Raw genomic sequence first — 70685 nt, 5'->3', positions numbered from 1 at the left:
CAATTTTTTGATTCTTCCACTACTGAAGAATTTCAACAACCTGTCRATTCTTGGCGATGGCTGGAGCTAGTAGCAAGTGAAACAGACAACACTGTTCCCAATCAGTTTTTAAACAGTCATCACTGACTGGGGGAAACAAAAACAACAATAAAAAGACCATGTTCCTTGTTTTACCAAAGCCCAGATTCCTCCCTCTTCCACTGTCAATCTAAAAACTAACAGATTCCTTGGATCACTAGCACACAGAATTGCTGCCACCGCTCCTCACTCATGCCAGAAATGCATTTAAACTCTAGAGGACCCAGCCAATACCGTCCAATTCCAGTTATCTGCCAATCTCATTAGGCTCCCTCCAGCTCWCACTCCTGGACCCAGCAGATGGCACCTCACAGAACCTCACCCCAACCATCACTACTAAAGCCTTCATGTAGAAAAAACTCACTTAAGCTAAAMAACCCTTGCTCATTCCCTCCCCAAACTTTAAGACCATTCTTTCCCTCTACTTTTTCCAACTCAAACTTTCTCATTCCCTCCACAGGTTCTTTCCCCAGTTTTAACTCTCAGGCTCTCTAGGAGTCAAAGAAGACCTACCAACCTCCTCCCAATATGACCTGCTCCCAAGGCAAACCCAAACATCCTCCCTTTTCTGCCTATTTCCTAATTACAAATGTCTTCCTGCTTAGGCAGTCCAAACCTCGCATTCTTGCTCCCTCTAAGCACTTTGTGATACCAATTCCAGCTAGMATGGGTTAGAGAGCAAATGAGTTTGCCTGCAGTTAGGACAAGGAACTTCAGGCTACAGCTGAACATACATGAATAGCCACATATGTCCAATGCCAGACCTCAAGGAATGCCCACTCCAACACCTGAAATACCTATTCATATTCCTAAACGTGAAAGCACACACTAGTGGGTATTTTTCAAAAGCCCATCAGATGGACAAGCAGATATAATTTTCACAAACAGAATAAAAACCTTGCTATCAGCTTTCTTTGTTCCAACCCAAGGCAGGAGAGGRCTGAAAGCAGTCTATTTAGAGGACATCAGACACTGTCAGATTTTGTTTGGTTGGATTTTTACCTCTTTTTGTTAAMGACAGACAATACATTTTCAATCCCTCTAGTTCTCACATATTCTTGGAAACAGTTGAATGCTTTCAGCTGAAATCATCCGAARATAGCCACAAAGAACAGACTCTCTAATATGAAGAATTTAACAGAACAGACCACAGGCAATCTAAGTAAGAACAACTACATAACTTTCCTATAAGGAAAGAGTTGGAAGGAATGAAGTGCACAACTGAGAAAAAAACAAAACAGAGCTGTAACCTAAACCACAAAGGTAATTACTATCTAGTGCTACARTCCAATGGCACCCACAGAAAGTTCCACTCATTGGTACCTATTCCATGAAAAACATGTTTTAGTAGCAACTATTTCCAAATGTCTATCCACTTATTGACTTACAGTAACTGTGCAGTGGTCTAGGAGGGGGTTAAGGCCTTTCCCTGAAGCAGCATTAACTTTACCACCACCTCTGACAGAAATAAAGCTTTATGAAGAAACCGTAGCCAATACCTCATTCATACTTCCCCTAAGAGCACCAACCTCTTTTAGGGTATTGGTCCTGCAGGGGGAACTTAACTGACAACAGGGTACACAAGATATTAAACAGCTGAACTTCAGTGCAGCCCTTAAGTCACCCTAAAACTATCGAGACACTTGGCAGTACCAGTTGCAGACTTCTACTAAGCTGCTGGATCTGAAGAAATCCATATATTCTTCTGCTACACTCAGCACAGAGCACAAGARAGAACAAGCTATTCACTCCACTGCCATCTTGTTTTTTCAAAAACACCACTAACACAGAGTAAGTGCAATGATTTTGGTACAGTTACTCCAACACGCACACCTACACTTTCAAGATAACAACTGATGACTTCTATAAGCTGAAAMCCCCCCCAAAAAAACCCTAATTTTTTTTTAAAAGGGTGAAAATTGAAACACCAAGACAGAGTTCATCACACCTTATTTTAAAACAGAGCTAGTGTATTTTAACAAGCAAGGTGTTCTACACAAATAATCAGAAAACTCAATCTTTGTCAACTCCTACCAGTTGAATATGGTCTAGTACCAAGTTTTTATCCATTTAAATTCAAAAGCATTAACTCTGTAAGACTAAAATGTCCCAAAAATACATCTGGAGTTTTCAAGAAACAAGACAAAATAGATATTCAGTCTAATTAAAATGTGAGGAAACAAGGATTACATATAAATGTTTACTGGCATATTTCACATGTAAGCATGGATTATAAAAATTATTAACTTTAATAAAAACAAAGGAAAGTTATTTTATGGATTAAAATTAGGCATGTCATCATATGGTGAATAGTTTTTGTTTATTAAATTATTTGGCAACCTATAGCTTAGCTTTGCATCTTATCCAACATGATGTACTTTTCTACTACTACTTTAGTAGCAAAAATATTCTCCAGTAATACAAAGGCAAGTCATCCTTCCTGAAACTATGTGCATCTAAACTTGAAAATACCTAGAGGTGACAATGTCTCCATTATAACTTTTACACCACTTCTTCAAGGATGCATCTTCCTATCTCTGTATACTATGGAGATCACATCCTGGGTGTTATTCATGAGTCAAGAGCAGGAAAAATATAACCCAGTTGAGTGTGTGGGCACAAGTATGCTTTTTGTTTCTTTCTGGTAGGTTGTTGCCTACCCTTTTTTCTTTTTGAAAGTACACTGAAAATAAAAGCTTTTCAGAAGATCTTCTAAACACGTGCTCTGAGAAGATGCAGCTATAAAGATCCAATAGTGTACAGTCAAAAACCCCCAMAAGTCTTCATGATCTTGTCAAATTTGTAGTATTAAATACTTGAAGTTTTAAATCATTTTTTTAGAAACAGGGAGGAAGAAAGGCAAATATAGTACGCACTACCAAAATTTATTTTGGTAAAAAACTTACATTTCTATTTATTTATTTATTTWTAGTATTTATTAYTTYAGCTATATGCTCAGAAGTTCAAAAGAAAAAAAAAAACTGTTATTACTGCTGTTCCACATAGCAGAACTTATAAGTAAAATTCCACAAGAGAAGCAGGATCAATACGGCAGCCTTACTACTAGGGAAGTGTTGCAGTACCAGATCTTCATTAGCATCCTGGGCCACATTAGGAGCAGGGCTGCCGACATGTCAAGGGAGGTGACCCTTCCTCTCCATGCGGCATTGGTGCGACATCTGACRCTACTGGGTCCAGATCTGGACTCCCAGAGCAATGCAGACATATCAGAGTAAGGCCAATGATGATTAACGGGTTGGAGCATGTGACACACAAGCAGAGGTTGAGACTGTTATGGCTGCTCAACCTGGAGAAGAGAAAGCTCGGCAGATGTTACCAGTGTGYACAAATACCTGATGGGGAGGAAAGATGGCAAAGCCACTGGTGCCCACTGAAAGCACAGAAGRTACAACGGGCACAAACTGMAACACAGGAAATTCCATTTAAATGTAAGAAAACATATTCTGCTCTGTCACGGGTTCGACATTGGCACAGGTCACCAAAGAGTTTTGGAGTATCCATTTCAGGAGATGCTTAAAAGCCAACAGKACACTGTCCTGAGCAACCTGGTCCAACTGACCCCGTTGTGGACAGGCAGGCTGGACTACCCAAACTGCAAGTCTCTTACAACCTCAGTGACTCTGGGATTTGCTTYTTGCCACTGCAAAGTAAGCTTAATCCCTCCCCTTTTCTTTTCCTGTTTCTAACACTATTTACTGAAGTGATCTTACAGTCTTAAGAGCAGTGAAAATATTGTGCACAGAGTTAGGTCATACTACTACATCTGACAGCTCTGATTCTAATGAYACTCAGAAGCAACACTTTTTGTAGATATGCACAGTAGAAAAATGCTAGAAGAGAGTAAACAAAGCACACACATTAGCTTGCTTTGAAGTAAATGCCTTTCCAACCACAACTGCTGCTGAAAATCAACAGAAATAACTAAAATTAAAAAAACATCTCCTGAACTTCAAGAAGTAGTATTTTACTAATTCAATGAAAACTAAAGTACCCTGTCATTTCTTTAAATGTAAGAAGTGTGATGCTGTAGATACACAAAAAACATAGTACACAGGTACTGGCTTAAAAGCTGATATTCCTGCAACAATTAGAACACACCTATCCTTTCTAAATACTTACAGTACACTCTTGCATCTCCTGTTCCTTAGTTGCCAGCCTCATCACCAGAATATTTTCTCTTCGGGCAGACTCTTGCTGTTGCTGTTTCAACTTCTCTTCAGATTCTCTCAACCCCGTCACATCATTAGCTAATACAAGTAACAACACACAAAAAGCATGTTTTACAGAAAGTTTTTAAAGGACGGCTAAAAGAATCTAAAAAACAAATTCATGAACAGAAGTCATGAACAGTTATGTTTTTTGCAGTCATGTTTGTAAGTAGCATAAACAAAACCAAAACCAAAATATCATTAAATATTATAAAAACTCAACAACAGGTAGCTTTAAATCCATATTCCTGGTCCTTCTTTACGACTTACTAAATTTTGAAGATGTTTTCATTTTTATATAGGAAATAACTTTTAAATTGTTTGCTTTACCAACTAGCATTACAATTTGCAGACTGGAACTTGGGAAGTTGCAACTGYCCAGGTACGTGTAAGAAAAGCTGAGGCCAGAGTGAGCAAGGAGTAACGTCTGTACTCTGCCAAAAAACAATCTGCAGTCTGCAAAATAGTGCAATGTGGGCAATCCTCAAACTGGTCTTACCACTCCATGAGCAAACAGTAAGACATTCAAAAACACTSTCACAACTAGAATTCTGATCCATAAACAATTATGAAAATTTATATAGGAGGTATGACAGAAAGGAGCACATTTCCAAATTAGTYAAACAAAATCAAATGCAAGCAACTCAATACCAACTGTACACATTCACTCTGTTACTTGTAATGTATAAAATGATGCAAAATTGGAATAATTTACATTTTCTTTTTTTTAAAATTCCTTGAGATTAATCAGATGTAAATATGACCCGAGAACATCACAAATTGCTTCAGGACAATGATCTCTAAATAATTCTTTGCAGATAATTGATTAATACTGATTACTATGGCCCGTATTGTTTCCAAAATCAAGAAGCTGAGAATGTTGAAACATCTTGTTYATCTGTGTTTACACAATTTGAGATATGAATTAGATCAACTGCTTCTACTTGCTSTATTTCACTCTCCAAAACTCAAATATTATGAGACAGTAGTAGAAGGATGTAACAACAGCAAAAGAGAGTACATCTGTTTGGACTGACAGGAAAATACCCTTCAAACACAGTGGTACTTTAATGTACACCTTTAAGACTGAAAGGTGAGTGGAAAACAGAACACATATGTTCTCTAGTTGCYAATATAATTTTTAGAAGTGACTTAGGATTGGCTACTCAGTCACTCCCAAATGTATCAYGTTTTCTCATTTCAGAGCAGGATGTTCTTCCATCTTCCAAAAGACCAAGTTTTAATGACCATGCAAGAATGGCAATCAAATCTGCCTAATCAGATCAGGTATTACTCGGGGACTCATTTTAGACATTTACCTCTAAACACTATTCCCCCTCCCAGTCTTACAATCCTGTAAAACTACTAAAAGCACAGACATTCCTGGAGTATTTCAGTAGATAAAACTTCCTTTCCARTGGTAAAGTTCTGAAAATATTTATGGAGTTATGCTTTGAAGCTTTTCTYTGCCCAGCAAAAATATTTTTTAGATGCTGTGATGAATTGGCAACAGAAAATAAATTGATAAGAAAATGGGAGAGGATTAAAACCCAGAGAAGAAAAAGYAGGGGCCTTTTTCCTGACAAATAACTGACATAATATATTATTGTCTCTTATTTCTAGCACTTTCAGAAAGCACAGATACTACTTGACTACTCTGCTTTATACATTCAGGTAACTCACACCATTCTGAAACTTGGCTAACTTACAATTAAGGTCTGTGTACTTGCCCTCCAGAGCTTGCACGTATGCTTCGTACTGTTTCCATCTGTTGCAGAAAAGAAGACAAAAAAAAGAATTTTCTGAAGCTGTTTATTAAATCAAAGCATCTCATTCCTAAGTTTTCAGAGTACACATTAATACCATAATCAGATAATGTCAAGATGGAATCACACAATTACACAAAAGACTACTCTAGTTTTAAAAAATGGGCTTTTCATCGTGGAAATAGTTAAATCTGCTTTGCATCTCAGAGGAATAAAACAGTAGCTATGCATTACAACACTTGAAACTGACATCTTAATAATTAATAATTTAGATAAACATTGGGATCAAACTAATTACTTTGTTATCTTTGTGAAGTACCCTATATACACCTTACTCCCACAGCAGAACAAAATTCGGTAACAGAAAGGGTGATACAAATACAGTATTAAGTCTGTTATCAGGTGGACAAGCAATAGTGTACTGTAACATTAGAAATGGCATTCTAGGTTAAGTTGCTGTACCAGCTCATTCAAGTCAAGGCAATTCTCTGATTATATTCATCATCCAGAAGCCAAAAAGTTTAATAACTCTTTGAAAGCATGTTATTTAGGCAGTTTATTCGCAGTCAGGAACATCACTCTTAAAGACAGCACTGCATTTGATGCAAACCATCAAATCACTAGCACTTAGAGTCTGCAGTAAAATTTCGCATGAAATGATTCATGAAAGCAGTTCACAGGGTGGCGTTTTGGGATTTTTTAGCAGTATTCTGCACCTAACTATGTTTGTTCCTCATGATGGTACAACAACAATCTAATAGCTTACCAGTACAGGAGAAGGCATCTGCTYCCTCCTCCCAATTACCTTTTCTCCCTGACATATACTTCATGCCAGACTTACCATAACTGCTTTACTTTACTCTCTGATACCACTACCTCAATTGAAACTATAAAATCTAACTCTAGGTAATTTTGACCATTTAATGAATTCAAACAGCTCATTAAAGGGTCTAAAAAAAGCATCAGAGATCTGTAACAGCAAGCAAGATCACATCATTGGGAGAAGGAAAAAGAAGCATGAGGTCTCTTCCTTCAACCAACAACAAAACTACATGTCTTCAGCTGAACATGAAAACTGCATGAATCAACTCTCCAGCTCTGTAAAACAGARTAGCATTCCTACTTAACCCTTAAAGTAATCTCTCTACTCTAAGTAGTTTCACCATTTGACCATTAAAAATTCTATATTAGTTCAGGAGATTTCAATCACCCAAAAGTAAAACTGGAATGGTCCACTAAACAGCAAACCTAGAAAGAAATAACCTAATTTTACATTCAAAAATTACTTGTAGTAAAACAGTCGGTCTTCAAATATACAGGACTACYTAAGTTACACCTCACAGCCCTAACTCAGTAACTCTATCAACATCAAGACATGCCCACACTTCCRTAACAGGAGCAATATACAAAGCAAGTGAAATGAGGACCTGAAACACAATTTAAGCAGACATGACAGACCACTACCTGAAAAAAAGGTAAAGAATGCCCCTAATAACCACCCACAAAAAAATCAGGTAGCCTATGGTCACCAAGAATGTTGTAGATAATACCTGTAAGTAACCTCTCAACAACTGCTAGTATTCAGGTAACAACCAAACTCCTGGAAAAGAAAACCTAGATGGCACTAAACCATGGTAATGCCTACCAACTCTTCTAGAAAACCTAACTATTCAGATGTGACATTTTGTCAAAATCCTGGTGAAGACTCTTGCAGCTCAACCAATTTGTATTTGGTCTGGCTGAGATGGAGTTAATTTTCACCAGAGCAACCCTCAAAGTGATGAGTTTTGCACTGATATTTCAGCCACTGCTGGAAAGTACTCATAYATCATGAAGGCTTGTTCTCCAATATTCCCCCTCACCAGTAGGCTAGGAATGGGCACAATTTTGGGAGAGAACACAGCCAGACCTGTAACCTCCTTGCCCAGATTCCCTTTCCAGTACACCTATAAGGCAGCTCATCAATGAATCTGAGAGGGGAGAAAAAAAAAAAAAGACTAAAAGCCAGCTTTTCTTCTCCCATTAACTTGGTTTCCACTCAATATGGGCTTCTTGAGCTGTTTGGTAGTTTATGTCAGCAATCTAATGGTTCAAAATCAAAGAAAAGCTTCACTGAAGTGCTGCTTAGGCACTCAAGAACAGCTGTGCACAGAATTGGGAGGACACTCCTGAAACTGTTTTACATTCAAGGGACTGCTTGCAGTCACACAAGGACTGGAAGGTAASTGAGCATTATGTTGGTTACTTAATTCCCTACATTCTCTAGAAATATTAAGTAGACTTTACAGAGGTAACTCCTTTTTCTTGGAGCACTCATTTCTTATGCTGAGCTTTGGTTAAACAGTAAATGGTTAAGTAGTTAGGGGATAGTTAGTAGTTACACGTACACAGCACTGCCCCCAGAACATTCCAAAAATGAYTGACTCCAAGTCCCTGTTGACTCAAGTTCAGAAAAAGCACTATATTTCCTCAGACCTGCTTGTGTAAATGAGAGTGCTTCAGTGTTTTAACAGCTAATGACTTGGCTAAACTATCATGGCACTACTCATCAGATTTTTAGCTATGGTGCACAGAGCATTTTTTACCATGTTCCTGGCTCTTGTTTCTCTCAGAAGCTCCTACAGCCAAGCTAAGTAACTATTGCATTAAAGAGGCAGAAGATTAAGATGAGTCCACAGCAACAAGTCATGAGACAAGCAGAAATTCAAGGTCAGATCTAAAGGCTCTCTGTTGATCCTGCTCCTGTTTAGTCAACAAAAGTTAAAATTATGTACTAAATTACGTATTTCATGGAAAAAGCCAGTGAAATTGGGAACTGTGGCACAGAAACTCCACAAACAAAAAAAGAGAATATTTTTCTGACTATAGTAAAGATTCTACATACATATTTTACCACTGCAGTTGCACAACTATAACAATTTATTACCTAAAAGACCAATAGGTGATGACACATCTTAAAAAGCATTTGCCTCACMAAAGCATAGACCAAAAAATACATTCCAAAACTTAAGACAATCTAGCAGTCAACACACTCTTTTCTTTGTCAATGTAGTAGAAATGACGCTGATTAAAATATGTGTAATAATATACTATTYGTCTACAAATGAAGCCAGCAGTTAAATGTAATAATTGCTAGTTTTATGATTACAGATGAACTTACTATAAATCCATAATTTGCCCCCCCAAACTAAAAAATCCCAGAGTCTGAGAGACTGATCAATACAAAAACTAACAAAATGGACATTAATAAAATGGAATTTAAATTTCTGGGTATATTGAACAGTTATTCTCCTTAATCTATCAAGTGGCCTTTTTGAGATCATGTGAAGTTCTTCTACACTCTAAGAAGATGATTCAATAGCAACATAGCTGTCATTAGCGAATTCCCTCTTCCCTCCTTGGTAACATAAAGCTGATATACTTTACCTTCTTGGGTATATTCCATCACATTCTCTCTTGAATATATGCTGAAAATTCACCTCTTCTATGGTAGCAACCAATCATTKCAAGTTACAGAAACTGATTACAACTGGAAGCCTTTTTCTGTGTTCACATTATCAGTCAGAAAGCAAGTGGCACATAGTCTATGCCTTGTACTTCCACRTGAGTTTTATCACTGAAAGTAAGGKCACAGCTTTACAGACTCAGGAGCTACTATTGCCAGAGAATCCCGAGTACAGAAATTTCTATAAAAAGGATCACAAGGACAAAAACACTTTTCAAAGAAGCATTCCTTCTTACTGTTTAAATACATTCTTTTTTACTACCCAAAGGACTRGATACTCAGAGGAACACAGAAACCAGTTTAAAACATATGGAGTCAGATTGCRTTTACTCCCTGGAAAAAACTGTCACCCCAAAAGTAGCTGACAGGATGGTTTACCCAGRAGAGTAGATGATCATCATGTACAGTAAGTGTCGCATATGTATCCCCACGTTTCAGCACAATTTAGTCTTGGTTCTATGACACAGCTTCGCTTCTACAAAAAATCTACCTTGAGATCCTAATAACATTAATAACTTAGTGTGRAAAAACCCAAGAACCAATGTTTACTAAAATGCACAGACTACTCCAGTAAACAAACAKATGACCCACAAATACTTAGTTTAGAGGGCTCCTTGATACAGATCAGGAAATTTAGGCATACAGAGACAAATGGCTTCGGACAGTTCTTTAAGAAGGTGGTCTGTGCAAAAGATTCCCTATCACTGTTTCCATGGTGACAAGATTTAAGAAGGTAGAAAAAATGGCCAGGCTCTTCCTTATGAAAATTCTAGGTGATGAAAACTTCATTTTAACAATTTTCTGTTAATATCTGAACATGCTGAGAAGGCATGGACTGAGAAAGTACTGGAGGAGTAGACATTTTTCTGATGTTTAAAACAACTTGCTATCTAGCAAGGAATGTAAGCAGTCATATCTTCTATGGCTACAAGTGAAGAAAAAAAAAAAAACCTCACTAATGTTTTACAAAATACTATTAAGGATTTTGCCTCTTGGGAAGAAGTGTTCCCTCCCACACTACAAATAAAAATATTTGGGACAACAAGAGAACTTTACAGAAGAGATGTATCATGAAACAGATAAAACAGTTCTTCAGAACAAGGATTCTAAAAGACAATGGAAGAGTAAATTCATACATCTTCCATTAAAAGTTCACTAAAATGCTGAGATGGAAAAAACTACTTTTTACATTACCTTAGAATAAGCTCATCTCTAGGTAAAACCTTAAAATCTGCTTCACTAAGGCGAACCTATGAAGCAAAAAGAAAAGCATAATTTATMAAGCTGTCATGATTACCTGCAAGGGTGAAGTCACAAGTAATTTTACACATACCTTCTTTGGGAGAGGTTCTTCATTCGTCATTGTGAACTCTAAAGGGAGAGAAAAAAGTTTTATTTAGTGTAGTTTCTAGGGTACATGGAACACTGAACAAGACAGAAGCTTGTACTGCACCACTGAAACACCGGCTCCATACAACACAGCATCAGAGTACAAATCAACACTATTACAAGTTTCCTCATGTAATCTAGATTAAATCAGATGAATTTTTTCTAAAAGTTAATTAAAACTTTCTGTTTATGTCTAAAAAACCAATCAGTAATCAATTCTTCCTATTTAACTAATCAAACCCACCGAACTTCGTATCAAACTGACATTTAGTATGTGTCTACATCTACGTAACACTGTATATTACAAGGAAGAGGATAATCAGGATCTGATGAAAGCAATTTATATTCCTCCTCCTCTTTGGAATAAAAGAATCGTTTGTGAACATTACAACATGTCCTTGCAAGCACTTATTCTCTTAAGATTCTAATTCTAATAAACAGGAAGTATTGCTATTTTAAAATACGTGTGAATATTTYCAGGAAAAGTAAGATGCAAAATAAATGGCTTAGGCAGACCATCAAACTGAATTCCTCTTGCACATACAGAGCGCAACAGGACTGCATTTCACTAGGTTAAATATTCACACTGCCCTGACTTACAGGACATACTTCCTTATCTCAAAAGTATAATAAGTATTTTCTACAACTATAATTATGTAAAAATAGAGTTCATGAATCTTACAGCCATTCAAGTAACAATAAATACGGMGTTTACTATGAGCATGCATCTTTGCAATATGCTTTCCAACGGAAAAGTTACATAGAATATTAAAAGTAAGCTTGTAAAGCTGCTACATGCACGATACCAGGCAAAGGACGTGTCAASTCCTTGGTTGTGAACACTTAGCCTCAAAGAAAGAATGATCTTAAATAGTATTTTATTTTCTCACTGATTTTTACACATTACCTCAGTATTGTCACACTGACACTCAATGAACTAATTTAACTTTTCTAAACCCTMAAATTGTTGGTCAGTAAGACAAGCAAATACATTCCAATGAAGTAGAGCCTTTTSAACCTACGGTAACTGACAACAACACAGCACCCTGCCAAACAAGGTCCTGGTTAACGACAAACAACCAACAGTCATACTGCCTTCCCATAATAAACACCGACATTAGAACCCACARAAAGAAAACATTCAGTTGAAGCATCTCACTAATGAATGGCAGCTTCCTGTTGCTAGGCTTAGTAACACGCAGGCACGTAAGTGCTTCCACAAACTAAGAAGTCCCCTCCACTCTCACCCCCCTTCCCTCCCACTCACAAGAAGTTACTCAAGCATTTTGCTTAAACTTCTGCATTCAGCTCCTTATTTGAGACTGTTTTAGCAAAACCATACCTTAAATACAGAACACAAGCATAAGAGGCTATGCTTGTAGCCTCTGATACAAATTGCCAGTGCCCAACTCAGTCACACAGAGTAACTCGAGATTACAGAGAAAAAGCTTGAGACCCCTGTATTTAGGTTGCTACCTTTTCCACCATAATTTTCCTAAAGATTTTTAGGATTTTTTACTTTTTTGAAGTTTGGAAGTAGTCTTGAAGATCTCAGTGTTAAGTTTCTAACAGAAAGAAACAAGCTTTTTAYATGTTCCACAAAACTACAGCTAACACTGATAATATGGTACACACATTATGCCAAGCCATTATGTGTCTGTTGCTGAAAAATGTACCAGAAGCACACAAACACCAAAAAAGGTGAATTTCCCCCAAACACCTGCCTTATGAACTCCTGCTGCAGCRTACAGCAATTTTAAACACGACTGCTGTCACAATGATGACTGCAAGAAACCAAAGGTTGATGCACAGTCAAAGGTACTCAACCTTGCATCTCCAGACTTCACACAAAATTGCAGCACCAGACTATGCTAGTCTAGCCCCCTACACCCAGCACATCACCATTTACAAAGCTGTCTCTTGCTTTCAAACGAGCACAAAAGTGAACACTGAAGTTATGGGCTATTGCATTACAGAAGTTCCTGTCTTACTGCCACCCATTATTACTTGCCCTGACAGAAGCACAAATTAAAAAATAAAAACACTAGCTAGAAATACTCTATAGGCTATACCAAAAAAGTCAGAATGTCTACAGATGAACAGTTAGTGGTCTTTTCATACCTCATTACTGCCCTGCAAGAGTTTTTTTTTGAGAACCTGGAGTAACTAAGCAAAAGCTTAAACGTTTATTACTGCTGTGTACTGCTATCCCTGTATTCTGTTTCTCAGAAACATTACGAGCACCAGGCTGGCTACAGCAACCATCATGCTGATTTGCCTTAGTTTTCTGYTAATGGCCAGGTGAATTTGTGTCCTACAGACAGCAGCACTGCAACTGAAATGTTCATTCGTTTAATTTAATACAGTAACTTCTCAAGCACACTGCAGTTCTCCTCTAAAAGAGATGATCTCTCTCCCACCCATATCAGAAATCTCYTGCAAGAGCATGATGAATTGTTACTTTCTACAACAAAAAGAATYAACGTAAACAACATTCCTGCATAACTGACTGGAATTAACACGATTATATTTTGTGATTTATATTATGAACMGCTTAACTGTACTATCCTAACTAAGCACTTTTACGATTTTGCAGAAACACTGGCTGCCACACACCACTCCTTCTGCATAATCTGCTCCTGGAAGCAACATAAAACCGTATTACATACTTAAAATAACACTCTCACAGGCACTAAAAGAATTTTTAGGAAATCCCAATGTTTTAGACTTCTAYTGCAGTTTCAGTTAAAAGAGATGTGAAATGAGGAAAGTGCATTTTAATTCCAGTAACTCTCGTAGAAACCCACATACATTTTCCCATAACATAATAAATGCAAGATTTAAAGATTTTAAAAACCATCAGTGAACAAAAGTAATTGAACAATATCAGGTATGAGGCTTTACTCGTTATACCTGAACTGAGAGTTATTTTAATGATATGAAAAAAGAGTTCCACGGGGAAAGCCCCAGCAGGGGCTCCCAGCTCCCAAATCATGTGCATGTATGTGGGCATACATAYACAAATATCGTTCCCAGAATCACAGARTCGTTAGGATTGGAAGGGACCTCTGAAGTTTACATAGCCAAGGCAGGATCACCTARAGCAGGTGACACCGGAACGTGTCCAGGTGGGTCCTGAATGTCTCCAGACAGGGAAACTCCATGACTTCCCCTGGGCAGCCTGTTCCAGTGCTCCACCAACCTCAACGGAAAGAAGTTCTTCCTCATGCTGAGGTGAAACTTCTTGTGTTTTAGCTTATGGACATTGCCCCTCATCCTGTCGCAGGGCATCACGGAAAAGAGTCTAGCGCCATTCACTTGGCACTCTCCTCTAAGGTATTTGTAGRTATAGATGAGATTCCTTCTCAGTCTTCTCTTTTCTARAGTAAACAGRCCCAGCTCCCGCAGTCTCTCTCCTCACAACAGAAATGTTTCGGACCACAAATCATCTTTATGGTCCTCCCCTGGACCTCCTCCAGTAGCTCGTTTTGATGTTTAAAAAGAAAAGCTCCACAGTAGCACTGTAACTGGTGAGTCCTCACACTCGCCTCAGCAGCCGCAGGGGTCCCGCGGGGCGCAGCCGCAGGTGTTTGACAGACCCAGCTGCAGCGGCCGCCCCCCCGGCCCCAGCAGCGCCCGCCCCGCCGCCCTCGCTGCTCTCCAACAAGGSAAGCGACAAACGCGGCTCCGGCGGCCGGGGGCGCGGCAGCTGCCCAAGGCAGGTGGAGGAGGAGGAGGCTCCCGGCCGCACAGCCAGGCCCGGCTTCAGGGCCTCGCACAAAATGGCTCTAAGTGCTTCCGCTCTTCCCCCCCGCGCCCGAGGTGAGGGATGGAGGCTCGACCGGGGTTCTGCGCCCAAGGACCGGGGGAGAGCCCGGTCCGTCCGTCCCGCCGGGGCGGAGCTGTCGCACGGCCACTCACCTCCCGCCCGCGGCACGGAGGCCCCGCGCCCCTCGCACGCCGCTCGTCTGGGCCGCGCTCCTCCTCACATCGAGCGGGGCCGAAACGCCGCCACCTCCGCGCCTGCCACCAGCAGCTCCGCAGACGCCRCCGCCACCAGCTCCGCGGCCGGGACCGCCGCGCCCCCCCCGCCCGAGTTCCCCCGCGCGCCGCTCCCGCCCGCTCTTTATTTGCGGGTTCTCTGCGCTACAAAATGGCGCCCAGGGAGGAAATGAGCGCCCGCCCCGCCCCGCGGCCGGCGGCTGCGCGCGYACCCAGCGCGGGGCGGCGGCGGGAGGCTCCGCAGCGGTGCCCGGTCRCGGCGCGGGTACCTCGGCCTGGGCCTGTGGGGCGGCCGCCGCGGGGAATCGCCGTTCGCCCCGCCGGGAAGCGGCGGCTTCCGCGGGTTCTTAGCCTGTTTAAAGCACGTCGGCCGAAGCGACGCGCAGCGCTCTTATCCGTGGGCTGCCGCGCGGCCTCCTGCCGGCGGGGGGCGCCGCTGTCCGGCGGGATGGGGCGAGCGGCGCGCCTCTCCCGCCAAACCGGCTGAGGGGAGCCGGAGCCCGGCGCCTCCTGGGAACGGCGTTTGGCGCCTTCCCGGAAGATTGGCGGAGATGATGGGATATCTGGGCAGGAAAACTGCGCGCAGCAGTGAATAATGTGCAAGATGGTGTCGGGCTTGCTGGCGTGACTGCCGGGGCTGCCTGCCCGGCCGCGGCACCTCGGCGGCGTCGCTGCGAACAGTCGCTGGAATGAAAGATAAAGGGCATAAGTTCCAGCTGCTTCCAAAGAAATTAAACATCAGTTTCCGCRTTTGGGAATAAAAATAATAAAAGCACACTGCTTCGTTGCAGTCTGGCACTGGGTTGTTTTTTAAAATCAAGTTTATCCCTCTTACTATCTTATGTTTTCTTAAGCTATGATATTGGGTAAATACTTTATTGCCTTTTGCCGGTAAAGTCGTAAACCTTCTGCAGGCTAAATTAGTCTATCACGTGAGTTGCATTGAGTTTGAAATTTATTGTCACTTAGTATCTCAGTGCTGAAGATGCTCCAGAAATCGCTCCTGACTCCTTGTGGTAGCAGAAAAAAYACAATCACTACAGAATAGAATTCAGTGCACATGGCCCCACATCCACATGTATGTTTATGGATCTGTGAATACACAGGTTTTTCAGTGAGAACTTGAAATGTTTAAAAACCATACTACAAGTGATTTGACATGGCTACCCAAGGTAGAGTGATAAGGYGACCACAAAGAGAAGGGACCTGAATAAATTCCTTTGAAGTCTTACCTCATTTTGAAGTGAAAAGAGATACACTGTGATTACTGTACCCTGTTTCCTGCTCCTGTTTTTCTTGCAGATATTTGTTTTAAGCATTGAAGACACCAATTAACAGATGACACCATCACAAGGATATGGCAGCATGAGAGATGCATTGACGTATTAGAAGTGGGCCTTAATAAGCACATTAATGAAGCAAATTGATTTGATTTCCTCGTGTGCAAATGTAAAYGTTGCAATACTAAAAATGCATATAAGCCAAGCAGGAGAAGAAATTGAAGCTTCTACATAAAATAGATGCAGATGTACACTCAGGGCTGTTTCTATTTCGTGTATACCATACCTAACATTTTCTGTGTATCAGTGGTGATTTAAACTCAAGATCCCCCAGTATTTTGTCTAGAGTTTGGCTACTTTTTGTTATTTTCAGAAACTGAACCTCCTTTTTGACTTCTTAGCATAGTACAGATAAATGTCTAGCTCAGATACACTCCAAGGTGTGGGATGATAAACCTTCCACCATTGTCTTCATGAGYATGTAGAAAGCATTCCTGCATTTTTTACCCCTTGTCAGCATTTAATTATTTTAAATTTATCTTTACAAGTGTAGATTAYATTTGTGGGAAATATGCTAGCTGAGCAAGAGGCAGGCAGCCAGGRACATCTACAGATAAGTGGAATCAGCCTGCTTAGCTTAATATTCTGGGCTGCCTTCCTTCTGTAGTTCCAAATTAGTATGTGTACTAYCAGGCTGCATTTGGAATTTTTGTTTAGGGAAATAAGGGCAACAATTTGGTAACCAGTCCTCTGATACCTTCGGGAAGAGTATATTTAACTGAAATACTCTTTTGTTCCGTTTGCACATCACATTACACAGTAAGAACCAGCCTGGGAGTTTTTAGTGCTGCTGGAACAAATGTGTTGACATCCATCTTAGGCTGTGTTTATAGTGTGGTAACTGGAGTAAATTAGCTTTTCAGGTAATAGGTGGTATCAGAACCCCCAGCAGCAGCATTGGTCCTTGGGTGACATGACATGTCATGATCTGTCCAAGCACCAACACAAAAGCCAAATTCATGTATTCATTCACAGATAATGATAAGGTGGAACAGGAACCAGATTTTGAATGCGTGGGCAGGACAGCTCACCAGGTTTTAGGTTCCTCCAGTGATGGTGTGTTACTCATTAACTTAATTGTCCATTAACTGGATAGCTCCTCCTTGGTTTTGCGTGTGCAGTTCTGGGTTTTATTCCACCCCTTGGTTTCATACGGAAGCCTCTGGACCAACACAAACACCATGATGTTTCCTGGTGCAGAGGGACGCTGTTTGTCCCTGGGGGAGGCAGGCTCTGATGGAAAACACTTTCTAGTGTAACACTTGCTAAAAAAAATAGTCTGCAGGTTAGGAAAGTGAAGAATTAGGGGCAAAATGAGATAAAGCATTTTTCAAAAGTAAAAGATAAAATATTTGGAGTACAATACATACATTTCTCAGAATTTTAAAGGACCTTGAAATATCAGGAACTAAAGAAAGSCCAATTGGCTCTGGCAAAGGCTGTCCTTGACTTGCAGGGACAGGAGATGGAGCAAGACAAAACAGTGGTACATCTGGAGCAGAGAATGAGCTATTGGGTGTACTGGAAAAGGCTGCTATAGCCTACAGGTGTGGGGAAAAGATAAAATCTATGGATTRCTGCACTGAGAAGAAAGTAATACAGAGAGGTCCTTCAGGTAACTACTAGGTAAAGATCTGGGCAGCAGATAGCCCAACTTTGAAGTCAGTGAACTCTCCCTCTATTAGAGAACCTTCCTGAATACTAGGCTGCAGGCTTAATGCTTTCTTTATATCCTCTGATAACATGCTTTTATAGGTCTTAGTAGAATTATTACGTATTTTTCTTCCATCTTTACAGGAAGAAGTAACTAAACTTCTTCAGAAAGCTCTTACAAAGATTATCTTTTAATGGCCAATATTTTTATCAATTTATATGTATGTATCTGTATCTATATCTATCTATGTATCTATATATCTATATCAAYCCCTGGAAAGCATAAAATCAGCAGTATGATAACATACAACAACACACCCAATATGACTTTCAAGTCTTGTCTTGGAGATGGCAGCACTTGTAATGCTCCCACACACCCCTATATATTGGGGTGTACCTCAGAGTGGTCAGGGGATTTTTTTCCTGTTAAGGGCTGACCACACCAGTGAGTGAATTCCAGAGCCTGTCCTGAAGACATCCCCTGACTAATAATCCATTCAGATACAATTACAACCAAATGGACTCAAGTTAAATTTGGTTTGGGGATGCKTGATAAATACTGYAAATACTYGCATTTATKGTACAGGTGTACAYAGAGTTGCTAAATATATACTCCCARGTGTTTACTATACTTTTTTCTAAACTGTAGAAAGGCTGAGATAGTTTTAATAGTGCAAATGATTTCCTCTCTGAGGGGAAGACTATGTTTTTTGATTAAACACTGATTAGATTATGAACTTTCCCTTACAAAGATAGATTCAAGGAAAACAGATTGCYCTTAACACAGCCAAGGACATTCTATTGCCTTGATTTCCAAGGACCCTGTCAGTCAGGTTGGAGACTAAGGAATTTTTAGAAAATACAGCTCTCATCCTCACCGGGAAAACAGTGTGTCCTTTGAAGCATGCCCTTTGTACTGAAGCTACCCAGAGACAACTGAATGCCAGTTCACTGCTAAAAAAAAACATGGAAAAAGAATGAATTGTCTTTCTAGACATGAAAAAGGGCCTTAAGGTACTAAAGATGTCCAGGAAGCCTGAATACCCTAAGCAGATATTAGTATAATATTTGTGTAGGAGACTTTATAGACTGGAGAATTTGCTATTACAGGAAAGTTGTGAAATCTATTTTTTAAAAAATTGTAGAATTATATCAAGGCTTATGAATTTAAAGTAATTGTCCTTTGTTTGGCTTTTTTTTTCCTTTAAAATGTGAAGCTTAGTTTGTATTAAATTGACCTACGTAAGAAACCTGTTTTTGTAAATATTCATTAACCAAGTGTCAGTTTTATTAAAAAAAAAGCAAGGGTTTCACATTTTGGTAACAATAGTGATCTTTGTAAAGGTCAGATTTAGAAAAAAGTTGTTTAGCAGAAAAGTAAATCAGTGAACACTGAAATTATCTAACTCTTAACTTATTTCTAATAAAACTGAGCCACCATAACCAAATGAAAATGCCAAAAGCTTTGCACTGTGAGTATTTCATGGAAGGCACATATCCATTTCATTGTGTTCATAGCAAAATAGCAAACAAACTTTGTGCAACAGCTGGCATGTAAGCTTTCTGTTCTGAATTGATGACTTATTTCCCAGAGCTTAGATTTCCAAGAAATGGCCAAATGTACCAGCATAGGGCAGTAGTTTGCTATTGARTATTGTGCTGCTCATTAACTACATTACATTTAAAAGCACAGCTGCCTAGTATCATTCAGTAGGGTTTTTTACTGCATTTAAAAAATTTAACTTTGATATGTACCATGCATATTTCATAATTATTTGCCTTTGTGCAATTGCTATGCTGTTTCGTTACTTACCCCTTTTATCCATTTGGATCTCAATCCTGGACACTATCCAAACAGAGTTAAATAGAGTACTGCAAACCTACTGCATACCAAGATAAAATTCATGTCTGTTGTTTCAGGGTGCTCCAGCATCACAGCCTGGTTCATCACTAACGCTGAGCTGCAAAACATTTGTGCTGATTGGGGCTGAGAGCAAAGGTGCAGCAGGTCAGCCCACTGSGGTGAGTTGGTGTGAAGTCCCTGAGGCTGCTTCATATTTGAACTGCTTCTGTCTGTTAGTGAAGTGTGGGGAGGGAAGAGGCTGAAGCCTTGCTTTATGTTCAAGTCAATATTTGTGGTGATATTTGTAAAGTTTTAACTACAACAGAATCCTGTYTATAATGCTTACTTCAGGTGTACCGTTGGTTGTGGACTTTGAACACCTGCTGACATTTAACCTGAACTCATCCCACATTATTGACTTTGTATTTKCATCAATGACTGTAAGTGGTACTCAGTGTCAAATGTTACATTACGAATGACATATTGGTGATATCTGGTAGTTGATAAACTAGGTTATTTGGGGCTGCCCTCATATGTCTGTTACTCACTCTCTACTGAATTTTAAAAAGGTGTAAAGACAACATTCAGTCATACTGGGTTGCTCAGGAACCATACAATGTTTTTCTAAAACAATCACTGTATTGCTTAAAATGCTAAATTCCTGAGTTTCACTAGTATGTTAGTTCTACTAGTAGCTTACTGATAGCCTTTTGAAAAGACACAAAACATGTTTTTTCTCCTCCAGATGTAATGTCAGGTTTTTGTCAGTGTTATCAGCTGCTCTGAGTGTACAGCATCATTAAAGAAAAGCACTGCATGCATGTTGTCATTTAATGTACATCTCTCCTTAGGAGACTGTTGGTCTACCTAAGCATTTGGCTGCCTGCAGGATTTTCCAGAGATTTCTTTTCCTGGAGATATCTGAGGGGCTTCTTCTCTTGCCGAAAGCTGGAAACCCCAAAGTAACTGAAGAAATCTTACGACACATTTTCTGCTTTGGCCTTATCCTTCACAAAGACCAAAATATCTAAAAGGAGGAATATATTTTGAGTTTATTCTGAGCAGCATGGTTTAACAGAGTTATTGGTGAAATCCAGGCCAACACTATTGTTCTCCATAGCTGAAGTTGTTTTTTTTCCTACCTAGCAATGCGTAGCTTTTTACATTGTAGAGCAAGAACAGTGGCTTATAGGAATCAGAAGAATCCCACTCAGGTATTGTAATGTTCCTGTTGCTCATTGTGCCCACACAGAAGGTTTAGATGCATTTTGCAGATGCTGATTTAATACTGCCATGTTCAGATTAGCCAAGATACAGGATGTGACCACAGGCATCCTGGTGCATTCACTGTAAATGTAACCTCATTTGTGTTTGTCAGTGTTATCGCACACTGTGTACTTTTCTAGGACATCATTTGTGCTTCTGTTCTCCCTGCAGAATCCTATAGAATTTCACTACCTGGATAAAAAAAGGTCTCCCAACTTTGTAGCTAAAGTAGGAGCAACAGCTCATTTTATAACCATCTTCTTGGCCTTCAGATTCAAATTCAATGCAGTTCTTTGGCTGGCATGTCCCTTAGGCCAGGTATCTGCGAGTGAGAAAGGAAGGAGTAAGGACTGAAGATCAATGCTGTGAGAGAGACAAGTTATTTCAGCCCATCTAATTTTTTTTCTTTAATTGTTGTTGCTTTGACTTACTTTCTTGGTTGCTCTCTTTACTCTGCCCTATCTTCTTCTAGATATCTTAATATTTTTGCTCCCCACCTCCCATCTCTAGGCTTCCCACCTAAAATTCCCTCAGAGAAACATTCCTGTCCGCCCGCCCTGGTTGCGGCCACTGCTTCAGCTGCCTCCTCTCCTTCCCGCTCTCTGGCTGCCAGGAGCTCCTGCGGCCAGCGCCGCGTCCTATCCAGCTTTTCCGTGTGCAGCTGCCCATGGTCGCAGCCTGGGAGCAGCCCCTGGATTGCCTCTTCGGTTAGGTCAGACAGGAACAGCTTTTGCGCCAGTGCTGGAGCACTGCGTGTGCTAAAATATGTATTAGTATCATATATATGTATATATTTTATGCTTCTACTGAAATTAAGAACAATAAAAAAATAGGCCGAGTTGGGTGTTGGTAATCTCTGTGCATCAGTTGCTGAGCAGATCCAAGGCTCAGCAGATAGGCAGTTTTGTATAGTTTAATTCAAATTATTATTCTTTCTCCCTTATTATCCTCCTATTATTATATTATTATATACTATATATTAATATATCTCCTATTATTCTTTTCTCTGCTCACGCAGATTCCATGAAATACCGTCATGAAATAAACGAACTGTCTTTAAAGCCACAATATGACAAGAGAGCACTTCTTAAAGCCACAATATGACAAGAGAGCACTTGACCCACACGCTTTATTTGGTAAATAAGCAGACGGAGCTGGCAGCCGGCGCTGCGAAGGCACCGGGTGCGTGAGCTGGGGGCACAGGCAAGTGACGGACCCCGGCAGCCCGGGCCCGGCCGGCGGAGCCGCTCCTCTCTCCGCCCCCGCCTGGGAAGGGGCTGGGAGGGAGCCGGCCAAGGCCACCCTCGCCCTATCGCCTCAGGGGGCGGCCCGGCCACGCCACCGCCCGCCCGGCCCCCGCGCTATCCTCAGGTGCCCGACTACGAATCCCCTGCTCGGGCTCCGTCCTCCCGCCCCGCCCGGCGGCGAGCGAGGGGCGGGACCGGCGCCGACTCCGCTTTCGCTCCGGCCGCGGCTGCCGCTCCTGCTCGGGATACCGCCGCAGCTCCGCTTCCCCGTCACCGCTCCGCTCCGCCGCCGCTCCGCTCAGCACCGCTGCTGCCGCCATGAGCGCGGACCCCGTCGTCTTCGTGTCCGCCGCCAGGACCGCCGTGGGTGAGAGGCAGCGGCGGGTGGCGGATGCTCCCGCCGGGGCCGGGCGGGTATCCGGGTGCTGAGCGCSTTCCTTCTGTGTCCCCCTTCCCAGGGTCCTTCAACGGCGGGCTGTCGTCGCTCCCCGCGCACGAGCTGGGCGCCGCCGCCATCCGGGAAGTGCTGCGCCGGGCCGGGCTGGCCCCCGAGGAGGTGTCGGAGGTGATCCTGGGGCAGGTCCTCACCGCAGGTACGGCACCGCTCCGCCCGCGCCGGGATCTCCCTCTCCACGGCCGCATCTCGCCGCGGTTCTCCCACTGAAACAGCTCAGGTTTCATCTTCCAGGACGTTATCCCTTGCCATTGGGAACACGGTTCCTTAACAAAGGACTTGCCCGACATCGTGGCTGCTTCTCCCATCTCCCAACGCTGTGGGTTACCGAAAGGATGTGTTTTTGGAAAGGATGTTGTGGGGGATAGTTCGGGTTGTTTTTTTTTTTTAATCCCTGAAGTAGCCAATAGTGTATGTGTGAATGTCAGTTTATGTTTTTTTTGTTAGAGCATCCTTCTTCTCACATTGGTCATATCGGCTCCTAAATTTAACATCTGAAGTAATGATAACTCAGAGATTTTATGAGCTAGTCCTGCATTTATGTTTATCTGGAAGGTTAACCTGAAAGATCTTGATGCCACTTGTTTGGAGACAAATATTTCGATTTAATGAAAATGGAGCTGGCAGGGATTGTTTGCTTTGAGCCAGCTCCTGCTTTTTCCAGGCTAATGTTTAATCAGCAAAGTCAAAGGCAGGTTTGTTTTTTAATTGTGGAGGAAGGAAATACATATTTTTGTCTTACTTAAAGATGATCCAGATTCCTCTACATTTTTAACTTGCTGAATGATGTGCTCTCCTTGTACTTTTCTTTGCATACAAAGAGCTTTGGCCTGGGGAGATGCAGGTGAAGACTCTTTTCTTTGAATATAGTGCTCATATTATCTCCATCAGGATCACAACAAAGACTGGAAGCTTTCAGGTCCATCCATGCATAATTGTGCTTTTGGTTTCCTTWTGAACTTTCAAGGAAAGTTAACTGCTGGCCATGTACAGAAGATGTCAAAAAGAAACCGTTCAGCAAGTAGCGATTTAAATGGGTTCTCATCTCGTACATACAACAGGCTAGGGCTGATCTGAAGTAGTGTTTCATCTGACCTGCCATCAGAAGCAGAGCTGCAGATATAAGAYTATCAGTAGCAGGTATTTATTGATCAGCAATATAAACAAGAGAGGCTCCTGTTTACAGATTACTGCTGGGTGCTTCTCTGTCCACCAGCTGAAAGAAGGCGTGAGCTCTACATTTTGGTGGAATTGTGGTGKTGTTATGGAAAGTGACAAGACAGACATTGGTTTTTTAAAAACAGACAAAAGAAAAATGCTGCCTGTTCCCACAGGTGCTGGCCAGAACCCTGTCAGGCAGGCCAGTGTGGCTGCAGGAATCCCGTACTCTGTGCCTGCCTGGAGTTGCCAGATGATCTGCGGGTCGGGCTTGAAGGCAGTTTGTCTGGCTGCTCAGTCCATTCTGACGGGAGACTCCAGCATCGTGGTCGCAGGAGGCATGGAAAGTATGAGCAAGGTAAAGCAGAGGATTACACTCGCATTGTGCTGGGGGCAAACAGCACGATGTTGAAACCCTGTGCTTCTGGGCTGGCACCTGGAGGCAGAGCAAAAGGGTCACTGTGCTTGCCAATGAATGTACACATGCAGCAGTTGACTTCAGTAATATGAACTTTTTTAAAAAAGGAGAAGGTCTCATACTGTAGCTACTGAAAAGGTGCCCTGCAAACACATACCACATTTAAAATTCCATTTTCATTTCCATCTAGCCCTGTTGCGGTGAATGATTTGCCTATGACAAGCTCACAATAGACAGATATTTTGTGTTGCAAGAAGCCCAAAGAAGGAATTGTTGAAAATGTTGTTGTTCCGCAAGCAATTAGAGCTTGGAAAGAAAGCAAAGCAGTTTTATTTCAAAGTGTTCATCCCAAAGCTGTGTTGAGGAATGGTTCTGAGCTGGTGATGCCCAAGAAGGGGATGGCCTCTTCTGCCAGGGCTCAGCTGCCTGTGCTGAGAGTGATGTTGACATTCACTGGCAGCAGAGTACAATGGGGAACTACCTGGAGCAGTCGAGTAGTATGGGAGAGCCACAGCCATGTGGCCCCAGGAATGATAGATTCAGTCTGTGGAGAGGAAACAACACATGCTGCATGGTGAACTGCTACCAGGGGAATGCAGAGGCCAGATGGCATGCCAGCTGGCTGGCTSTGAAGGGACAGGCAGAGCGGGCAACTGGGGAGACTGCCAGGATTTGGGATGGGTACTCTTGGCCCCCAGGCAGGGGTCTGTCTCTTCAGTGGGGTGGCTCTATTGTGCACTGGAGATGCAAACATCTGACTCCTTTCAAAATACCCTCTTGCAGGCTCCTCATGTCATTCACATGCGAGCTGGGGTGAAAATGGGAGAGGCTTCCTTGCAGGATACTATAATCCTTGATGGCCTTACAGATGCTTTTTATCAGTATCATATGGGCATTACAGGTAAGTGATGACAGCCCATAAAATGAAATAGTCAACTGGGGAGGGGGAAAGAATTCACTGACAGGAAATTTTAGAAATCTAAAGTTACAAATAATGTAATGTTTCAAGCTGTCCTTATGCTCTAGTCGTGAAGAAKAAAGAAAGAAATCTGTAATATTGAAGGTATTGTCCGTTTTTTTTTTCTAAAGCTACTGTTTTGGGTTTTTTTTCTATCTGAGCTAATCTCTCTGCATCTCTTCTACATCTGAGAAATYTAATTTCAGGAAAAAAATAATCCCTGTATGTAAGTGCAGCATGCAGCAGCACAGATTTACAGTGTGGGGCAGTTATATAAAGTGTCCTGTGGATATGTGTGGTCCTTCCAACTTCAGGTTATTGCACCCTGGATGGGATGGTCAGCCAACTTGCTTTTCTAGACCTTGCTTATGAAACAGAGTGACTTCAGAGCTCTTCCCTCTTCTGAAGTGGCTGTAGAGAGATCTGAGCATAATAATTCAGAGAAGCAAAAAAACCACAAAAGCTTGTTTGCATTTGTATTAAATTTGATATAATATATGGGAGGAGATTCCACATAGAAATTTTCACCCTTAAGAGAAAATATAGTAGAGAATCATGAATAAACAAAATGAGGAAATCGGAATGAAATCTGTTCAACAAACTCAGCTGCTTGCTACAGCAAACATTAATGACCTCATTTGTGCTTTCAATTTTGCAACTTAAAAATTTTGGCATTTCCTGATGCCAGTTTGCATTTTGTTCCCGTTTCAGCTGAAAATGTGGCCAATAAGTGGCAAGTCAGCAGAGSAGAACAAGACCAACTTGCTGTACAGTCACAAAACAGGGCAGAGGCAGCACAGAAAGCTGGCTATTTTACAAAAGAAATTGTTCCTGTTCTTGTACCTTCTAARAAAGGTAGGTATGAATGGATGATGGGAGCAGATTTTAAGGAAAAGATCTGTTTTCTACTGTGTGTCCTGTAATCAGTGGATAGTTTCCCATTTATACAGGCTTTTTATAAGCATGTAGCCTATTGCTCTCTYTYTCAGCTTTCAGTGKTTATATTTTAAGTAAGAGGAAGCAATGCAAATGTGGAATATATCAACATAGCTCTCTGCAAATATTATCACTGTGTATTATTGGAGATAGAATAACTACCTAGACAAAGCACCAGCTTAACATAGGCTTGGATATGGTACCAGAATCAATGTTTTTTATTTTGTTAAGACTCGCGCTGCACCAAACTTTAAAAAATCATGTTGATCTTGTTCACCTAGTAAAATACACAGTGACAGTAATTAGGTTTACTAGTTAATTAACTAGGTCAGGTTACATATATTTGGTATGCTTCTCTTTAGGTCTGTTAGGGATATAAATAGACTTATTACCATGCTTGAGCCAAAGGTCTGTTTCCAGAGCAGGGGAATTCCTCAGTTTCTGGTAATGTAGATACAAAATCTGAATTTTCCAAAAAGAAATCAMGAATTGGTTCAACATATCCATTGAATAGACCCTGCAAAAAAAGTCCTGGCATTAAGCTGGTTACAAACCAATGAAGGGCTTTCATGATACCAGTTTTTAGATGACAACATTTAATGACACTTSACTATGCTTTGTAACAWGTTTACTAGAAGTATAATTTGAAATATAGCYTCCTGCTGAAAGAAAAGCTATTGGGTGAGGCACAGCAAGAGCAATATGGTTTTTGCACAGCTGGACAGTATTTTAGCTGCTACTGTTTGTCTTAGAAAACCTGAGCTGTCTGCCCTGCTAGCAGGAGCTGGAGGGTTGCAGCAGTTTGTTAAACTGCCTTGAGTTGGAAGCTGTCTCTGACATAAGAATGCCTTGTTGGTTAAAAGGAATATGATGTATATTCCTACTCAGCCTGTTGTTTTTGCTGTCTTTCTGTCCAAGATGTGTGTGTGTGTGTGTGTGTGTGTGTGTGTGTGTGTGTGTGTGTTATTACACCCTCCAGTGAGCATAATGCACTGTTTTGCAGGTCCTATAGAAGTTAAAACAGATGAACACCCTCGACATGGAAGCAATTTGGAAACAATGGCAAAGTTAAAGCCCTGTTTCCTGACAGATGGAACCGGGACAGTRACAGCAGCTAATGCTTCAGGTTGGTCCATCTGGCTTCAATGAAATGGAAAAGAACAGTAGCTGCTTGTGGCGCAAGGCAGGGTCTCTGGGAGGGGTGTGGCTGCTGTGTGTTTACCCCTGAATGTGTTTTGCAGGAAATGGGAATGTATTTGACAATGTAGATAAAATTCCATTTTAGATGCAGATACAGTGGAGGATTTCTTTACAGAGTTGTCTTTTGTTTTCTTGTTTCCAATGAAAAAATACAAGAGTTGGGAGTAAACAGCAATATTTGATAGGCTGGAAAGGAACGAAAGTACATCCTTTCTTTTTAAAACTAMGGGTTTCTGATACTGCAGGTCTGGACAATGGAAAACTTAACGAATCATGTTTGAAAATTTTACTCATATGGAATTGCCACAAGCAGCTTTTAAATTTCTTCCTTTGTCCTTATGCTGCCCCTTCCAAAGCCTGCCTAATAAATCTTACGTACTTGATTTTCTGATTGTACTTTGATTCTTCAACCTGCTGCTTTCCAAACAATCACAAAGGTGTCACATTTACAGCAATATACAGTTTCAAGTGTTTGTGGCAGAGAACAGACTTGGCTGATATGAACAATACTGACGTAAACCAATAAATGATTTGTGATTTTTGTTTTGTCTAAATTATGATCTTAAGCAAGCAGGAAGAAGTGGTACAGTAAAAGCCATAAAGCTCAACAAACATACAAGTTGTTTGTYATTCCACAGGTCTAAATGATGGAGCTGCAGCTGTTCTTCTAATGAAGAAATCAGAAGCTGCGAGGAGAGGACTTATGCCATTGGCTCGGATTGTATCTTGGGCTCAGACAGGTATAGATCCATCTATAATGGGAGTAGGGCCCATTTCAGCAATAAGGAAAGCTGTAAGTAATCGCTTATCTATCTATGTATCTGTTATATTTAAACCCTTGCTTGTAATTGCTTTTCATTTTCTGACCATGTCTTGGTTTTRTCCTGTTCTAAAGAAAACTTAGTAGAAAAGAATGTAAATTAAGTTTAAAAAAGACTCAAAATAGTGTAGTATATAAAATCAGGATTCCTAGTGCTMCTAGGCTAGTGCCTACTCATTGGAAAAAGAAAATCCAAATGTATAGRTGTATGAATGGACTTCAGAGCACAAACTAGTCAGGTTTGTGGAATGGTACCCAGATAACCTAGGAGGCTAAAGATCAAATTTCAGGGATGTGTGTAACTAACCTAATTCAGGGATGATTTGGTCCTGCCGTGCTAGGGTTCTGATGCTGTATCTGGCCAGGTTAATTTTCAGATCATTGCCTGATTGTATTTGCAATAGTACAACTCTGAGAGAAGGGCTAGGGAGTGCCATCTGCATTAGCAAATGGGATGGTGCCCTTTTTGTTTCGGTTTGGCCCGTCAAAAGGTTGGAGCTTACAAAATGGATTCCTTTCAGGTGAAACTAAACAGGAAGGTGTATTCCAAAACCACATCTAATGTGCTCAGACCATTGCTGCACCCATTGATGTGCTCAGTATTCAGTCCACAGAACAAGGTTCTCCCTGCYCCAGTAAGCATCCCTGCTGGTACCACAGTRCTTGCTAATACACACTTAGCCCATGGTAGCTCCAGCTGATTATTTGTTAAAACTTACTTATGAAATTGAGCATGAGAAGAGCTCTTGTACAGCTAAGAACAGCTTTGCTTTAATATTCCTTATTTTTTTTAATACTGTGTAAAGGCCTTGTTTTGTTCACCTCTGAAATGTCCTGGCAGTGTGGAGGTCTGACTTGAACTCACCYAAGCTCTGTGGCTTTTGATAACAAAAATCAGAACTGTAATGCTAAAGCTTTTTCTTATCAGATCTCAAACTGTTCTTTTAAATGAAGAACGCTGTTACCGCATACACAATACCGAGTTTTAGTTTAAACTGTAGAACAGACAAATGRTTTTTAACAGTACCTAGAAGTATATAGGTACTACGAAAAAGGGCACACTACTCATTCATAGAGCATGGTGCTAATAATGCCAAGGTTGTGGGTTCCATCTCCATATGGGCCATTTACTTAAGAGTTGGGCTTGAAGATCCCTATGAGTCCCTTCCAACTCAGAATATTCTGTAATTCTGTGCTTAAACTTTGTAATGTGTGTTATCAACTGTTCACACCCTCCATATATAATGTTCATCACTTCAGAATTGTATAGTAGCATTTTATAGTAAATGACTATGTTATACATTTAGTGTTACAATAACCATATCTTAAGTTTTTCCCAGAAGAATGGGATACTCCACACTGTCTTCACTTTATTTAGGAAAAGGCCCTCCTCGTTGACTATAGCCTCGAAGGTAYACCAGTCTGACTAGCTTAGGTTGTGAAATATCAATGCTGCTGATTCTGCTGATAAACCATTGTTGTTAGAAACAAAGTGAGTGCAAGTGAAAATGTACCTATGTGAAACAAGCCTAAGCCTGTACTAGAGTAGGCAATTGCATCACAAGAGTTTCTCAAGTGAAAACATGAGCCAAACCATCTCCCAAAATAGTCACCTCTCAAAAGCTTCAAGTGGCAACTTCCAGTGTAAAGGTGGGAGAGACTGTACAAATTAGATGTGGCACTGATCACTAATGGTCGACACTTCACTATTTCCCATGTAAAAGTCTCTGATAACTAGAGAGGCCCTAATGGAGTTAGACTATGTCCCGAAAAAATTGCTTTTAATCTGTTAAAGTTTGCTTTTTAATCCAGTGCTTGTTTAAGTAAGGGCACCACCACCACTACATGAGTAAAATTAGTTAAGATTTTTGTGAGCACCCAGCATTATTACAGCACTTTGTACTAACTTGTCTGATGCTGAAGTTTTGTCTGTCGTCTTCAAGAATTCTGTCATCAATGCTGGCTATAAAAAAAATTGTTTTCCTTCAACTTTTTAGAAGTGGTAGCTTCTAAATCCAATTCAAACACAGTTTATCTAATGAAAAGTTTCTTCTGGTACTAAGACCTGAAAGATAATAAGCTCCTATTCATTTTCTCAGGTTGACAAAGCTGGCTGGACTCTGGAGCAAGTTGACCTGTTTGAAATTAATGAAGCCTTCGCATCGTTATCTGTTGCAATATCAAAAGAGCTGAAAGTAAATCTGGAAAAGGTAATGAATTTGTTGGCTGACATGAGTTTGCCTCCTGTAATTCAAACTTGTCCCTGTGCATCTGGATTGTAAGGATCAGCACAGCTCTCTTGCAATCACTTGGCAATGACTTTGGTGAAAGCAAACCAGCTGGGAGCCCCAACAGGCATTTCCTCACACTGCTCTGGCCACTAGCTTTGTTAGTAGGCACTTTCCCAGCTGAGCAACTTCCAGTGTTGTTGCAGTGGAATTTTATGCAAATCTAGGCAACCACTCGAGCATACTTGACACGGAATTTGAAATTGCTGCTACAAATACAAGTGTATTTGTCACAGTATTCTTTCAGTGATGGGAAAAAACATGGCTATTTATTACTTTCCCCTCCCTAAATTCACCTCAGTTATCTTAGGAGTGAAGATAAGGCCCCTTTGGAAAAAAACACCAATTATTACTAGCTGTTCTCATGTCCACTTCTCTCATGAAATGGTCTTTGTGGTTTCAAGCTCACACACAATCAAGGGCTAAATCCCACTGAAGTAATTTATGCTGAAAGTCAGCTAAGGTATTTAAATGTTCTTGACTGTATATATTGGCTTTTTTTTTTTTTTTTCAGATCAATATACAAGGTGGAGCTATTGCTCTTGGCCACCCTCTGGGCGCCTCTGGTTGTCGCATCCTTGTAACCCTTCTGTATGCACTGGAACGAACGGGTGGAAAACGTGGTGTTGCTGCTCTCTGTGTAGGAGGAGGAATGGGAATAGCCATGTGCATTGAGAGATGAGTATGAGGGAACGAATGAACAGCTAGKGTTAACTAGCTTTGAACATTTTACTAATAAACTTCTAATCACAGAACTCACATTTTGTTTGTCTAAAATGAAACAAGGGTACACCACTACTTTTTGATACTCAAGCACTGACTTCACAAAGAGGTTAGTGGCTATTGCAGGCACTCTAGTTAACAAACACTAGATCACRTCATGTCACTGCAAGGACCAAGCTTGCTTTCAAAAATTAGTTTTATCACAAGAAAATAGCAGCAACATTCAACCACTTGTTTTATTAACATTTGAGTTGTAAGAGTGGGAAGTGTAAGTGAAACAAACATAAATAAAGCCTAAGTTATTCTTCAAGTGCTCCAGACCGAACTGCATCCTCATAGCACCCTCCTTTCTCTTCTTTAGTTTCAGGGTGCAGTTTAATAAGGTCATCAATTCGAAGAATAGTAATTGCAGCTTCTGTTGCAAACTTGAGGCTCTTAGTTTTGACCATGGTTGGTTCAAAGACACCAGCTTGCTTGTTATCACGAGGTTTKCCATTGATCAAATCAAGACCAATCCTGCAAAGAAGGAATGTTGTCAGATGGAGAGGGAGAAACAGCAGAAATACAGCTGGGAGTATGCTGTGTAACTACTTCATTACAGCAATACATACATATGACTGAAGGGCAGGGGTAGAGGAGTTCACTGATGACATAAGATTCTTTTTATACTATGCAAATCATGGTTCAGTAAACTGGGAGAACAATTTTCCATCTCGGTCATCAACCCACATCACTTTTACTAGCCTTCTAACAGACAAGATACTTGCCATTTCAGATTTTTGCGATCTGGGTTAACTTGAGCCTCGTTGTGGAATGCTCTCAACTTTGCAACAAGATCTGTGGCATCCTGAGCGGCATTTACTGCCAATGTATTTGGAATTACTAAGAGGGATCTTGCAAATTCTGCTATTGCAAGTTGTTCACGTGATCCCTAGAAAGAGGAAAAATATTTTTAAACCAWGAGCTACAAGAGAGGAAAAAATACAGCCATGATCAAGAACAGCACTAATAGGTAGGGGTTTTCACATGCAAAACCGGTGTTTGGGTCAAAGAACCATAGAGTCTAATTATCAGAGAAAGAATTAACTCATATCCTCCATTTTCAAGAACCCTCTTGGATTGTGTAAGGTGATTAGGTTTTCACGAACCACAGAAATTACTTCTAGTAGATAGAAAAAAAAAACTTGGAGATTCATTATCCTAGTCAACACACAGACACCACTGCTGCTTTGTGCAAGCCTTACCATGCTGGTTGCATAATTTTCAAGATATATTGAAAGTGCTGCCTCTACAGCACCACCACCTGGGACAACAGACTTGGATTCCAAAACCCTTTTGACAACACAGAGAGCATCATGTATAGATCGTTCCATTTCATCACACATGAAGTCATTGGCTCCTCGTAAGATAATTGATGCTGAAGTACGAGCTTTTGTACTAAGGAAAAAAGGAATCAGAAGTCAGCTGTGTTGAACAGAATTTAAATTAAACCTCTTCTTGCTAAATTTTTTCTTCTGAAGCTAAGTTCAGCTGTGCCTCTTTCTTTCAACATTTAAAAGAAAATCTKAACATTGTTATGCCCCCTTATGAGATACATACATTGTAACTTACTAAGTCAACCTTTTAATTTCAAACATGAAATAAACTAGTTTGAGTTTTAGTCTTTTAAAGCAAGCTACCTGTCAAAGTATGATGACAACATGTTTTCCTATCAAAGAAGGGAAAGTATATTTAGGTTTTACAAAGCACTCCTTTTGCAAAGGAGTAAGCTAATGACTCTCATGTAAGCTAATGACTGCCAATGTTATAGAATGGGCTGTCACCATGTACCTGACACAAATGCCATGGGCAGTGCATTGCATTCACACAYAAATGACACTACAGGAACATGAACACCCAGAAATATTGAAGCAGTGGGAAAGTTATTATCCAAAGTATGTTCTTGTTAAATTAACTGCTACTCAAGTCTTCAGGTACCAGACAGCAGTGACACCAGCACAAGTGAATGCTGTCTTTCACTACAAATGGAAAGATTTAGCTTGCACCTCTTTATTCAGATTAAATTATTCAAGATGGTACCTCTTTCCGTTCACTGTCTGTAAAGGGAAGCCAGTGTAGAAACATTTGTTTATAAACAAAAATCTAAGTAAATCTGTCTAGCAATCTGATCATGTCATGCACTGTGGCTGACAAAGAATGTCCAGCTCCAGCAAGAGAGATTAAATACTGATACTTTMACCTCTAATTCACACTGGATTTGTGTAYCCTTTCTCACATGTGTAACTAGTCTGACCACTTAGATAGCATKAAATAAATARATGGGATTTTATCTYTAATTTAGCAGAGAACATATACAAAACATGAGTATTTTTAAAAGATCCTTACTTCTTGATTAAAATCAGCTCATCATCACAGATTCTCTCTTGAATCACCTCTTCTGCCTGTCCCAGCATTAATGCCTCAAAACTCTCCTCACCTTCAAGGTTTGCAAGGGTTGAACATACAGTTGCTTTAACAAACAAACAAGAGTGAAGTTAGCATTTAATTCCAGCACATCRTTCTTTGCTCACTTCCCAGAACAGGCGTATAGGAAGAAAAACAGAAATAAAAGCTGGGTTAAATAGATTTTTCTTAAATAGCACTTCTAGCTCTCCGGCAGCAATTCAGTATTTCAGTTTATAACTGAAAYTGACTGCTCCTTTTGTTCAACATTTACAGGACTTCCTTCTTCACAGTGGGTAGAAGTTCTCATGCTTTACCATAATGAAAATGTTTTCTTCCAAATTTAAGAACTGACAAAAATGTATACAGGACCAGATTTTTTTTTCCAAATATGTCTTTAGGGATTTAGGAGTTCTTCGTTTGTCTTAAACTAACTGAACAATGTACTTAACTGTCTAAACAGAGGCTTATGAATGAATGCATAATAAAGACTTCTAAATAAATACAGATTATGGTTCCCATTTCCACAAAAGGCCAGTTTTCACAGTGCAAGGCAGCTTTTTCCCCCACTGTGAATATTCAGCTATCAAGTCTTACACTAGTCATCTACTTTGACAAAGGTCACTTAAAAGCAGCAGTAAAGTTAGAAAGAAGTAGCTCAGCTTTACTCATCCTGACCTTGAATGTTAAGAAGCCCTATTTTAAAGATCAGTAACAAACAAATACCTAACAACAGCTTCTACATTGAAGAGTGAATTTATAAACCAGTTATTCAGACATACCTCCTGATGCCTTTGCAATGCGCTTAAGGTCCTTTTTTACAACYCTTCGTACTGCCATAGCTCCAGCATCAACGAAGTATTTCAGACACATATCATCAATACCTCCAGTGGTGAGAATAACATTGGCACCAGTGGCCAGAATCTTCTGGATTCTTTCTTTGGTAATATCTGACTCTCTGCGAAGATAAATGTCAAAGACACAAGAAGGTATTAAAAAGTACACCTTCACATCCTGTCAACCCATTTCCTGAAACCTTAATGCAGAGTTCTGCAAGAATGGACCACAGCACAAACATACTTGCATTTCTTGAAAACTGACTTAATGCTAGTTCTGCTTCTAGAAATGAAGACTTCTTCCATGGTATTGTTGGAAAATGTTAACATTCAGAACAATTTTTTTACCTYTTGCACTCAGCCCAAATCACATTGAGCCACCTCAACTAAAGAGACCAAATCAAGCCTGTGAAACCCCACTGCCTCAGTTATTCAAGCTTCCACACACCTCTGCCTTATCTGATCCAGCTTCTCGGGGTCTGAGATAACAACCTGAACACCAAGCTTCATTTTTGCTTTCTGCAGGCTGAAGTCAAGGCATGCAATCTTTGCATTAACTATTCTCTTGGTCATACCTGATAAGGAAAAATAAGAAGGATTTGTCAAATCGAGTTAACAGAAGGTAAGTTAGCATTAGAGATTAAAATTAACATTATTTTCACATTTCAGATTTCTACTGTTTGCTTCTCTACCTCAGTTCTGCCCTAYTGCAGAAAAACAGCAATAAAGACCTTCCTGTAACGTTACCTTCTGACATACCCTGTCCCCAAAATGTGAATGGCCATGACAATCTGACCTATCAGTCTCACATCCTCTAACCTCATCACAGCACAGCTCTGCTTGTAACTGTTGCCCACAAATCTGGCACTGTCTTCCCTTAAGGGAAGCGTTACAGTTCCACCAGACCATAGCACTACCTCGATGACACTGAGCTAGGGAAACTACACCGACTTACCAACACTTTGTGATTCACTCCTAGCTGGCAGACTCTAGTCTAAGAAGCACTGGCAAAGTGCACTACTTTTTGTTGTTGTTCAATTGTGCTGGAACTGAAAACCCACATGATGTGCAGTGAATACAGCCAGKAAGAAGAGCCACACAGAAAGATGAAAAGGACTGAGTTGACACAAAGATGCAGGAAACACAGCGTGTTCTTACCCTGTGAGCCCACCACACAGTTCAGCGCGTAACCGTTCACAAGAATGCTCTCTTTCTGGCTGCGGCCATGGGCCTTCAGAACATTGACTGAGTTGATTGGGTACCGAGCCTGACCCTTCTGGTCTGTGTATTTAACTGCCAGTGCAGCATCCACCACCATGTTAGCAAAGAAATCGCCATCACTAAAAGGTTGTTAAGGTTAAAGCTGGAGAAGAAAACTAGTATTATGCTTAAGAAAAAATTGTAAAAAAAAACCCAAAAAACCCCAAACAGAAATAAGTGACAGTGTCCAAACTAAGTTTCCAAAAAAGAACTTCAGAAAGGCATGGAAGTGCTTTCTGCGCAAGAGTGGTCTCTACCACTGTCTTAAAGGAATGATTAATTCTAAAAGTTGAAACACTGGTATGAAAATTATGACAGACAAACATGATGCCTGCATTTTATGTACCTTTCATTACTGAAGAAAAATACACATCCTATGTTCAGTCTGCACAAAAGCTAAAAATGCAGGTTTTTCTGTACCTATGGAGTAAAATTTAACTTTCTTTCCTCACTTCACTCCCCAGCTACTTCTGCAACACATTCTTCCATTCACACAACTCTTCATTTAGCCTCCCTACCAAGCAACACAACTGTTAGGAAACAATATCCTTTTAAAGCTATCATTATACACCAAACTAGATTTAAATAAATTGGAAGASTTTGAATGTGCTTTCCCATACCAGGTCATAATATCTGTAATAAAAACCCTGTAACAGGTAATAAAACCCCTGTTACAAACACAAGAGCTTCGATACTGTATCATTTCATAAAAACTGCTGCAAAGAGTACTCCAGCCTAGCTACTCAAGCTCTCTAGTCAACCACTCTCACTTCACTCACTTGATCAAGTTAAAGGATACACTCCTATAATTTTTGAGGACATTGATGTTTTAGCAGCATTAATTAGGCACTCCCTGCCCAATTCATCTGTGTTAATAACAAGATTTTCATTGATGTAGCGAACAGCTTCCCTGTAAAATAAACACAAATACACTGGTAAGAACCATCTGCACATAAAGACAAAAACTTACACGTTTTCAGCTCTTCTAAGTGCTACCTCATAAAACAAAGGATTAAACTCAATCTCCAAGGACAGTAACATGACTGTCATTCCATCACGTGATTACAGAAATACGATTTAAAAAGAAAAACACAAGAAAACCCAAACCAAACCAACAAAAGCCCCACCATCCCTGCAACAAACCACCATATTCCACTTGGCACCACGAAGTCACGGCACTAATGCAGTCACAAAATACAKAAATTCCACTGTATCAGTTTCTTACTTGCAGGCAAGTCGGTATCCACCAATAATAGAGGTAGGATGAATTTTCTGTTTCACCAGCTCATCTGCRTTTTTGAGAAGTTCTGCAGCAATAATTACCTGTTTGAAATACAAACACAAAATATGTGCATTCCACATCAGCAAAGTAACTACTTTTTGCAACACAGAATTAAAAAATGTCTGACGTGAGGTGAGAGCCACCTGATTCCAACCCCCACCAAGGTGTCTATCAAGTTTCAGGTAAGTTTTCAACACTCAGTGTCCTTGTTCATTGTTCATTTTTGTTTCTCCCAGTCGTTAAAAATTAAAAACCTGAATTCAGCATTTACCATCAACCTTCAAGGAAAAATCAATAATGAAACAGAAATAGGAAAATTCCCTTCCAGAGTATCACTTGCATATTGAAACTAGCAAAAAAGCCTCTAGAAAAATACAAAGTCTAAACACTGATTTGATATAGGTGCCTGTAAAACTTGCTACGTACCACTGAGGTGGTCCCATCACCAACTTCTTTGTCTTGCAGGTCTGCCAGCTCACAAAGGACTTTTGCAGCAGGATGTTCCACTTCTAGCAGTTTCAGAATGGTTGCACCRTCATTAGTAATGGTTACGTCCTAATTTTCAGAAATCCAATGTGACTATGATGTACATTTCTATTACACTTTCACTGTTGTGCTTCATAASATTCATACAAAGGGAAATTAATTAYTCTTTKCAACTGTCTATAAAATAACTATTTATACCAAAATTTTTATGCATCTTTTTAACCAGGAGTCCTGGTCTAACAACAGAAATGTTACCAGTGCAGAATCTGCAGCTTCTTTTGATCAGAAAAGCTTCGTCAGCCTGCCTCCCTCCCTCCTTTCTTCCCTTCCCTTTACATTACAGAAACTCATTAAGCATTTTGCAAATACTGGATTAGTAGCTGTGAAATGACCTCCCTCTAACACAAGGTTTTATTACAGCAGCCTGCACAATGACAAACACCCTTAAATTACTTGAAATATTTCAGAATACAAAATATTGCTTAAAATTTTTTTAAGAGATTACTTGAATTTTTTTTTTTGTTATTTCTCCTAATGTGGAGACCAGGATATAGAAGTCATCATCTGTTAAACCCTATTTAAATGGTGAAACTGAGTTCTTGCAATCTGACCAGTACTTTAAGAGGTAACAAGAACTTACCTACAGAAAAGAAATAACTGTACCACATAAACTACCACAACAGATGAAACTAAAAYGATGTAACACAYATTACTTGATARCCAATTTTACCACAGCTCTCATATCCCTCTCAGAACCATGGGAAAAACAGGCACATGCACATTAGRCCTATGAAGCACACTAYGTGAAAGCACTTTTACACAGGAATACAAGTCCTCCTGACACTTCTTAAARTAATCTTACTTACCCCAATATCATCCACCAACATCTTGTCCAGACCAACTGGCCCAAGAGAACTCTTCACAATATTGGCAATAGCAGATGCAGCAGTAACTATTTAAATGAAAGAAAAAAAGAAAAAGTTTTATCTTTCTAACTTTAGGATGATTCTCAAGTTTAWAAGAAACTGTGCCAAGAAMCAGCAATTCAGGAACTTGACAACAAGTGATCTAATCTAGGATTACGTTTCAGGCTATCTAACCTTTACCTTTATCTTAMTTTGCTAGACTTGCTGCTACTAAAAAAATACTATTTSTGCCGAATCTCACTCTTCCCTCCTAGCTGGTTTAGCTACCTAAMCTGGCAAAACTGWCTGACCAGAAAAAGAATGCTTTCTCTGTSGTCTGSGTAAGATGGAGGACAGCACTTAGRTCAGAAGAGSAGYGGCATTYRCCTAGAAGGGGTTTGCAAGCACTGCTGCTTTTGACTGCTGCAAGCTGTGCCATGAGACTTCACTCTCATTTAGTCCTCAGTTCTGGACAGACAGAGAACAACAGCATCACCATATATCAATCACTAAAACATCTTTTAGTCCATATTAGGTCTGTAACCGAAACAAAACACTTCTTTCTGCAGCTAAGTCACYGAAAAGTGACCTYTGAGTTACTACTGAAGCAACACAAAGCTCTAAAATACTGGTTTGTTTATAGGTTGTTCTGCCATCTTCATATAGGAAAAAGATACAATCAACCTTTTCCTTCAGACCATGGCAAGTTTTTCTCTATCCCACAAGCATAGCCACTTAATCTAGAAATTGAAAAAGTGGTAGTATAATGGGAASAGTTATAACTCAGAGACATTCAAACACCSATTTCTTTTGCTTTGGAGGCGTAATGGCAGCTTTCTGSAAGAAGTAACGTTGTATCAAAGGTGCCAYTATCATGTGCAATTTCACTCGTGAATTAAGGTAGGCTAATTACWAGTGATCTGCCTAAAGTGCCTAAAGAGCTGCATGAATGAATCTGTTTCATCCAGAAGCAAGTCTTCGACGTCTTCCTTTGTCTTTTGTATACTCAGAATCTGAGATCAGTCTTGGAAYTTGCAGCCTTCCCCCAGGCCTTGGGGTACGATCCTAAGCAACGGGTAAGGTGTTTGAGAACCAGAGTTACAGATAGGAATCTCGAAGACGGTTCCCACTTTCGGAAGCAGGTTATTTTCCTGTGCTGGGCAGCGGAGACCTTCCCCGCTGGCCCTTCCCCTGCAGGATTCCCCGCAGGCCTTGCCGGCTCACGCCCTACACGGTCGGGACGGGACMAGCACCGTCCGTGCAGCAGCCGCCCTGCCGCGGGTGTTTACTGCTACCAAGGCAAGGGAGAGCGGGGAATGAGGGATCAGAGTCGCCACCCAGACTCCTGGAAGCTGCGCGGGATGGCGTGAGCTCCTCGTCAGCCTCCCTCCCTCCCTCCTTTCTTCCCTTCCTGCAGGAGCAGCGGCCCGGGACGGAAGGGATGTGTCGAGAGGAGCGGCTGTTCCCGGGCAGASCGGGGCGGGTGAGCACATGGCAGGGTGACCATGGCCGCGCCATGTTCGCTCCTTCCTGCCCCTCCCTTCCCCCCTCCCGCTCCTCCGGGCCCCGCCGGGGCGCSCCGCCGTTACCGTTCTGCGTGCGGACCGTGTCACCGCTGGTTCGCTCGCCGAACACGGCCAGGGGCCCCTCCATGGMCGACATCTTCCCGCCCGGGCGCGGCGCCACACGCACAGGGAAGGGACGGGAGGCGCGGAGCGGCGGGATGGCCGGGGCGGCGCGAGGCACGCTGGGAACGCGCCCCCCTGCGCGAGGGGGCGGAGGGATGGAGACACGCCCAGCGGGGGGCGGGGCCAACCCCKAGCCTGGCCAATCCCGAGGCGCGGCACCCCCCGGGCTAGAGCCGCGATTGGCCAGCGCGGCTGAACAAAGCCGGCGCGAGACGGGGCGGGGCCCGGGCCGCTTCCACGAGCTTCTAGAAGGTGTCGCGGGCTTGGGTGCGCATGCGCGCTGGATCCCGCCGGGGAGGGGGAACGGGCATGGCCGCAGGGATGATCCTTGCTGTCCAGCTGGGAAATAACCGGCTTCGGAAAGTGGGGACCTCGGCATTGTGTCTGTAACTGTGGTTCTCGAACRCGTTACCCACTGCTCAGGATTGTACCCCAAGTCCTGGGGGAAAGGCTGCAAATTCTGAGACTGATAACCAGGTTCTGAGATGGCAGAAGATGAAGCTGAAGAAGACCTGTTTCCTGGAGAAACTAAAATTCAAGCAGCTCTGATGATACTTTTAACAAAACACCTTTTATGAGAATTGCTCTAAGTCATGACTGAGATTCCACTTGATAATGACACCTTTGTATTGTTTGAAGGTCTCCAAGCTGTAACTCTTCCCATYATCCTACTGATACGGTTTAAGTCAAAGTTACAAGATGCTTATGAGGCCTATTGATTGAAAACTTTGTATAACCTTTTTTTTGCATATTATCAATATACACAATGTAATAGCTTTCAATATGTTATCAATAATAGACTTTTCATATATTGTTACAAGTTTTTATATAGGGTATTAGCAACAATACAGTGTACCAGCTGGATGTAATCCAGCCAGCTGGATTAGTGCCTGGAYAAAGTAGAAGCATAAATCAAAAAAGTTCTCTAGAAGTAGATGGGTAGATGCTATAGTAATGAATGGTAGAGAGCACTAATGAGAACTTGGCAGATGTACAAGACAGTTAGCTGAAAAATGAAATATGGAGACCTGGATGACTAGGAAAAAAAACATGAACATTACAACTGTGCATGCCCAGAAGACAAAGGTGAAAAATCCAACATGATGAAAATGATGGTCACTCATTAGTGGGAGACCCCGACAACCTCCAAATTGAGGATGATGCAGGCACACTTGCAGAACTGTGATATAATGTATTTCCATACCCATATATGGTGGTGGGAGTAGTGACATGATAATGTTACACCATGCTTACTGTATAAATAGGTGCCAATTTTAAGCAAAGGCAGGTGGGTTAGGAGGAGAGATCCCCCTCCCCTTCAATGCTACACCAGCACCGCAATAAACAAATACCTGCTCTATAGACACCAGTCTATGGGGTTTTATTTCTAGCCTTTTTSGGGCATCACTACSACTTTCCACTTTACCACTAGTGGGATAAACTTGCTACAGTCTGAAGGAAAAGTTTCAGCGAATGGTGGGGAGATGGGGAATGGGCAAGGGTCAGTATGGGCATGGAATGGGGTGTAGTTCTSTAGGGCACAGTGTGAACTGGGTCCTTGTATTTTGACAACAGGGGCCAGGAGTGACCTCCACAGTCAGACTTACGCCTGCCTCCTGCGGCAGTGTCCAGAATTTATCAGGCAGGTGGTGTCAGGGTCTCACCAGGCCTTCAGCCTACCTTCAACACAATTTGCTCCTAGATGGGTCGCTAAATGAATTTTCAGGACTACAGCAGTTAAATACAGCCCCAAAGCTGGGTTCTTGCGTGGTCATAACTTGCAGGAAGATGCTTGGAGAAAGCAAAGAAGCTCTGCTGTACCTGCATGCTGCAAGAGGTGATGGAAAGAAGCCTAAAATAGGATGATGGTAGTTGCTGAAATACATCTGTTTGCTCTGATGCCCGAAAAAGGCTTAAAAATAAAACCCCATAGACTGGTGTCTATAGAGCAGGTATTTGTTTATTACAGTGYTGGTGTAGCACTGGAGGTGAGGGGGATTTCTCCTCCTAACCCACATGCCTTTGCTTCAAATTAGCACATATTTATACAGTAAGCATGGTGTAACATGAACATTATCACTGCCCCCCCATACGCCCACCATACACCCATCACTATACATAGGCACAGAAATACATGATATCATAGTTTTACAAGTGTGCATGTGTCATCCTCCATTCGGTGGTCGCGGGGGACTCCCTCGAATGAGATACCATTTTCTTCATGTGGACTTTTMACCTTTGTCTTCAGGGCATGTGCAGTTGTGATGTCCATAGGTTTTTTCTAGTCCTCGAAGTCGTAATTTCCAGTTATTTTGCTGACTGCCCCGTGCTTCTGCCAAGCTCTCATTAGTGCTCTCTACTGTTGCTTGTTTATAGCATCTACCTGTCTACTTTCTTCAGAACTTTTCTGATTTATGCCTCTTGGYGATTTCACCTATCTGTGTACCAATCCAGCTGGTTAGATTACATGCAGCTGGTATACTATATGTTGCTAATACACTATTAAAAAACTTATAGCAATATATATTTAAGCTATCATTGATAATGTAGAGAAAGTGATTAGATTGTATTTTAATAATATGTAAAAAGTTATTACATTTTTATATTTATAACGTATAAAAGGGCTATAAAAAGTTTTCAATTAATAGGCCTCATAAGYATCTTGTCACTTTGATATAGACCATATGTATCAGCCCCCGAGTGCGTACATGGAAACTTGCTTTCTCTGCCGCRCCTTGCTCCCTCTTCCTTAGACCCATTCCAGGAAACACCGACCTAGTCTCTGGAGGCTGACATTTCCTAAAGCCCTTTTCCACGGGGAAGAGCTAAAAGATGATCCCACGACTTAGGMAAATGTTTTCTGCTCTATTCTATGAGCGACACACGGGCGGCCTTTCCCGGGGAGCTGGCGCTGGAGGCGGCTCAGCCGGCGGGACAGGAGCGTCTCGGCGCTTCCGCCTATTCCGGTGGCGGGCGGAATTCCCGCAGCCGCTTCCGCGGGAAGCGCCGCCTCTGTCGCATGGCGGAGCTCGGCTGTCCGTGAGCAGAGGGAGCGGAGTGGCGGCCGCTCGGGGCTGTGGCGGCCCCGGCTCCCCATGGCGCTGAGCAGCCGCCTGCTGCTGGCGGCCGGCGGGCTCCGTGCAGCGGGTAAGCTCAGGACTCACCGTGCCGGCCGTGGCTCCGCGTCCCCCGTGCTACCCCGGGGCGATCCCGCGGCCGGGTGTCCTGGCGAGGCTGCTGTGCCAAGGATGAAGGGTTTATACCTTGTTATTTGGTAGCGCTGTCCTTGGTTCCTTGTGTACTTCGTTTTCAGTGTTTTGTAAAGCCTTGGTCCTAGGGATCTCGTAATCGCGAATGCGTTTATATTTTATATCCGAGTTTGAAAATGGCGTTAACATACTTGCAGTTCACCTCATGAATTGTTGAAACAGGCTGAGGTCTTGTCATCCATCTATTAAATGTTTAAAAGAAAAAAGCAAGCTGATTTTGCCATGCTGATTTCTACATGGTGCCTTATTCTGTACTATATTTATTCTACTGTCTGCAATACATGTTGTTTTAATCTTTGGGATATTTTTTTCTACTCTCCCCACAAGGTCTTCGTTTTGCATCAACTACWGCCAGTCTCAAAACAGAGACCGAAGTGGACACAAGTGAAAATGAGATCGTTGCCCCAAACTTCACTAACAGAAATCCTCGGAACTTGGAGCAGATGGCCCTTGCTAGGAAGGAGCGTGGCTGGAAGACAACATGGCCAAAGCGTGAGTTCTGGCACAGGTGAGTCAGGAAGTCACTAACAGAAATGAAGACTCTAAAAGCAAAAAAAAAAAAAACAAAAAACAAAACAAAACAAACCCCAGAAACTCACTTACAAAATGTGCATTTTGGGTTGCTGAATCAAAACTGTCACGTTAGTGTTTCCTAATCAGCAGGTGTCTTCTGTGTTCAGAGAACAGGAGACTAGCAGCACATGAAAGTCAACATATGCAGTCAAGATTTCTCCATCTACTCTTAAGGCAACTGTAATGTTGCTTAAGCAACCACTTTGTAACTCAGAATTCTCTTAGTCCTGTGCTTACCATGCTGCCTTCTTTTATTTGAGGCAYCATTATAGTCTTTCTGGGGTTGTTTGTGGGGTTTGGGGTTTTTTTTTGTTTGCTTAGTTGTTTTGGTTTTTTAAAATTTGATTGTCCTCTGGAAAATAAGTTCACTTTCAGCTGGCATTTCAAAATCTTTGTTTTGTTCTTGAGGGGAGAATCACATCCAGTTTGGTCATATCAGGAAAGCTGATATTGTTTCAATGCAATCAGAAATAGTTGCTCCTAATAAATTCTCTGTTGTTTAATGTATAGATGTTCACCATGTACTTTCTGACCACTTGCTGTTTTCAACAAGTTGTTTCTTGTTGTGTCAGCACAAGCCTTTAAGGGACTGCATAGTGACCCTAAAGTTCCATTWCTGCTGAAGCAGTTCCCCTGATCATATATATACCTGTTCTGCACTGTGCAGGTGGACAGTGCTTTGTTTGGAGTGAATTTTGAGGCACTGTAAATGTGGCCCTGATTGGCGAAAAGTTTATCTTTGGAAGCCACTCTTCTGAGCTAGTAATAGGAGTTGTGTGAGTTTATGCAGGCTGACATCTGGGACAGCCACAAAGCTATGGCTGAAATGCAAAGAGTACATTTATTTCATTACCTTGCTAACTAGAGGATCCCAAAGCAGCACCCAGGCACACCAGACACACACAGGTGGGAATACAGGCACTTGGTCTGTGCTAGCAGGCAGTGGGCCTGCTGTTGGCACCTGCTGCTATTAGTGGGCATTTAGGTTTACCATCATGCTGTGGTCTCTCCTTGCTTTTTATTATCTCTGAGTTTTGATCTTCTCTCTCCCAACACAGGAGAGAGACAACACATCCAWGAGAGTGCCTCCAAGTCACTCCAAACACCTGTGTTMYCTCTTCACAGAGATTCTACTTCTYAAAACAGACAGAGCAWAWACAGCAGTAGGSATAATACATGGGATTTCCCACATGTTATTCTCCAGGCCTTGGCATCTCCAGCCGCAAGGTCACTTGAATGAATCCTCCTTGCCATTCTTCTGCTTTTAACTCTTTCCTCCCACCATGAGTCCTATTTTGTCTTAATAAGCAAAATAGTATGTATAACGTAATATAATGTAATGTGTGCATTCAGTTTTATTATATAAAGGGAGTAATTTAAACATTTGATTGTGTTCTCTGGAAAAGACATTATAATCCCGTGTTATTTCTTTCCTGCACTCAGATTACGGYTTGAGCGGACACAGCATTACGTAGAAGCCTTTGTCGAGCGCTCTAACGGGGATGTTGTGGTATCTGCCTCTACCCGAGAGTGGGCCATAAAGAGACACTTATACAGTCCCAAGGGAGTAGCTGCATGCAAGAACCTTGGCCGTGTAATGGCACAGCGCTGTTTGGAAGCAGGAATCAACTTTGTGAACTTTAAAGCCATTATCCCCTGGGAGCACCATTGTGACTCGGCAAGTGCCCATCTCCTTATTCCTTTGACCCTTTTTTCCTTTTTAGACATTAATTTTACTCTTTTCACTATTAATTTTCTTATGTGACTTGACAGTCCCTCCTTGCAACACTCAGAAAAGCAGCTTTGACAAGCTGCAGTTCCTGGCATTATGCTTCCATGAAGCTGTTAAACTCTGCCCCTTCATGTAACATGTCCTCACTGATACTTCACTATTGATGGCTTATTTTTTTATTTATTTGTGTCTATTTTTTATAMAAGATTCAGGAATTTGAGAAAGCTATGGAGGAGGGTGGTGTYGTTCTGCGTGAGCCACGAAGAATCTACCGGTAAAATGGAGACTGTTGGGAAGACTTTCCAAGGAACRAGGATCACTTCTTTAGGTTTGTGTACTGGTAGAGGGAAGGTCCAGAGATGGAAAAAGTTGGAATGTGTCATCTTATAATAAAATATTTTCAAATTTATAATAGTGTCATATTCTTTATTCTAAAATGATTAACACCTTTAAGGCTAGAATAAACTTACCACAGTTCAGCCTGACAGAATTTATTAATAATTCAACATCTAAAAAAATATATTTTATTTTTAATATTTGATATTGTTTATTCTAACCTGAATTCTGGAAATGCTTTGATACTTGATCCTTGTACACGTCAGTCTAATTTAGCAAAATGCAGACATGTGAATGTTGAGAACTGTGATAATGTGCTAATTTTGGTGAAAAGATTGAATTCCCTAACTCATCTTTGCAGCTTTCTTCCAGTCTTGAGATTCTAACTGCTTAACGACATAGATTCAGGGACACAGCACAAAAGGCAGCTGTAGGGAGTAAGAAGCCTGTTCTCTCCTTATGTGTCTGCCTGTTGCTTGCACAGGCCAGTGCTGTCAGCGTCTCTGCCTGATGGATCGGCAGAGCTCCCCAGCATGACCAGGCTTTGTAATCCCCCCACTGAGTGGGTTTGAACCTCTCTGACAAGCAGGTTCAAGGAGGCAAGCCTGGTCAGTGCAACTCCTGTCGGTATCCTGGTGCTGGATCTGCTGCCTCGTGTTTGCAGGTGCTGGGACAAGAGCAGTGAACGCCGCCGCTGTGTGCTGGGATTCAGCAGCATGCGGGGTGAGCCCGGCTCGGTTCTGGCATCTCTACTAAATCCTCAACGTTCAACTGACATGATGAACAAAACCCCAGTGTTTTACTGTATTTTTAGCTAGTAGCTGCTTCATCATAATAAACTCAGTGACGGCCTCTGTGTGACYTGTATTCCGGCAGAAGCGCAGCAGCAGGTGTCCCTGAGCTCCCTGTGAGCGCGGGCTGTGGCCGCTCCCGTTTCGAGCCGAACTCTCCCGATCATTAGTCTCCGCCGCTGGGGTCCCGCTCAAAGCTCCGGAGGCGCTGCCCTTCCCATCGCTTACCGCGGATCGGGCCCGCCCCGGGGGCAGGGCCGGGCACGCAGGCGCGCCGGGCCGGGCTGGGCTAGGGCGGCGATGGAGGTGGGCGCCGAGGGTTTTGCCCGGTGCCTGCCGCGCCTCAGGCGCCGCATCCTCCGCTCCGCCTTCGTGGGTGAGTGCCGGGGCGTCYCGTCCGGCCCCAGTGCTGCCCTCAGCCCCCGGCCGGCCGCGCTGACCCCCGCCCGCCGTAGGGACCCGGGCACCGAGGGGTACTGCAGCCGATAATGGCGCTGAGGCGCCTGATTCAAACAGGCTGCAGAGGCTGGGAAAGGAGCCCTGGCTGCCGTGCTGGCCTCGGCTCGGCGGGTTGGGGGCTTGGAGTGTTAACCGGGGTCGGGACTGGGGCACCAGCCCTGCAGAGGGTGAAGCAGGCCACTCCTGAGGGGCGGGGGGTGTCCCTGMCTCGTCCTGCGTAGGGATGAGGCAGCTGGAGGTGTAAGCCCCACAGCCTTTTTAGCCTGCTGCCGGTGGTTTGACAAAGATTACGGTGAAGTGTTTGAGAGAGCCCCATCCTCGTGCTGRTGAAGCACATGCCTCAAATTTCAGATTTTCTTGTGTTCTTTCCACTTCAACAGCCCTTGATATGGAGTTTACTGGCTTGCATTCAACTTGCCTACAAAACAACGAGCCCAGGTAAAGCTGTTGGACTTGAAATGTGAGGGAGACTTGTTACTCTAACCCTGWGAGAACAACCTGTGCAAAGCAAACCTTCATGTGTCCGCTCTCATTTCCCCAATTCTGGTTTTGTTCCTAGCTTGTTTGACTCCCCTGCAGAGCGGTATCTGAAGGCCAGGCGGAGTGTTCAGCGCTTCACTCTTGTTCAGCTTGGTAAGTGCTGCTCTGACACAGAAAGTGATCTCCCGAGATCTTACAGGTAACTGGCCTTTTGCTAACAGGTGGGTCCTGCAGTTGGCTCTGGCCTTAGTTCACTAATTACAGAGACATTTGCCTTTTTTCCTCCCCCTGATACTTATTGCTAGCAACTTTTTAATAGTCTAAAGTGGACCATTTTTAAAGGTTGCAGTTAAAAACACAAGGCTTTTAAATCAGGGGATGCAAACACAAAGCATATGATGGCAGCTTCTGTTCAGAACTGTGTCATTTGATACAGTGCATGATGAGTAAGGGGACTGTGAGGAAAATGAAGGCTGCTATTTCTGATATTCCTAAAATAACAAAAAAATCAACATGAGAAAGGGCCTGTGGAGGTGGGCWATTGACAGTTAAGAACCAGTAAGGAGTCAAGAAACCAGCTCAAAAACAGTTTGAAATATTGTTCCAAGTCTTAGGGTATGTAAGATCTTAGTGTGCTTTTAGGGATTAAGAGAAGAAAAAAGAACTTGAGAAGTAAAACCCATGTTTCAGTTTGTTCCAAACATTTTTGTAGTGTACTTGGACCACAGACTCATCTGTGTATGCATGGTCAGTGACTCATCACCACCTCTTGCACATTGTTCAGTCTATTTTTTAATTTAGATTTGACTCCTTTTCCCACATAGCAGTAAAAGCCTGTCCTGTTCAGCTCTCAGGGAGCTGGGAGTGGCCTGGCATYTGCTGCTAAGATTGGCACTGTGACATTGCTGAATGGCAAACATGTACTTCTTGAGGGGCTCCCCACATCCCTTCTCTCATTTGCACACTCTCTGTAGACACCYAGCTAAATACTGCCATCTCAACAGACGTTTCTTTCTTGCAGGGCTGGCAATATTCTCAAAAGAAAATTCAAACAAGTAAGTAAAAAAWCAGTTTTCTGTTATAATAAGGACAGTGCAGTAGAGATTTTATACATAATCCCCTTTGGGCAGAGTTATTACTTTTAACTATTTTCTAGAGWTTTTTTTTKTTTYTGTTTTAGGTATGTGGTGCATCCATACAACTTTTTTCTCTTTCCCTCAACATTGGGAGTAAGGGATGTCGAACTCACCCTCTCTGCATCTAGTATTCAGTTCCTGTCTCATTATGGCTTTGACTATAACAAGGTATGTAACCTCTGCCAAAACCAGAAAAAGAAATAGAAATCACTGCAATTGCAGAAGAACTCAGGAGCAATATCCCTAAATGTTACATTTCTGAGGTAAATAGCATCTTGCTAAAGTATGAATGCATTATGCAGTTCTTTGTCAACAAGARCAGTGAGTATGTTTTTTTCTGAACTAATGTAAAGGCAACAATTACATCTTTGTCAGCCTCAGACAGATTTTTCTGACTAAATAAAACCCCCCAAACCTATCTCCGATGAGCTGAGAATTTACTAAACAGACCCTGCTGGGTGTCTTTATGATCCRTGAAGGTGCAGAAGTATCAATTTACCTACATCTTAGGTATTGCCACATTTTCCATAAAATTTAGACTGCGTCATCMCTGTTTTGCAATTTTGGGCAGGAAGCATCTGATATCTTGACACTTCGAAGTGTTTTACTAAGGGGAAGGTAAAAGCAGAGCAAAAAAGTTGATTACAGTTGACCAATATCCTTTTCTGTTCTCCATACCTGTTGGATTGCCTGCTGTCTGTTGGTCCTGACTGACCTGCTAATTCTCTAATGTGCTGTGGGAAAATCCAGGGGAATGTAACCGATCTGGCATTTTTTCTCCCCTCAGTTCCTCAAAGATGGAATCCCATATATGAATGAGGTACAGGAGAAGAACCTTAGGCAGCATCTTTTAGCGGGTAGTTGGAAAGTCTGCAGGTGAGCGCTGTTCAGAGCGTGTCTCTTCAGTCCYGTGTGCATGGCTTAGCTGCACTCAAATCATGTTTTGTAGAAATATTGAAGCTTATTGGTCTGAATTTGCAACATGCTGTGGTCTCTGAAGGAAGATTGGGATCACAGGATATGTGGAGAATTAGGTGCATTGAGAATTGGGAAATGAAGCTTTTGCATTCCTACAGCAAGGCACATGGCTTCAGTTGTAAAGAGCATTTCTTGCACTACCTTTTTCCCCCTCATCCAGCACTAATAATGCAGACAGGGATGTCCTGAAGAAAGCTATTGATGAAGTGACCTCTTGGATAGCTGCAGCAGCAGAAGATGAGACTATGGTTCTGCAGGATCTGAGTGGTATGAAACAGGGTGCCTCCCTTAGGCACCTGTGAGCTCTGAGTGGCTTCATCATTTCTTGTGAACCTCTGGGGCTGCTACTGTTCTTTTTTCTGTTAAATTGCTCTGTTGAGAGAGAAAGCACCAGTGCCCATCCTGCCTTTACACCTCATTGCCCCAGTTTACACTTCAGTTCCTATCAGAGTTCATCTCTGGGCTCTGCTTTTCTGGTCTGTTGGGGTGGTGGGTCTTTCTGAAGAGCAAGTGCCTGTCTGGTTACTTTGAGAATTCTTTGTGACAATTGTCTTCCATTTTGTGTTACTTCTGAGCAGCAGCTCAAGAATTTGTAATTGCTCTGAATCTTTWAAATCCTGGGTGGTCTGTTTTTTTGTTTATTTTCTTCCCCTCCTTTCAGAGTTAGGTCTCTCATGTAGAGCAACAGGGATCCCCAGTAGACACATATATGACAGTGGGATAAACAGGCCACTTACCACCTGTTAGGTTTTGGGAGCACTATAGCAGACCTGAGGAACTTCTGTGCTGACTTGAAGGACAGGGAATTTTTGTAAGGAATAATTTGTAGGTTTATTCACAGAACCCAAAACTTAATCCTCWAAGTCAGGGAATAAAATACAGAAGAGGTTAGGAAGGACAAAGAGTATTCAAGGCTTCATGTGTTGATGTTTTTTGCAGAAAGTGCAATATGAGGGGTGGGGACTGTGCTGTGTTTTTCATCTGCTTTGCCAGCTAGATATGATGCTGATATTTTAATAGTCTGGCAATGGTGAGCACCTGTGATGAGAAAGTCACTTAAGTAAACAAGATGACAGATTAAGGTGCCTCTTTTCATGCTGTTCAGAGAGGACTGGGTTAGTTTATTTTCAGCTGTGAAGGACAATGCATTGGTACTCCTTTTGTGGTTGGCTTCTGGGTCTGTTGGTCTGAAACTATCTAAAACCACAGAATGTCTTTTTCAGAGTAGTAGCCTGTCTYTCTCTTCTTTTCAGTTAATCTTTTCCTTTCCTCTGTGTCCTTACAAAAGCTTTTTGCCTGAAATTTTCACTATGACTTTGGGGGGGGTGGTTTTGTAGTTTGTTTATTTTTTTCTGTGAATTCTTTTTGTGTGTGTGTGTTGTTTGTTTTGTTTATGTATTGTGTATGGTAATGGATATTTTCTATACATTGGGATAGAAACATGGTCAGTGTGTGTAGAAAAACATGTTTTCCTTTTTAGGCTTGTCTGCACCTCTGAAGCTTTTACTGCCTTTTTTTTTTTTTTTTTAATCTTTTTTTTTTCCCAATCTGTCATAGGCTATCACGTGCTTGAAGTTCAGCTGGTTCTGAGGCAAGCTCTCCAAAATGTTTGGACAGAGCCTCTTGGAGACAAGAAGGTGAGATAGAAACGTGGACCTCTTGAAAAGAGGATTTCTACTTAGACAGATAGGACTGGCATTATTGCACRGACTCTGAAATGTTGCTTGAGCTTTTTATGATAGGGTCTAGGAGGAGGAGAAGACAAAGACAAAGCAAATATTGATTGTGGTATCCCAAGCAAAGGAATACAGAGAACTGAGCAACTCTGGTTTCTGTTTGTCCTGTAGCTACAAAATCCCTTGAAATGGAAGTGCTTGTCCTTGGGGCACTTCTGGAGGCACCCTTTYTGTGTCTTCAGACTTTATTAGACTTCAATAGTTCCACAAGAATGTACAGTTTTGGCCTTTTTTGTGGTTTTCCTCTGCTGACTTCTGCCGTGTAGTTGCTTTGAAGACTTTTGTTCTCTTTAATTTGCTGTTTTGCTATTGGCTACTGGTATTTTACATTTGGTGCAATATTTTAAATGTTAAACATATGTCTGTGGACTTCTCAAACTGTGGTTATATGATATCAGTCAGTTGCATAGAATTAGCTTACTCATATCTTTTTTTGCATTAGTCCTATTTCAATCTGATAACCACTGTCCACAGTGTGTCAGTTTTACCCAGTCTTTTCCCAACCTGAATTTTACCTGATTTACCCAACCTGAAGSATTGCCTTTGGGGACTTAGTTGGTATGACTGCTGTTTATCTTTGGGTTTTTGGTGCCATGAACTTAACATTTTGGTCTCAAGTTAAATTGAATTATGTTCTTTTGTGCTCAGAAAAGCCCTGTGGTAGGAATCACCCTCTTAAATAGAGAAGCACTAATAAGACTCACTTTGAGCAGGTCTGTTTAGGTTATTGGACCACTGATTTCCATATAGAAGTGAGACAGTCCCAAGGTGCCCAGGGATGCAGTTTTTCTGTCCTTCAATGTTTTGAAGCTGAAGTTGACCTCAGCATTACTGAACCGCAGTAAGTAATGTACATACAACTAACATGGGAGGCTGAGATACCCACTGACTGTTCTTTTCAGCTCATGGTGAAAAAAGTGAGCCCAGAGCATCGTCAGCTTCTGGAGAACTCTTCTTATGACCGCTGTCAGAAGAAGCTTATTCTCCTGGCTGCCCGAGGCTTCACCAACCTCTTCCAGATACTTGTTAATGCCAAGAAGGTAAAATGCTTTATCCCTACTCTCTTTTTCCATCTCTTTTTAATTTTCTATGTTAAATACAATACTAAAAATTCTGGTGTTACAGTTTGAGTCACCATCTAAGAAAGCTGAGCAGATTCTTGTCTCTTGGGCAAGCTGTGCTTTTCAGCYCATGATAGACCAGTTTATTGGACCATGCGGACCATTGGTCTGACTTTGTGTGGAAATTCTTATGTTCTGTATGCAGCTTATCAAATGGATTTCAACTTTAGAAGACTATGGGTGATGTGCTGCAAAGACTGTCCCTGCTCTTGTGAATGAGCATATAAAYCTGATGGTGGGAACATCGTTCACCTCAATTGAGAATCCACCTATTGTTCAGTTGAACTCAGAATCCAACTAGCTCCTTAAGTCCATTGAAAATAGAATGCTGCTGAGACAATATCCTCTCAGAAAGTCTACAAGTYTGATTTCCTGCAGGCAGTAGTCCTCCTGTGAGCCTTGCAGCCTGAATGACTCCTGTGTGAGTGTGTGTGGATGGTGTCTTCTGGAGGACAGGGTTACAGCTGTTGGGTATGTCTGTGTTTTTTATCTCTGAGCTCCAGAAATATGCTGCAATGGGCTGTTATGTTTTATTCCTTCTGTAGCCCCTGGTAGGACACAACATGCTAATGGACCTGATGCATCTTCACGACAAGTTCTACAGGCCCCTCCCAGGTACTGCTGTGCATAGCTGCCTTCCTGGTCTGCTGCCTTTGCACTGAGGGTCAAACAGACAGTGCAGTGGTCATTTGCCACCCCAGCTACCTGCAGGGCTTAGCAAGCAGCAGGCTGGTTGCCTCTTCTGAGCTCTGATGCTGGAGAGGGCATCATTGCCTGTTGCCACTTCTCTTTCCTATTATTTTGCTATACCACTGGCTTTTCTCCAGTTTCTTGATGCCTTTCTCCATGTGCTTTGTTTTCAGAAAGCTACGAGGAGTTTAAAAGGAACATTCACAATCTGTTTCCTGTCATCATAGACACCAAGACYGTAACAAAATCTATGCAGAAGGTGAGATGCACAGGTCTTTTTGTTTGAGGTTGAAAAGAGAGGCTATCTTCCCTTGTGCCCTGTGGTTACAGAAATGCAACTTGTTCTYAATGTTGCCCTGGGATGTTCTGATTTTATGTCTTGTTTAACAAATTGGCAATGGAAGTAATTGAACTCGGCATAAAATCTGTTTTGGTTGGTTTTCTAATACTTTCTTCTTTTGTAGGAATGTCTTTTTCCTCGAGCATCTAGTCTTCTGGAGGTGTATACAGTTTTGTGCAGGTACGTGGTGGGCAGCAGAGCCTTCAGCAATCCCTGTGTCTTCTTTGAAAAGGTRTTTTGTAATCAGTCATTTCCCATGTTCATATTTCCCCTCCTCCCAAGGGTTTTTCAATTGGATTCTTGTCTTTCTAAATTTAAGAGCAAAGGATTTGCCCATCTTTCTTATAAAGTAATAGTGTAGTAAATTATTTGTTCTGAGTCACTTTTCATGTTGAATCACCACTATTTAATTGGTCACAAATTTGGTTTGCAGGCAGCTGTACATGCAGCTTGAGAATTRTGTTGCTTATGTCATGTTCTGAAATGAGCAAGATTCAGTTCTTAGTGGAAATACTTCTTAATTTCAAATGCCTGTGCTAAGACAGGGCTGCGCTGAGGCCAAAGCAGTAGCTACATACAATGTTCAAGTGGAGCACAAGTAGATGATGTATCTCATGAGTGTAGTTATGATGTAGGAGACTTCTCTTATTTCACACTTCTTTTGTGAATTATTTTTTCTATGTCAGTTTTGCCAAGGAAAGAAACRTTTTGCCTGTTTTCCCTTACCTCCTACTCCCAAGAAGGAGGTGCAAAAATAGTATTCTTTTAAAAACAGTATTGGGATTCTGAGGTTTTGTTTGTTTGTTTCTTAGCAATTTCAGTCTGCAGATTCTGCTTGTTCTTTCTTTTACTTCAGTCATTCCAGGGTTATCTGTTTATTCTCCAGGGCTCCCCATTCAAATAGAACCATTTTGTCAACCTCTTTCTCAGCAGTGTTAGTTCTGCTCCCATTTTTTTGTATGCAATTAGAAAGATTTGCTGCTTRCAAGTTTTGAGTGAGGGAGGAGGCTAAGGAAGTATTTAATAGTTAGTTTTCAGGAAGAAAACTGGTAGTTACTATTCAAGTAAGTATTTTGGCCTTTTCATAGAGGCCTACCAAAGTTCCTTTTAAAGTCTCCGGTAGCTTCTTCTGAAATAAAGCTACAGGTCACTAGAGAACAGTGACTTTTCTATAACATAATGAGGAAAGACAAAAATGTTACATACCTACTTGTCTTACACATCTGCTTGTCTTCAGCAGCATCCTAAACCCCAAAGGTCCACCGTGCCCTGTTATAGCTCTTACAAGTGGCTGCTCAAGATACGGTAAGTTCTTAAACAAATATTCCAAGTCAGGTAGATCAAAAGAGGTTTGTTTTACTCTGTGGATGACCACAGGCAAAGCATTAGTGAATGRGTCTGCTGAATTTGCCCAGAGCTGCTAATACACATTTTTGCCCAGACCCAAAGCCTGGGCTSCCAGGACGTGTGTTCTGCATGTCCYTGGTAGCTGCTGAGGGTAATGCAGGGCAGGTTTGCATCATGCTGCTGCCACAGACAGCATTTACACTGTGTTGGGCTGAACTGAACCTGACTTGGGYGGTGAAGAGTCAGCAGCCCTTGGAAGGGATGAGGGGAGAGASAGCTGTCYTAGGARGGGAAGTAGAGAGAGCTAATGGCAACTTAGCAGGAGCTCAGTGGTTGGTGTGCAGGATTAGTGATGCACATGCAGAAGGTTGTGTCCAGGACATGGTGTCATACTGGCTGTGAGGCAGATGTTTTCTGGCTTCTGGCAGAAGCCAGTGTCCTGCAGTACAGGGTTTCCTGTGTTTTGAAATGGTTTCCATCAATAACATGGACAACTGAGCTTGGTTTAGGTCTTCATAAAAGTTAAATTTTTTTAATGAACATCTCTCAAAGCTTTTCAGACATTCATGTAACATTCATGTTTTTTAAAATGCATGGTAGAAGCACAGACTTTCTACTGAGTGTAAAGTTTTCAGGGTGAGGAAGGAAACAGAGTTGAAGCAAGGGGGGAAAGAACCTCCAGAACAGTGGATCTTATKAATTAGATCCAGGATTCTGCAGTGCAGCAGTTTTCACAATATATTAAATGTGTTTACTACTTCTTCATTTTGTTGGACACTTAACAGCTGAGAAGAAATCACCTCATGAGGCAGGCTATGATGCATTTCTCTGTGGTTCAGGTAAAATGCTTCTTAAAAACTCSTTCAGAGTTTGTGCTGGGACTTGGCAATCCTTTCCTTCTCTGTAGATCTATTTGATGCTAAAATRTATTTGTTTATATACAATCTGTTGCTCTTAGTAACTTAGCTGCACTTCGGTGCATTTTTGCTTTCCATGTATTTAGCTGTGTTTCTCTAGCTTTACTCTAATGCCACTTCATTATTCCTTCTTCCAGTTCTTCTGATGTCGGCTCATTTGCTACTCTGCAGATCCACAGAGTGAGTAACGTTTAAGTGTTGACCGAAAATTGCGTTACGTGGATGGGTCCTATGGAAAACAGCCTTCTGTTTGCTTCGCAGGCTGGCTTTCCTTTTGAACAAATGCAAGTGTTATTGGAAATGTCATGTTCTAATTAGATTTTTATTTTATAGCAGTAGTAGTTTTATGTCAAAGCTGACATTTTAAAAATGAAATCAGGGACCATGTGATGGCTCAGAGGTTGGGAAATGACATTGCGACTTTATTCTTGAACAAGGTCTCTCAAGTTCAGTTCACTTGGGTAAGGGTCAAATAATTTTCCATTAGTTTCCATTTTTGAAATCTCTGTGAATCAGTGCCTTCAGTTAAGTTCYCTTCCSTTTTCATGCAGCTTTTTGACTTCTGTAGAAGATACTACGAACTGAAATGCCTGTTTTGTGACTAGTTGAAAAGCCTGTAGCAGTGCAGCCCTGGAGAACAAAAACTTTATTCTCTTTTGTTTTCTGATTTAGTGATGCAGTGGAGGCTGATCCTTCTTTCTCGCAGTATCTCACCGTGTTAGCTGAGCATGTGAACAAAGTGAATTTCATCCGAGGTGGTGTTTCAAGCATTGTGCGTATGAATTGCAGGTCTGTGACCTGTGTGTGGGGTGCATAGGTCAGTAGCCTATTTGATGGCTTCATTAGAGGGGAGGAATCCACCAGTGCTGGGGCCCACCTTGGCAGAAATTGTCGTCATTCAAATTACACAGTGGACCTTTTAAARTGGCAAAAGAGTTGAATTTCTGCTTTGTGAAATATATTCATACTGTTATTCTGTAACATGGCACATTGCTGTTTATCAGGTGGTTTCTCTATGTTAATTATGACAGTTTGATTTTACGACTGATATTTAGATGAGTCTAAGGGCAAAAGAAAGATAATTTTACACTAACAGCTGTATTATTTAACCTGTCATTTATTTGTCATGTTTTGCAAATTTTCTGATTGTTAGTAATGCCTCTGAAGTATTTCCAAATTCAGACATGTCTCAATRTTGTACATTTTCCAGAATCTTTCTGGGGAAGATGCTCCCTGCCATCGTCCCCCTGCATTGGTTGTTCATGTCCGAGGCTGGCCAGGGCTGAATGAGAGGCAGATTTACCAAGAGTTTAAAGCTCGTTGTCGCTTTGATGTCAGACGGCTTTCAAAGAACCAGTTCATTCTTCTCTCCAATAAATATAAGCAGTAAGTGATCAGGAACTCTCAATTTTCAGTCCTTTGTTCCTTTMATCCAAGCCTTGGTCCATTCTCTCTCTGCTGTGACAGCTCTTGGGTAGAAATTCCTGCCCTGAGCTGTAAGCAGCCTGYGGGCTCAGGCTCAAGCCGTGCTTTCATTGCAGCGTCAGGCTCGTCCTACGGGATTACAGGCACCACCCTCACCTGCAGGTCTCCGTCTACCGCCACTGGAGGCACTCGCCGAGCGTGAACTGCCTGCTGCAGTGAGTTGCGGAAGCACCGGAATGGGGAAGGGAGAAGCTTTCCTTTCAGGTCGGAGGCCCTGGCACAGCAGTAGCCTGCCACGTGTTTGCAGTGTCCTCCTGCCAACCCCTCGGGGCAACAAGGGGCTCAGAAGCAGGTTTGCTTGCCGACTGCTGGGCTTTCAGCCCTGGGCCCGTGGACTTTAATCTTGGTAATGGTTAACCCTGGAATATTACACCTTGGATAGCACAAAACTACATACATGCTGTCACAGYGGACAGGTGGTAATCTTAATGAGCTGTAGCACCAGCTCTAATAAGTATGATGAGAGGGAGGCAGGGTCTCCTGCGTGTGGGATGGATGTGGATTTTTTTTTCCTACTGTAGCTGAGTTGAAAGCTTGGTAGTGGGAAAGAATTTCAGATTCAAAATGCACCCCTCTTGTGAGAAGGTAACAGTGATGTTCATGAAGGGTGCATTTCTGGTTTGACATAGTTTGGAAAAGAATCTCAGGGTTTAATAAGAACAAGATTAAGCCACAAATATAAGTAGCCTAACAGCATTTTATTATTCTTGTCCCWTAGAATATCTGGTATTGTAGCACTGTGGTCTCTCTTTGCCTTTGCATTTGGAGGAGCTCCTAGATGTTGACTCCAGAGGACTACTTTAGAGACGTGAGGAACACAGATCTTGTTTCTTGTGTTTGTCTGTTTTGTTTCATTCAATAAAATATGAGAAAACAAACCCAAACGTAAAAACCGCCAAAACTACTATGTATACTGTTTGAATTGTTTTCTTGGAAATGTGTTTTTAAAGAGGGTGTTTTGTTTTGCAATTTATGATATTTTGTAATCTGCTCAAAGCATCATTCCCTCCTGAAAAAGGAGATGATTGTTTCAATGCCTAAACTACTTTGGTCATGTGTAGGTTCTTCACAACCATTCGTACCCTGTTTGTTCCCAGTGCTCGTGCTTGCTGCATAAAACACATTTCTGATAAAGTTCAGGAAGTTATGAAATGAAAGATGCTATTTTTAGCTTCAGTTGTATAGCAGGGGAAATGTCACTGTTTACCAATTGAAAACGGGCAGAGCTGATGGAGAAACCACTCTTGGGGCTCATGACAAATTCTGGGGAATAGTAAATAATGTACAGTGCTGTCAGTGCAGTATCACACACTGGTCTTTTCAGTGGCATTGCAGCTGAGGTTTGACACAGGTAAGTGGAATTTATCAGGTTCCAGCTTGTGGAGTATACACAGGTCAGGGGAGTCAGCACACATTTCTGTTTGCTTCTGGTGCACAACATGTGAGCAGTACTTTGTCCAGAGTAGCATGAGACATGCTTTGTGGATTAGTTTTCTTGATATAGCTGGAGTATTTGTCAGTCCAGGGACTTTTGTCTTCAGAGATTTTTCTTATTAATTTCCTTCTCCTCTTAAAAATAAACCTGTTGATTCAGGGTTTCCAAATAATGTCATTAGTCAGACTTAATTGGATGGGGCCCATGATCACCTAATAGGCAGAATCTGCCTTTAATTGACTGTAATGTGGGAGTTTCTGCAGGGGACTGTAAGGCAGCAGCACTGCACTGTGGTGTGCCTGAAGATCACGTGCTGTCTGCTGCTGAGGGCCTGCTGCTCCACTGCTCTTGAGGGGAAAAGGGCAGCACATCTTCAGMTGTGGCTCTCGAGTTCTGCACAGCTTGTGGTTTACAGCTCTTGTTTCATAAACAAGCTCCTACAAGACAAGTAACTGACATCATGATGACCTTTATAACTGTTTAGTGATGGGATTCTCTGTCACAGTGTTCTTCAAGTACCAGTGTTAAGTGTCTCCCTGTTGATTCTGTAATGTTTGTCTTTTAGCATCATTAGACACTCCACTTGTGTCAAGGAGAGCACAGGCTCTTTGTGTTGAGTGCATTCAGAAAGATTTTCACTGGGTGTTAATATACAGTAGCATGTGTTTTCCCATGAAAACACTCTTCTTGACTTGTGATCTGGGAAGCATAATACCCTTGTTTTCTGTGGTCTGGATTCAGCTGGCCATATAAGTGTGGAGAGACAAAGCCCTACTTGAATCTGTCTTTACAGTCTGGGGGTCATGAAGAYACAGGTGCTGTTACTTTTGAGAAGCCCAGCAGTTTGTAAGGGAGCATGCACTTTGAAGGAACAAATAAATGGTTGTCTTTAAGTTCTGTTCCCTTCCTCCCATTTTCTTCTCAGAGCAGCACACAGACAAATAATGAATTASTTCCCTGTAGTGCTGTTTTCTCTCTTGGCTCACCCTCTAGAGAAGCACATTTTCCCCTGAACAAGTAGAGATCCTCTCACCCTTTCTGGAGAAGCAGCCTTTGGGTCTGWCCATGTGTTTTCTATTTCCAAGAGWCACRCAGACCTTRTGTAKCAATGTGGTGTGGTGAATCAAGAGACCTGGCCTTCCTGCATTAGAGCTGGGAGAAATAAGATACAATTGCTGTAAAGCTATCAGATATTCCTAGTATAAATCAGTTAAGTTTACATGCAGAGTACAAACATGAAGAAATCAGAGTGAGTTGAGTATGTTCAGGTGTCTAAGGAAAGACTTTACAGAAACTAGTTGCCTGTCTCTGATAATCAAGGGTCACTTGCTGCTCAAAGCCTCTTAAAGAGCTCATTGAGATGTACAGGCAATCAGTTCCAATGAAATGCGTTAGCTGGGGGTTGGTCAAACAAATCAGAGCAGGAACATTTGGCTGTGGGAACAGAGCTGCACGTTTTTCTGTGCAGTTGTTGATCAAGATACAATCTTCCTGAACATGTCAATCTGGCCATTCCAASCTCAGCCGTTGGTTTTGTTCCAGAYTAGGGAATTCTTATTATTTGGGAATATCCAAAGTATTTCAGGTTATGCCTGTTTCTGCCTGTCTCCTGCAAGGAATAGGAGATACTTTAAATTCTAATGAGGTCATTTCATGGTGGTGCAACCTGACTTGTAACTCTGGCCCTGAAGAGGTGTRTGTCAGAACCTTTGAGTTGTTCTGAGGGCTGCCAGCTCAGAAAATCAAGCCTGGCTCCCTTAGACAGTGGTAAAACCACAGCAGAGTCCCTAGCAGCACACCTGCCTCACAGCACTGAGAAATGTGTGCTTTAGCTGTAAGGCTTGAAAGAATAATTCCAACCCTCAATGAAAMAGATGTTAAAATTCAAGTTGTAAAGATGTACATTAAAAATATAGCCCTGCAAAYGGAACACTGTAGAATATATTTATTTACAAGAACAATTTGGTTTTTGATACRTGGACTTTTTATGTGTTCAAGATTAAATATGTGGGTTCTGACATAACATCTCCAATGAGAAKGCATGGAAAAACCGAACTCTAAATATTCCTTTGTTCTTGCTGCTGCTCATGGCTTTAGTGGTGATATGCCAGATTGATGCKGGCACTGGAGGACAGGAGARCAGGATTTACCTYTCTGAAAAGATCCTTTTTTTTCATATAGAAGAAAATTTTWTATAGYTTTATGTTTTCAAATGGTGTGAATCAACAGTYCTTAACAACATGCTTTCATTCAAAAGACACCATAGCAGAAAACTTTGCTTCATCTTGGAATGGCGAGGTTGCAGATGTCTTGCTGGATCAGTAAAGTGCAACAGGCTGGTGCCAAGTGCTGAGCACTGCTCAGCCCCTTGGCTGGAGGTTCTCTCASAAGCCAGAAGGCTTTGGCTGTGTCTCAGCACCACAGCTGGGTCAGAACTTTGTGTGCTGATGAAGCGATAGAGTTTCCATATGCCTTAGACATGGGAAAACCTTGCTGTGCAACTGCTCTGTTAACGCATTCTTGTGGTGTTCTTTTACGTGCAGCAGCAAATCTGACTTTTATTTTCTGGTGTTATCTCCCTTTTTCCCATGGCTTTTCCCAGCAGCCCCTTTCTACTGGTTGCTGTAGTCTCCWGCACCAGAGCACCCCCCACCCCCGGAAGGCTAAGTGAAGGGGCAGTAAATGAAATGCCATGGTTGTATTTCTTTTAACAATCCTTATGCTTAAGGAAAAGGAGGGGATTGTACCCAGTCTGACAAAAGGGACTCTTGGAAGGGGAACGTTGGGTCAGCCCAGTGCCCTCTGAAAGGCCTCTGTGTAAAGGTCATACAGAGCAGCGATGCTGGGGGGACCCCAAATCTTTGATCCCTTGGTTTGCTTGGAGGTATGGCATGGCTGACCCCTGAGATGGTTGTCCTGCAGAGCTGTCACTTGAGTAGCCTACACACCCCCGSTAGCTCTGGTGGAGAGTGACCCACATGAGTATGTGTGAGTGCTCTGTCTTCTGTTCCAAAAGCTGTGGCTGAGCAGCAGGGAGGGAAGCAGGATCTGTGTCCCCAGAGATAGGTGGAGCTCCTGGCACAGAAGATGGCCAAGGATTGCTGTGGTRCATTGACTGGAGGGAGAACATATGCAGGCAGAAGCAATGGAAAGTTGTTGTTTTTTTTTTTTTTCCAGAGGCCCCAAAGGAGCTGTGAGTTTGTTGCAAGGCAGGASGCCATGAAAAATGGGGAAGAGTTGTAGTTGCCAGGATGTATGGGAGACTAGGGAARGTTTATGCCTAATGTCTCACTTCATGCTTTCTCTTGCTGCAGAAACTACTTTGTTCRAGCTTGTGGTTTTAACTAAATCAGTGCTTAGGTATTGTGGGATTGCCTTCAAGCTTCCATTCTGGGAAAGAGCTTGGCACAGTCCCAACTCTGAGGGGTACCTGGGCTGGGGTTGCTCCTTTTTAAGCACAGATACAATATGCAGAATCACTCCCACCTGMCATTCAGACCCCTGCCCTGCAGCTTGGGCAGGGGAGTTAGACCCATATCCTCAGAGAAGGTGGATTCAAATCCCATCAGCATCCTAACAAGCAGGTGAGTAGTTGAATCCTCATGCAATTTCTCCCAGCCAGATGTTTCACCAAAGGTAAGATGAAGATGGGACTGCTGCACCTCTTCCTCCTCATGCAGGACAGCCAAGGACCCTCTTAGGACCCAGGAATGATTGACACTGGTTCTCCTGTTTCTGGAGATGGATGTGTCTGTCGACCTTGCACAAACAGAAGATGGCAACAGCAAGTGGGTTGGCAAAGAGCCTCATGTCAGTGATSTAAGTTAGGCTGGCTTTTAAAATACCTGTGGGATGGAAACCTGCAAAAGGTAATAGCCACACTGCAGGAGAAACGTGTGCCCTGGCAAAAACACAACCAGTTTAAAAGAAAATTTAAAAGTGTACTATTTAAAACTGAAAGACTGTTAAACATCACCCAGGCACACACAAATTGAGGAAATCCTAAAACACTTCTAAGTTTGGACCAGGACCACCCACTAACATTCCTGGAATTTACCTGGGCTTATAAGCAGTGGAAGAGTTATCTGCCATCTTAACTTTGAAGTAATACAACTATTTTACCTGCCCCATAACTCTTTGCACTAGCATTTGGACAGATCCATCACATGTTCTGACCTTGCTTGAGAAGATGCTGCTAGAAATTTCTGCTTTGCCTCCASCTTTTGGTTAACAAAGGTTCAGTTGTTTCGATTTCTCACTGTTTAATAAGATGCTTGCTTACAAGTGCAGCCAGCCTAACCAAAATAGGCACTTGTTTGCCCACTCTCTGGAACTCGTCTGTGATGTGCATGAAATGTGTCCAACTGGCTTTGCCATTCCTACATAAATGTGAGGATTTGCAAACCCTCAGGCTCCCACAGCTGCCTGCAGTGTTCAAAATTTGCCCCCTCCCCTGGGATGTGGGACAGAAGCAGCTTGATGTAATTGTTCCACAGGGCCACTGGGTCATGGGAAGCAATGCCACAGGGGACATGCTGGGCTCCTGGGTCTCCCTTGAGGTTCTGCAGCCTCCAGAAGCTGGGCAGTCTCCAGGGAATGGACTGGGTCTGGCTGCTCAGTGAGGGGTGTCTGGGGGCTCTGCAGCCAGAGATATTCCTGTGGAGGGGGGAATGCTCTTGCTCCACCAGTCAYGCATTGATGAATGTCCTGTATGTACCATAACTTAATACACGAGTAGTGCACGGTGATGGGAGGAACAGAGCTGCAACCAGAGTTCTCCCCAATTCCACAGGTACCTGTCACCATCTTTAGCCTTCCAAGTACCTGTACAGTCTGGCTGGCACCTCTGATTCCACACCTGCCCCTACTGAGCTTATCCTCCTTAACCTGCATGCTTCAAGAGGTGTCATCGCTGAAGGAAGCACCTGGCAGAGCAAACAGTGCCTGTCAGTGGCTGCTGGCTCACATCAAGCAGGAGGCAGGGCTGTGGCTTCACAAAGCACTGCCCCATTCCCTTGCTGCAGGCAGTTCCCATGAAGATGTGCTTGTTTGTCAGCTATTTCTGTGAGTATTGTGCACATATGCCGGGATTAGCAGCCTCGGTGCTGGCAGGACAAGAGGACCCTGACCCTGAGATTGGCTCAGCTGGTCACAGCATGGGCTGATAACACCCAGGCTCTAGGTTCAATCCCTGGTTGGGCCATCCACTTGAGAGGGGGACTCGAAGATTCTTGTGGGTCCCTTCCAACTGAAAATATTCTGTGAATCTGTGAACGTTGGTCCCACCATTTCTTCCCAGTTGTTGGCTCCCACTTCTTCTCAGGTTCAGCCAGCACAAAAGAGAGATGGGCTTTGCTGCTCAGCAGTGAAGAGGGAAAAAAAAAAAAAAAAAAAAAGTTGGATTTGGAGAGAATGGGCAGGAATAGGTGACTGGGAGCTGGAGGTGATGTGAAAGAGTTTGCTGCTCACGATCTGCAGGGGGAAACTAGTCTTCAGATGGGAGAGTTTGGTGCTTCAGCTGCACATCGATTTCTCCTCACTGAAGGTTACCACTTCTCTCGGGGTTTTGTATATTCACCCTGTAATCTGCCACATTCACCACAAATCCCACCAGAGAGTAGCTGACACATGGAGCTGACTGGAGGGTCAGTGTTTCTTTCCTGCTACTCTTCTCCTGCAACTCTGAAGTTTAGGAACGAATGCAGCTTCCTCTATAAATAAGGATTTCCCCTTACACCAACACTTCCTTAGCGTGGGGATGGTGCTTGCTCTGTGTTCACAGTTCATATTGTCAGGMAGGTGTCCCAGGAAGCTGAATACAGCCATGGTTGCCCTTCTCTGCACCCAGCTTGCCACAGGTGTGGGGACCAGCTCACTGCCAGTGTGCTCACTCCTCTGTGCTGGAGCTGGCTTCTCTGGCCCTTTAAATCTGCTCAGCTGGCTTGTTCACTTGGGGCAGAGACTGGGAGGAAATTTCCCTTGAGSCACTGTGGTAGGGACCCTGTGTGATTTTAATTTTCTGGCTGGGGGCAGGGTGCCCACCTAGTGGGGGGATTGAGCATTCCTTCCTTCACTCCTTATTCCTGCAATACCCAAGCACCAGCTTCMTGTTGTGTAGTCACTTGCGCTGTTTCTGGAGATGTGAAATGCTGTGTCTTGTTAAAGTTTTGAAGATTTAGTGGGTTTTGATTTTTTTCCAAGAAATCCCAAATTCACAAACAAATGGAGTTTTCACCACAAAAACTGGGACAATTTAAAAAAAAAAAAAAGGCAAGGTTTACTTTTTTCCCCTCAAAATCTGCTTTCCCTTGCCGATGGAACCAATGTTTTGGTTTCGTCACACTGCAAATCCGGCACCACCACCTGCCACTGGTYTCACCTCCCCCTCAAATCCATTTGTGCTGAAGACTGTAAACTCTTCCTGGGTAATCTCATGTAGCAATTTTCTATTTTCATTGTCTTCAAAAATCTGAAAAACTCATCCACCTACAGAGTGCATCCCTTCAAGAGGGTGTAACTAAAATTCTGGGTTTCCAACCCATCCTGGCTATTTCTACTCCCACCTTACCTCCCATGTCCCATCCATTAAKGCTTTCTGGAGGGCTCTCTGAATGGTTTCTCCAAGTCCCTTGACACAGGAGACCAGAGGGTTTGCACTGCTGGTGGTGATGCTGAATGAAGCAGAAATGTACATGAGCCTGAGTGGCAGCAATTCAGGAGCCCTGCATTTCACAGTGGTTGTGAATGTGACAGCACAGCAGTGATGAGGAATGCCGTGGTACTGACCATGGTGAGGTCAAGCCTCTTTGGAGGCCTCTTTCAGACAGTGAGGAACAASAACAAACTGGAGAGAACTATGAGTGGGTTTAAAATGAGGTAATTAATTCAGTAATTAATACTGAAAAGAATAATTGCATTGTTGCCTCCCAGAGCCCTCAGCAAGCAGAGTTTGAGAAACCTTTTTTTCCTGGAATCCTCCTTCCCACTGAATAGCAAAGCAATGGAAAATGCTTCTCCTCTTCTGATAAAGATGCAGAAAATATAACCAAGATGGCAAATCACCTGCATTACAATGTGCTTCATCAGCTACWAAGTACTTAACATGGAAACCAATCTGATAAAATTGTAACTATCATTAAAGAAAAAAAAATCAACATTTAAATAAAGTTTTGTTTATGTAACTGAACAATCTGTCATTTTTGTAGAGAACACAAAGTCGTTGATCAAAGTGATCTGTGTCTCTGTGTGTTAAAATGGTAATTAATGCATTGTGCTAATACATAAATATACACAAGTATGTGACTATAACCCATGGTATCATTTGATCTTGTGCCTGTTGCTATCTAGTGTAGTTTGCTCATATTTACAAAGACTTGGAGAAGTACAAAGTACCAAGCATCTTTTACCCCATTTATGGTAATTGCAGCTGATAATGTTCAAAGTTGGGTGGGAATAGCTCCTACATTTTCCACGAGTCATGAAGTGTGTTGTAATTTGTCTCCAAGGACCCAGGTGGGGGTGCAGCACTGATCCCTCCAGCTCCGGTGTGCTGATTTTAATYGCTTCTCCCTATCCATCAGAAAAGGGGGAGCTTGGTTGTGTCCTAGTCCTGTGCACTCTGAGGCTGTGTCTCWCTGCAAGGGGACACAGCCTCAATGCCTCTGCTGCGAGGAAGGGCCRAGTACTCGGCTCTGTCACTGTGACCTTCCCCTGCGAGTCCTGGGTTATCTCCTGTCAACAAAGGTGAAGCACCACCTTATCACTCTGCTTTAAGACAACTATCAGACAATGTGCAAGGGCATTTTTAGAGCGTGTAAGTAAGAATAAAACCCTACTATTGCTCTTCAAAAATGAGACTATAAAAAAAATTAAGCATGGGAAGAAATCTTTGTGCTTCTAATCTCTGAGTTTTGAATTAAATGGCAAAAACCCTTTAGGCTCTTTAAATACTTATTTATATACTCCATAAAAAAAGACTCGAAAAAAAATTGAGTACCAGGTGGCATTGATTTAAACCCACAAGCCAGCCAGCAATACAATTCAAATTACTTCTCTCATAAGCAAAGTAGCTCAGAGACATTTGCTAAGATTCTTGTTTTATGCTCGTGGTGCCCACCTCCCATCCCCACTGAACGTGGGCCTTGTGGCAGCCTCGTGGTTTTTTGTTTCCTGTGAAGGAGGAACTGTGGGCACAGGGGTGTACTCTTGCTCTCACAGCTGTTAAGGCAGCTCTGGTCCCCAGGGACTCATAGGAGACAGTCACCTTCTTTCWCAGGCAACTCTTGCTTGCAAGACCTGAAAAGCAAAGCAAATGAGATGCTGAAGGTCCACTGGTCCTACAGGAATGGAAAGTCACAGACATACTCATGAACTAGATTAAAGCCAAATAAGCAGACTTTTTTAGTACCACCCCTGCAGACAAAGCACTTGAATCCAGAATTCCCAAGAGCAGAACAGATGCAAAGGAGAGTATACTTTTTTTTTTTGTGCTACACTGAAGTGAGATGATTAATATGCTGAAGTGGGAACAGAGGACTAGAAGGAAGCTCTTATTTTGGCAAAGCTGAATTTCTTGTTAGTACAGTAACAAGAAACATTTTTTTAAGCTGATCACATACGTTCCTGAAAGTATTCAGGATTTTCTCCCTGTTCTTCTTTCAGGACCACAGAAGCTGTGGTCCTCTGGCACCAGATTAGTTTCCAGCCCAGATGCACTCTTAAGCTTAAGGTAATACAAATTGTCAGCCAGGCCAAGGCACTCTGACACTTTAAGATAATGTCCAACGGAAGTAATCATACAACTTCCTAACTGGAGGGAAAAAAGTGTGCTTCACAGGCASTTTTCCTCAGTTTTTCAGAACAAAAAAATGTAAGTCAACATTCAAGCAAGTATCAGGCTGGGTCCGGTTCCCAGTCAAGCCAAGGGGTGAGCTTTGTTGGAGGTTTCAATGGGAGCTGCTGTGGTAATTAAAATGTTTAAGATACRTGTTTGACAGAATTATCTTTACCTGGAATAATGCCAGCATGCTGCTTTTTGCAGATAATGGGTACTTGTGCATGTGAAGAATTGCAGACATTCAGTGGCCGCCACCGTGGTCCTGGTGAGGGGACCCCCAGCTAACCCAGCTCGTGCCTTCTTTGCCAAGAGGGTCAGTGGTGTTCCCAGTCTGCAGATGAGCCACGTGGGAGGAAAGCCAAAGACAAAGCCGAGGCAGGTCAGCACATGCACTTGGACAACTCTGCAGTTGATGTTGTAACTCCAAAAAGGTAACATTTCTTCAATTCTCAATSTATCTCAAGGGTTAAGGTGACAGAGAAAGTTTCCTTTTCTGCCTAAATTAGGAAAGAGAAGAAACTTCTGAGATKCCCTGTCTTGTGTGTATGTCTGTGTCCTTAAAGACCTCTACCAAATAAAGACTTTACATAAACAATCAGACAAAAATAAATTTTTTCCCTGAGGTAGAAGGAGCACATTGTGAGAGGGGGCGAAGGCAGCCCCCTGGAGCCAGCAGGTGAGTCTGAAATGAGCATGGAGGCAGAGAAGTTTTATTGCTGATGGTGTGACAGGAAAAGGGGCTGAAGCAGCTTGTGATTAGACTTGTGTGAAGGATTGATGAGTAGAAATGCAGAGAGGATGTGGCAGGSAGATACTGAAGATGCTTGCACTCCCCACACTCTCCATACTGGTTTTACTCATGCTTTGACAGCTCTGTCCGCACTGAAGAAACAAAAAAGTCACATGCCTCKTTGCCTTAGAATTTTTTTCCTTTGYATCATCCTTCTCTTCATTTKCCCAGTCTCTCAAGTCTTGTCTGGCACTTCAGGTGCTCAAAAGGAGTAAGTGAACATCGCAAGGCAGAGCTGCAGAGGTGATGAAAGAACAGRGCAAAAAACAAACCCCACCCAAAGCTGTGGACATTGGGAATAATATGGTGGACATAGGGGGCATGAGAGTTATTTCAGCACTGCTTATTATGTTTTTTCTGCTTGGTCCAATTCAACACAGGGCTGAAAGTCTGCAGCCARTGCAATGGCAGAAATACTATTTTAAGGTCTGTTTGTTTTCAATTCAGCTGTCAAACAGACGATTCAGCAGYCCAGGCCTTTGCCTACCCCCAGGAGGACATCTCTGGCTTCTGCAGCCATCAGATTGTGCAGCTATCCAAGAGCAGAGAAGACCAGGGCAGGAGCCCAAAAAGGAAATGCTTCCCCTCCTTTCCCCAGAAGTGTTCCCAAATCYTCATGTGAGCTTGGCTTCGGCATATGAGAAACAAATGACCCTASAAGGGAGGGGCCACCTGTGCCTATTCCAGAAGAATTCTGACTCTTATGCAATACTTTCTATGGAAAGAAAGGCTTTGAAGTGCACAAACATGTAATTTGCCTCATGGTGCTCCAACAGAGATACAAGGGGGTGATGTGCCCGTGATAGAATGCTGTGTTTGAGATGTGTGAGGAGCAAGCGAGAATGCGAGTACTGCCAGTCACAGATGGTGCCAGTCACTGCAGTGGGGAAGTGCTCTTGGCTGCGAGTTAGGGCAGAGCYTCTATCTCCTCTTGCATTAACATAAAGCCTGCTCTTGGAAGCCARAAAGTATAATTAGGCTTAATCAATCACATGTTTCCCACCAGGGAAGTCTGTTTCACCACTGACACAGGGAGATGAATGCTTGAAAAGCCTGGCCTTGTTTTGCCTGGCACAATGTTCCTTCAGGAATCAYGCACCTACAGTTTAATGATCATCACGAGAAAGATTTACATATGCAATTATGGAGCAGGCAGTACCACCCCTCAGCTGTTTCTTCCCTGCTGATGAAATTGTGAAGACTGAAGCATTTAAGCCTTGATTGAATAAAGTGCCTGAATACAAGCTAGAATTTAGGTGGCATTTAAGCCACATTCTCATGCCATGCTGACTTAAGCTTGCCTTTAGGAAGAGTTCGTGGTTTATATACCATCAAGAGCCTTTGTATTCAGAACCTGCACCCTGATCCCATCCTGAGGTGCACAAARTAGCTTGATCAAGTAGCTGAGAGGATGCAAGAAATCCCTGCAAAACTAGTTAGCTGGGATCAGGAAGCACCCTACAGCCTGGGGCTCATTCCCTGATTTTTGGCTCCCACATTCTGTATCATAGTTTAACTCTGCCAAAAGAGAATTAGTAGATGCTCATTGAGGCTATCGCAGGTGATAGGAGCAAAAACCCCCGCATGTTTGGAGATCCTGGCCAGCATCTTCCCATATTGCYTCCTGTGTCCCAGCAGTTATCAAACCAACAGCCATGAGCTGAGGGACTCTGGGGTCTCCTTTGCCATGGGAAGGATGAACCCCAGTGCCCTGCCCTCCTGATGTGCTGCTGCATCTGGCTGTTTCACGACTCTGCCACTGTGGTTACCCTCCAGCTCTGCACGCTGGCATTCCATCTCTATGCAATGTCAAAAGACAGCTCTGATTCGGTCTTCAGCCATCACAATGTCTCCAAAATGTTCCACTGAGAAAAAGAGACACAGTTCATCAGGTTGTTTTATGAATCTCTTCATCTACTTTTTTTCTTCTGACTCTTGTGGCTTCTACACCACCAACTAGTCTCTTACTGATTCTTCCTTCCTCTATCCCTGTCCCTCAAAAAAACCCACCCCAATATCAGAAATGAAGTCTTTCTTTGCCTGGGAGAGTAGTAAGCTTAAT

General features: G+C 42.4%; 5 protein-coding genes and 1 non-coding gene across 9 annotated transcripts in view; 3 read left to right on the top strand and 3 right to left on the bottom strand.

The window, feature by feature from the left end:
* Positions 1 to 14947, bottom strand: part of WTAP (WT1 associated protein) — a 25056-nt gene extending 10109 nt beyond the window's left edge. Inside the window, exons 1-5 of the mRNA XM_057364436.1 lie at positions 14889 to 14947; positions 10912 to 10949; positions 10773 to 10828; positions 6017 to 6075; positions 4219 to 4346 (exon numbers count right to left, since the gene is read on the bottom strand). Coding sequence (XP_057220419.1) covers positions 4219 to 4346; positions 6017 to 6075; positions 10773 to 10828; positions 10912 to 10941 — 273 coding nt within the window. The 5' untranslated portion in view covers positions 10942 to 10949; positions 14889 to 14947. The remainder of the gene's footprint in view (positions 1 to 4218; positions 4347 to 6016; positions 6076 to 10772; positions 10829 to 10911; positions 10950 to 14888) is intronic.
* Positions 14948 to 22465: 7518 nt separating this feature from the next.
* ACAT2 (acetyl-CoA acetyltransferase 2) lies at positions 22466 to 31305 on the top strand. Of its 2 annotated transcripts, XM_057364435.1 has the most exons (9): positions 22466 to 22685; positions 22777 to 22911; positions 24107 to 24288; positions 25132 to 25249; positions 26018 to 26161; positions 27246 to 27368; positions 28081 to 28235; positions 30362 to 30472; positions 31065 to 31305. In XM_057364435.1, the coding sequence occupies exons 1-9, from the start codon at positions 22637 to 22639 to the stop codon at positions 31230 to 31232; spliced, it is 1185 nt and encodes a 394-aa protein (XP_057220418.1). In that variant the 5' UTR covers positions 22466 to 22636; the 3' UTR covers positions 31233 to 31305. The 2 variants fall into 2 exon arrangements, with proteins under 2 accessions (XP_057220418.1, XP_057220417.1); XM_057364434.1 differs by lacking the exon at positions 22466 to 22685 and having other exon boundaries at positions 22692 to 22911.
* A 186-nt stretch (positions 31306 to 31491) lies between these two features.
* Positions 31492 to 40247, bottom strand: TCP1 (t-complex 1). The gene is made up of 12 exons (XM_057364433.1): positions 40074 to 40247; positions 38446 to 38531; positions 37520 to 37648; positions 37037 to 37134; positions 36611 to 36721; positions 35710 to 35891; positions 35000 to 35126; positions 34498 to 34673; positions 33659 to 33782; positions 32518 to 32710; positions 32041 to 32204; positions 31492 to 31789 (listed from the first exon to the last, which is right to left on the bottom strand). The coding sequence occupies exons 1-12, from the start codon at positions 40144 to 40146 to the stop codon at positions 31573 to 31575; spliced, it is 1680 nt and encodes a 559-aa protein (XP_057220416.1). The 5' UTR covers positions 40147 to 40247; the 3' UTR covers positions 31492 to 31572.
* On the bottom strand, positions 39123 to 39258 carry LOC130572631 (small nucleolar RNA SNORA29). Its single transcript, XR_008965238.1, has one exon. It is a non-coding gene; the product is annotated as a small nucleolar RNA SNORA29 (small nucleolar RNA).
* A 2914-nt stretch (positions 40248 to 43161) lies between the features above and the next one.
* On the top strand, positions 43162 to 46159 carry MRPL18 (mitochondrial ribosomal protein L18). The gene is made up of 4 exons (XM_057364432.1): positions 43162 to 43319; positions 43769 to 43949; positions 45458 to 45692; positions 45953 to 46159. Exons 1-4 carry the CDS (start codon positions 43268 to 43270, stop codon positions 46022 to 46024), a joined length of 540 nt encoding a protein of 179 aa, XP_057220415.1. The 5' UTR covers positions 43162 to 43267; the 3' UTR covers positions 46025 to 46159.
* A 990-nt stretch (positions 46160 to 47149) lies between these two features.
* On the top strand, positions 47150 to 58698 carry PNLDC1 (PARN like ribonuclease domain containing exonuclease 1). 3 transcript variants are annotated; one of them, XM_057364428.1, is made up of 19 exons: positions 47150 to 47249; positions 47713 to 47770; positions 47892 to 47965; positions 48834 to 48867; positions 48993 to 49116; positions 49736 to 49824; positions 50087 to 50193; positions 51484 to 51563; positions 52565 to 52702; positions 53329 to 53398; positions 53647 to 53732; positions 53938 to 53993; positions 55051 to 55118; positions 55946 to 55999; positions 56215 to 56257; positions 56750 to 56849; positions 57288 to 57463; positions 57619 to 57717; positions 58281 to 58698. In XM_057364428.1, exons 1-19 carry the CDS (start codon positions 47174 to 47176, stop codon positions 58345 to 58347), a joined length of 1599 nt encoding a protein of 532 aa, XP_057220411.1. In that variant the 5' UTR covers positions 47150 to 47173; the 3' UTR covers positions 58348 to 58698. The 3 variants fall into 3 exon arrangements, with proteins under 3 accessions (XP_057220411.1, XP_057220413.1, XP_057220414.1); XM_057364430.1 differs by having other exon boundaries at positions 55054 to 55118; positions 58281 to 58696; XM_057364431.1 differs by lacking the exons at positions 57619 to 57717; positions 58281 to 58698 and having other exon boundaries at positions 56750 to 56866; positions 57288 to 57430.
* The last annotated feature ends 11987 nt before the right edge of the window (positions 58699 to 70685 follow it).

This window comes from Malurus melanocephalus, unplaced genomic scaffold, assembly GCF_030028575.1.
Source record: "Malurus melanocephalus ecotype Western Australia unplaced genomic scaffold, MMel_1.1 scaffold_38, whole genome shotgun sequence".
Taxonomy (NCBI): domain Eukaryota; kingdom Metazoa; phylum Chordata; class Aves; order Passeriformes; family Maluridae; genus Malurus; species Malurus melanocephalus.
This window is presented reverse-complemented; position numbering and strand designations above follow the sequence as displayed.